The following is a 72,089-nucleotide window of genomic DNA, read 5'->3' as shown; positions in this document are numbered from 1 at the left end:
GTTGGACTAATTTGTATTCGGGTTGAAAATGTTCAGGTATAACACACTCTCTAATAAAGGGAATTTCGTACCCAATAAGACTTGTATTTGAAACCTTTTATGAAGAATGTAAAAGTACTTATGATTATACCACAAGGTAAGTTGGTGAGAATTTCCTATTAATTCACTCAATGAATACTATTTCAGTATAAAATTCTCGCATTAGATTATGTGAAAATTTATGTATTCATTTTATGCCCGATCAATGAAACAAATACATTATATGTTTTATAAACAAGAAATGCTCTTTTTAGAGTAATTAATTTGGGATAGTATTATTTTAAGTACTCCCTCCGTTCCATTTTACTTGTCTTTTATACGAAAGATATATTTTTATTTTTACTTATTCATTTTAATAAATTAAGAGAAATTTACTATATTTACTTATCCATAATGCGTTCACTATTCATTATTACAATTCATTTATTATTAATCATCAACATTTATATTATATCTACAATATTACTTCCTATACAACTTACTTTTAGGAGTCGTTTGGTACGCGAAATAAGATGGGATATTTCGAGATTAAATTTATATCTTATTTAGTTGAAGGCATAAATTTAAACCTTCAACCAAATAAAATACGTATAAAATTTATCCCAAACTTTATCTTAGAAATCTCATCTTATGTCATCAAACTTGACATTATTTTATCTCATTTTTCAAATATGATAAATTAATTCAGAAATTATTATCTTTGAATTATATTTCAGAAATAATTTAATCCGCATATCAAACGACGTGAATAGGGAAAGGGAGAACCAAGAAGGTGGGGAGGGGGGGCTGAGGGCGGCCAAGTTGACACACTAACATGTCTTTTCTTTGCTTTACAAACTACTCGCTTTCTTTACAGAGTTCCACTGATCAATAAATGGATGTGTGGGGTCTCGAATTAACTTAACTTACCGCATGGGGATGTGCAACACTAGAACGACCTGTTTCTACCTGCTAATTATTGGCTTAGGTTAACTCCGGATATTTTTAGGGACAGCCTGCACACCCGTTTCTCAAGATTTTTATGATACTAATAATTGGGTTAGTGTTAGAAGTATGTACATTTGATACTTTTTCCTTTTTCTAATATGGAAAAGGTTCAAATTTAGCTTAAAACTCTGTAAAATAGTTTAAAGTTATCTTCCATTAATAACTGGAGTCAAATATATCTACGTAGTTATAACAATGGTTAATATGCTGGTATTCACTAATATTATAATGAGCCACAAAACCAATTGACTCATTGTTAGGTTACGGAATAGTGAAGGTGTAAAATTGCTCAAAATTGATTTGTGTGGAATAAATATGTTGCAGCCTCACCTGGGGACGCAGCTATCTAGGAGGATGTAGGGCAAGGTGCTTAATTGAATTCCTTTTGTTAGAAAAATTATTTCGCACACATAGGATATAAATAGCTTATACAAAATACGTAGCATGTAAATCCCATTCACGTAACGAAATATTCCATTTACAAATCCTAGATGTGACATGCATTATCTTGAATCCTCTTATTTTAATTTTTAGTTTCGTCAATGGATTCTCACCAATAAATTTGTATAGTAATAACTACTAAGAAAATAAGTACTCTGTCCCATTTTATATAAAAGTGTTTGATTGGATACGAAATTTAAGAAATAAATGGAAAAAAATTAAAACTTGTAATCTAAAACAAACCATAAAACATTTTGTAGCTATAAATCATTTCATTAAAGGTATAAAGGTAATTTAAAGTTGAATTGTTATTAAATATAAAAATGTGTTATTCTTTTTGAGACTGATTATAAAGGAAAGAGTGTCATATAAATTGAAACGGGAGAAGTATGCATTTTTTTTTTGTGTAGCGAATTCATACCCAGGACTTTACTAAGTAGTAGTAGTATATTTGTGACAAAGCTATTTAAGACAAAATTGTTATGTCTGCGTGATTTATTATTTCCTATGTTTGTTTTTTGGTAGGGTTAGATGTTTGTGATGCGTATGGCGTGCGTGAGAACAGCAGATGAAGACGTACTGGACGTAAGTGAGGTTTTGCCTATGCCAACACTAGATCTACCAATGAGTACTTTGTGAGCCTCTCTACTTACGAGGTCTTACATTAATTTGCCAAAATTTAATGGTTCAAACAAGTAAAGGAAATGTTTCATGATATTGGACGTCAACAGTTTCCAATAATTGATTACCTAAACTTTTTATCTGGCGCTACTCTAGTAAATACGAGTTGTAATTCTAACTTCTGACTTCTAAGTAAGCCTGGCAACCGGTTCCAACCGGAACCGGATCGGTAACCGATTAGGGAACTGGACCGGTAACCGGTTAGGGAACCGGCCGGTTCCGGTTAAAAAACCGGAACCGGTTAACCGGTTCCGGTTTACCGGTTTGAAACTCCAAACCAGAATCGGTCCGGTTTTAAGTGGTTAAAACCTTTTTTGTTTTTTTGTTTTTTGTATTATATATATATATATATATATATATATATACTATATATACTTATATATAGGTATAACTTAATATATATACTTATATACTATATATACTTAATATATATACTATATATATTTATATACTATATATACTATATATACTTATATACTATATATACTTATATATATGTATAACTTAATATATATACTATATACACTTATATACTATATATACTATATATACTTACTATATATATATATATATATACTATATATATATATATATACTATATATACTATATAAGTATATACTATAAGTATATACTTATATACTATATATACAATATATACTTATATACTATATACTATATATACTATATATATTTATATACTATATATACTATATATACTTATATACTATATATACTTATATATATGTACTATATACTATATATACTTACTTATATACTATATATACTATATATACTTACTTATATACTATATATACTTACTTATATACTATATATACTTACTTATATACTATATATACTATATATACTTACTTATATACTATATATACTTACTTATATACTATATATACTATATATACTTATATATACTTATATACTATATACTATATATACTTAATATATATACTATATATATTTATATACTATATATACTATATATACTATATGTATTTATATACTATATATATTTATATACTATATACTATATATACTTATATATATGTACTATATACTATATATACTTACTTATATACTATATATACTATATATACTTATATACTATATACTATATATACTTAATATATATACTATATATATTTATATACTATATATACTTACTATATATATTTATATATATATATATATTATAAGTATATTCTTAGTATATTTTAGGTATATTCCTAACTTAATAAAAGTAAAAATATGAACACAAGTAAATAGAAGAAATCTCAATGAGCCATATATTTTATTCATTCTTGGATAACATTTATTTGTAAGTTGTATTTTTTTTTAACTTGCAAATAATACATGAGTTGTACAAAAATAGTAGAATAATAAAATCACCAATTTTGAACCATTTCGTTAATTTCCCCCACATCATATTCGGTCATGGAAATATCTTCAAAGTCTTCCATTTGGTCAGGTCCACTAGCTATCAAATCTTCAATTTCTTTCTCTTCGCCTTCCTCCGCTTGTAAGTTTTGGTTGTGTCGCTCCGATCTAATCCAATCGCGAATGCACACTAGTACTTGCAAGCTAAAACCGGATAATGAATGTCTATGGTCTCCAATTTGCTGTCTTCCTTGGCTAAATGCGCTCTCCGAAGCCACGGTTGATACTTGAGCCGTAAGGATATCTCGAGCCACTCTTGAAAGTACCGGATAGCTTGCCTTGTACTTCTTCCACCATGCTAAGACGTCCAAATCATCTTGTTGGTTGATATCCACATTTGGCTGCATCAAATAAAAGTTATATTCATCAAAGTTTGCAGTAGAAGAAGAAGTTGGCTGTGAATGTAAAACTTTTAAACCCGACAAGCCCTTTTTGCTACTTTGAGAAGTAGTAAGGCGTGGAGCAACGGGTGTAGCACGTTCTTCCAAACTAGAATAATGAGTAAAAACTCTTCTAAACTCATCATCAATAGCGAGATCGGCTTCAGCTAAAGATGGTTGAACTCCCTCTTCAATTTCTAAAAATGTATAAATTTGACTAACCAAATTTTTAGTAAAAGACAGTTTTAAACAAGGATTTAAAAGGGAACCCAATATAAATAAAGTTGGGATGGGAAAAAAATACTTCTTAAATTTGATTATGAATTCAAAAATAGCCACTTGATAATCGGGTTTATATTTATACTCTTGTAAAACTCTAGCTATTTCCGCTAAGTAGGCTAAAATTCCGATTACCGTGGGATAGAATTGTCTAGAAAAAGAAAGAGTTGCATTATAAAAAATTTCTAAGAGGTCAACACATTCTTTAACATCTTCCCAATGCGCATAATTTAACCAATCATCACTATCAGTATTATATTTGTTGTGAACTTGTTGTATGGGAATCCTATACTCATATGCTTGTTGTAGCATAATGTAAGTGTAGTTCCACCTAGTCTCAATTTCTACTTGAATTTTCTTAGGTCTAAGGTTATTTTCCACACAAGCATTCTTAAAATCTATAATTCTTCCCCTATTAGCATTACAAAAAAGAAACGCAACCGCATCTCTAACTAGAAAGGCCCAGGGCAAAATCAGCAGAAGCTTGCTATGGGCTGTATGGACTGCATTAATTTACCATATTTGGGAAGCCAGAAATGAAGCCCTATGGCAGCAGCGTGTACCAAGACCTCAGAGAGTAATTGTGACCATACAAATGGAAACAAAAGTGAGAATTTTTGATATATTGAATAGGAAGACAAGACGTAAAGATAGAGAGTGGATAGAAGAGCTTTATAAGTAGCCAATGTACATAAAGGGAAGGGGGATATTTACAGAGGTGGTCGAAGATTAGGGATAACATTAGGTTTGATTACATTTACATGTTGCTGTAAGGTGCTTTGAACTGAGAAAATAAAATGTGTTCGTTTGACCAAAAAAAAAAAAGAAACGCAACCGCATCTCTAACTTTTTGAACAGAATCATCAAAATGTGCAAGACCATCTTTAACAATTAAATTTAAAATGTGACAATTACATCTTACATGAAAAATATTTCTTAGCGGAGGGTTTAGTTCTCTTTTTATAAGACCTATCGCCTTTGTATTATTAGAAGCATTATCTAAAGCAATACAAAGTGTTTTTCTATAAATGTTAAAAAATCTCATAATAGTAGACATTGAATCGGCTAAAAATTTTCCATCGTGACGACCTTTTCCTTCGTCATATAAAAAAGCTATAATTCTTTTTTGCATAACCCAGTTGTCATCAACCCAATGACATGTAATAGCAAAAAAATCTAAATGGTTAATACTAAGACCCAAATCAGCGGTAAGACAAACATTACAATTTAAAGAATTAAATACATGGCGCAAATAAAATCTATATTTTTTAAACAAATCTATAACATCGGCTCTACAAGTACTTCTAGGAATACCCTCAAATAACGGATTATAACAACGTTGAATGTAAGTAACAAACCCCAAACCCGAGGGAAAGGAAAATGGTAAACAATCATAAGCTACCATTTTAGCTATTTCTACGCGTTCTTTTTTCTTGTCATACTTAAAATTTCTACCGGTTCATGGGTCTATCGTCATTTGAATCCCCCCCACATTTGAACCTGTTTGCTCTCCCCAAATATCCATATGTTTGGTTCTCATATGAGCATTTAGTGTACCCGTTCCACCATCCTTACCAGTTCCTTGCTTAAAACTAAATACTTGTCTACATATGTTACATGTAGCTGATTGGTTTTCCCTATTCTTAGTCATAAATTTCCAAACTTTAGCTGTTGGCTTACGAGTTCTAGGCGGTTTGTCTTGTGTATGTGATTGTGCAGGACATGTATCTCCTATGGGATTTTCGGGGGGTTGTGTTTCATCATCATCATCTAAGTCTTCATCAAAAATGTCGGTAAACTGTTGTTGCATTGCCTCATGACCTAAAAGTGGATTATTTCCACCAACATCAATACCTAAATTAGGTATTTCTTCCACAAAGGTTTCCTCATTAAGCGCACCCCTAACAATACGACTACTACTACCGACACCACGTCTTAATCTCTTAGACATTATTAAATAGAATTAATTTAAATCACAATCAAATAAATCACAAGAAAATAAATTACAACAAATTAAATTGCTAGAATTAAATTGCGTAAATTAAATTGCGAAAAATAAATTTCTAGAATTAAATTGCGAAAAATAAAGATAGAGTCGGAACGAAGGTACCAAATTGCCGGATTAATTTCCAACAAAGTGAAGGCGGCTAGAATTGCAAATCCACCAAAGCTACTTCGGATTGTTGCAAAATCACCAACTCCATCAACAATATTATAATTGCAAAATTAATAATTGAAAGTTGAAACTATAATAAGACTTTGTGGCTAATTATTGCAAAGTAACTATAATTGAGAGATTGAGATTTGAGAGAAAGATGAAGAAGAGTGAATTGGTGTGAATTAAAATGAAAATGAAGAAGGGTTTATATAGGGGTGGGGATGGGTTAAAGTGTTAAAAAAAAAATTGGGGGCCAAAAATTAACAAAATGACCGTTTGGCAACGGCCATTTTTGCAAATGGACCGTTGCCAACGGTCCATTAACGGACACTGTGCGGCCCAACGGCTTTTTTTTTTTTTTTTTAATTTTCACCGGTTAAACCGGTTCCGGTTTTCAAAATATCGGAACCGGACCGGTAATAAACAACACGGTTAACCGGAACCGGTTCTACCGGTTCCGGTTCTGGTTTAACCGGTCCGGTTACCGGTTTTAACCGGTTAACGGGTTTACTTCTAAGTAGTATGACTACGACAAGGTAGCAAAACAGAAAATACTTTTCACTCATATATATCTTAAATCATAATTGTGGTAAATTTTATAGTCCCATAGAATCCATTTACTTAACTTCGTCTTAATTTAGATTTCAAAAATTATTTTGAAGTTTTGGAATAAAAGATATTGGAAAAATGTATGTATGGTTATATTTCGAAAAACTTTCTAGATTCTTGGAAAAAATCTATAATCAGATTAGTTTTGGTTTTCGGAACCGAAGTCTTTTTTGAAGAATTCACCAAAAAAGTAGTCTTAATCCAAATAGATATGTACCACAGAAATATTTTAGTGAGTTGATAACTCCCGCTTATTGTTCCTGGAATATCGATGGTATGATGACATATACTGTCATGCATGCAAAAGCCAAAGCCTATTTGCATATTGAAATAACACTGCTAATAATAAAAAGAAGTTAGATGATATTTAAACGGAATATAACGGAAAAACACATATTTGTGATAATATTTATAATGGATACTTATTGTTATGAGTTTGTGATGACTTTTTTACTAATCTGTATCAGAAAAATAATCTAAAACAGAATCTGAAAAGAGAGAAAAATAAATTCAAGCCCACAGAATTCACAGTGTGTCATTAAGGAAACTATTCCTCTCAATGTACTCGAAGTTGTGGAATATATCCTCTCAAGATAGAACGAATTAACTCACCGGCGTAGCAGTACCTCAAACCCTGATGAACGGCAAACACAACAGACGGCAGAAATCACACACATAAATTATTTGATTTGGTGCAGAAAAGAAGGAAGAAGAAGATCATAATTTTCATAAGTTAAATCTGATGGAAATGACTAAGAATTTATAGCCAACAAATTACAAAGTAAAGGAATGAAGAGGTGTGAAACCTTTTCCATGAAAATGTGCATATTGTTACCAATATGTATTCGAAAAATAATCTAAAAGAAAATCTAGAAAGAGAGAAACATAAATTCGAGCCCACTGAATTCACAATGTATCTGTGACTTATGCCCCCATTTGCACGAACTCTTAAACAACTGAACAATGAAGATCTTTGTTAAAATGCTACAATTGCACCCTTAATCACAATTAATTGATTCTCAATTTTCAAACCCTTGAATGCATAACCGAAGAGCCCACGTGACTCTCATTTTCTGTACTTTCCTCTTATGTAAAGGGTAGTACTCCCTCCAAATGTATAGTAAATGCACGAATGACTTACAGGAGTACTCCATGGCAATTACCCACTTTAATGGTTAGAGATTGATCGTGAAAAACATGATACCCAAACACAACAAAAGATACACGGCTGACACCCTTTTCTCAAACGACACAATCAATTAGTGATTAAACCAGTGCCATCAACGTAGTTTTTTTTCTTGGTGTCATAAAATTAATTCGACATTGTGACTCGCCACACTTACGTCATATAAAATAATTAATACACCAATGAAGAAACTTGTTTCATGGCCGAACATTTTTGTTTGATGCCGTCAACCGAAATTAAATTTCAATTCTTATCTACCTGTTTTTTAACCAGAGAATAAAATGGCGAAGTTTTTATATCATCAAACCAAATATACTCTGACACAAACAGATGTTAGAAAATGGTGAAGTTTTTATCTTCTTCAAACTGAATAAACAACCAGCAAAGATTTTGTATCTTCAAACCAACGAACATTACTAAATTGGTAAAGTTTTTATAATCTTTAAACCGAATAGTAACTTGGAGTAGAAAATCACGCAGATTTTAATCTCCAAACAGCAGAGTAAAAAACCACAAAGGTTTTAGTTTCCAAAAAGAGTACTTTTTATTTCTGAAAAGAGTACTCTTTTAACTCAGGAAAAGAGTATTTTTATTTCTATAAAAGTTACTTTCTTCTTTGACAAGAGAGTAAGATTCAAGTAGATTAACATAATACAAAAAATATAAAAATGATAGTTTCCTTTAGATTGTTACCAATCTGTATTCGAAAATAATCTAAAACAGAATCTGGAAAGAAAGAAAAATAAATTCGGGCCCAATGAATTCACACTGTATCCTTAAGGAAACTATTCCCCTCAATGTACCCAAGGTTATAGAATATATCCTCCCAAGATAGAATAAATTAATTAACTCACCAGCGTAGCGATACCTCAAACCCTGATGAACGGCAGACGCAACAGACAACAGAAATCACACACAGAAATTATTTGATTTGAAGTGCAGAAAAGAAGGAAGAAGAAGATTAGAATTTTCATAAGTTAAAATCTGATGAAAATGACTAAGAATTTATAGCCAACAAAGTAAAGGAATGAAGAGGTGTGAAGTCTTTTCATGAAAAGGTGCAAAGGATCATTTCCCATTTACACCTATTCGTAAAATCCTAACAGAGTTTATGATAGAATTCATCAACTTTATAACGAATTCGTGATATTTTACAACGATTTTATTCATCCGTCACAGATTTTCTTGTGACAATCGAATTTGTGATTGATTCTTCCGTCACAAATATTGTTCTTTCTTGTTATGAATATTATTGTTTATTTAAGTGGATTGAGATTCAAAATAATAGGACAGATCTCTGTGGCCATCTAAACGAAAAAAAGGGAAATCAATATCAGCAACATAAATTATGAACTTTAAAGTATAGAATAGTTCTCTTTGGTGAAATTGGATTGGTAAAACTTACTTTTTGTCATGTTTCACTAAAGTGCTATATGATGAACCATATATAGTTGTCATTGGTGGGCATATCTTTCACTAAGTGGTTTAGACATAGGAGTTCTTTAAGAGAAAGGTAAAGCACCTTATAATAAGCAAGTAAAATAGGTACAATTTTGTCTTTGGAAGCGTCATTGAATTTTAACTTGCGGGTATCATAAACAGTAAATTCAATGTAGCACAAAAAAGAGAATTACCCTTGCACTCGAGTAAGCCAGCCTTTATTGCACAGGACCGGCAGAAAAAAAAAAATGACGAACTTTGTTGGATGAAGATGTTTGGTATACTATAGGTTTAACACTTATCGTTGGGAAAAAGGTTTTACATTTTATGATGTTCCTCATTAATGGTGCGTCAATACTGATATGTTTCTCTTCAATTTAAAGAAAAATCCTTTCAAGCAGAGAGGCGGATCTAGTAGTTGAAGTTTAAACGGTTTTCAGCTATTTCAAATTAAAAACAAAACTAGATACATGCCCAAAGGGGATTGAACCCTTATCAAGGAGGTAGCAAAGCTTTTAACAGGTTCCATTTTTGTCGCTAGACCAAGAACCTGCTTTGTTACTGTGTTCCCAACGACATTGTCTTAGATATTTAATGAATTTTTCAATATAAATACATGACATACGCCAAAGTTTCCGAAAACCTATACTCCTAACCCTATATCCCCCCCTGCTTTTAAGTCTCCATCCTTCAAAATTTCCACTTTTGTAGCTAATCCAACTTAAGTGGGAGTATTATTTGGAACACTTCTTTGTTTTATGTAAAGAATTTCGACAACACCTTGCTCTCTTTAAATATCCAACCATCGGAGTATTTAATTTATAGTATATATTCCGCTTGAATTCAATTTTCGTGTGCAAGTAAAGCTAAAGTTGGTGGGTCCGAAATTACAGTAAAATCATAAAAGCAAAGTGCATGCATATAATTGCGTTTGCGTGTTAACAGCTTAAGTAAAGCACTATAAAATTCCCGTGACTATATTTCATAGTGACAGTTCAAGCTGGCTCGCTCACTCCACGACAATTGATACCACCTTTTTTTTTTTTTTATACACCCCACATTTAGGAGGATTTATAATGTTTTCACACTTCCCCTCCAGTGTGACTCGAACCCAGGACCTACCGGTCATGGGTGGAGGTGCTTAACCACTGAGTCATCCCTCACTTGTCTGATACCACCTTTTAGTTCAGTCTCTTGAAAGTTTTTTTTTTTTATATATATAAATATTGTTCCTTTTTTTTTTTTTTTAGAAGTTTCTTGCAAGTGTTTAAAACCTTTGTTCGGATGCAATATTGAACTTGTGACTATTGGTGTCAGCTAATCTAATCTGTCACACTCGGGTACAATTTACAAATGTCCTATAACTACCTAACTAGCTAGTGAAGATCAACTCCACGACAATCTAATTTGCAAGGGAAATTTCCTCCAAATTTGCACGTGATCGAGTTTAGAGGAAAAGATAAGCACAGATAAGAAAGCGAACAAATATACCTTCACTTTGGCTTGTGATGAGACATTGTTGAAGAGAAATTGGACATGAACACACTTCTATCTAATCGTACAAAAAGTCTTTTCATGTTCATAAGGTAATCTTTTTTCTTTTCTTTTTTTGAGACTTGCTTTTTCTTATTTTCTTTCTGTTGCGGTTGAAGTGGGACATGAAAGATTTATAAATCTAATAACAGGGAGTTCGCAAAACATATTCTTCACGGATTAATTTCATGAATGATCAGTTTAACTTTAACTTTATTGTACTAGTCGCTAATCTATATTTTGTGATGAAAAAATCACGTAAGGTTATCTAAGTACCATGCAAGCCATTAAACTGTTTTGTAATTAAAAGGTCTTTCAATTTTTTTCAAGTATCATAGAGAGTCATTAGGGGAAACGGATAACAACATTTTCTACGATTAGCTCTTTAGTTAGAACAAATAGTTTACCAACTTTCATTACAAAAATAATTTAGTGACTTTAATGTAACAAAATAAAAAATTATTAATTATTTGTAACATTGCATTCGTATGTTATTTAGAACTTCTTTTATTTTTTCTAAAACTATAGGAGAGCTGGTTTTACCGACAACCCGAACCGTTCAATCCCTCTAAACGGATCCCTTAATCCGCCCCACATAAGAAGCCTAGGCTGACTCTGTTATTCTTACTCAATTAAGCACACTCGATGGATGAGGGATTGTGTCACGATTCAAATTTGGATAAATGGACCATGATCGACACTTAGCTAGACATTGCTCTATCAAAATGCATCCGTTTCTTATTACTGAATAAATTTGGCTACTTCTCATGCATATAATGTAAAGAGATATAAATATCTATTATAGTCAAGGGCGAATCTATGTGTAAAAAAAAAGTCATGTGAACTCATGATCACCCGATTAAATTCGACATATTATGTGTATAATTCTTAAAATATATCTAGTATTATCTTTTGTAACCCATGCTATAAAAGGCTTAGTGTTGTACTTGGTTGAAAGTTAAGTTATTTACCCTCTTAAGTGCATCTCGTTTCTTATTACTAAATAAATTTGGCGACCCCTTAATGCATTTTTTCTCTTCTTTTTATTAGTGCACTCTTCTTCTAAAAATTTTAGATTTGCGTCTGATTACAATAGTCCTCCAGTTAATTCTAAATAAATTAAGCTAGGTGTCTAATAGCTTGGAGAAGCAAAATTAAAAAAATATGTAACTAAAGGGAAACAGGGTTCAATACATAAAAGCAAGTGAGAGCGTCACTTCATTATTAAGTAGATGGGAAATTAGGAGATACAGTGTAATAATTACACATTGAAGCATTTACCCATAACAAAAAAAAATTACACATTGAAGCCAGAAGAGGGAGAAATGGAGAATGATGTGATGGAGAGCACTAGGGTGGAGGGAAGTTCAAATGGCAACACGTACGTGGCCTCTCCTTTATTTTCATATCTTAGCTGTCTTTGGAATCTGGAGCCTTAGACCTATCAAGTCGGCTGTTGTATCCATTTCAATTTATGTACCAGTAAATGCCCCATTCGATCTAAAATAACTATTCCTTTGGTCTCAATTTATACGGCATACTTTTATTTTAATCAATTTAAAAAAATGACACATTTTCAATTGGATAATAATTTATTTTTAAACTTTACATTTTATGCGAAATAATTTATAACCATAAAAATATTTTTAATTTATTTTAGATTAAAAAATTCAAAAGTCTTTTTTTATTTCTTAAATTTCGTGCCCAGTCAAACTACACCACATAAATAACATACAAATTCAATGTTACAAATAATTAATAATTTTTTATTTTGTTGCACTAAAATCACTAAATTATTTTTCAAATGAAAGTTGGTAAACTATTTGTTCTAACTAAAGAGCCAATCGTAGAAAATGTTGTTATGTGTTTCTCTTAATGACTTCCGATGATACTTGAAAAAAAAATTGAATGACCTTTTAATTATAAAAATAGTTTAATCATGGTACTTAGATAACCTTAAGGGTGTGTTCGGTACGGAGGAAAATGTTTTCCTAGAAAATAAGTGAATTTCCACTTATTTTCTCATGTTCGTTTGGATAGTAGAAAATAAGTAAATTTCTTACTTATTTTCTCATATTCGTTTGGTTGATAGAAAACGTTTTTCAGAAAATACTCATTCAAGCCTCACAAACTCCAACCCAACCTCATACCCCCCAACCCCACCCACACCCTACTCCCACGCACCTACCCCCTAACCCCCCTCCAAAAAAAAATTCTTTTGATTTTTATTTTTTTATTTTTTACACCCCCACCCTAACCCTCACCAACTCCAACTCCAACCCCATACCCCCCACCCCACCCACACCCCACTCCCACTCACCCACCCCTAAGCCCCAACCCCCCCTTCATTTTTAATTTTTTGCACCCCCACCCCCAACCACTCCCTTAACCCATACACCACCCCCTCCCCCCGCACCCTACCCCCCACCCACCCCCTCCAACAACATTTTTTTTGAAGTTTTTAATTTTTTTCTAAATTTTCTACACGACCACATCCCCCATCACCCCCCTCCCCCCTTGCGTGGAACCCATACCACACCAACACCCCCCTCCCCAACCCCATTTTTTTTTTTTTGAAGTTTTTTATTGTCTTTTGCGGGTTTCTACACCCCTAGACACCCCCTACCCCAAAAAAAAAAATCTTTTCACCACACACCGCCACGTCCCCCCACCCAAAATACCCCCATCACCCCTTCCAAAAGTTATAATTTTTAACCACGCAAACATTCAATTTTTATAATTGTCAACTTTTTCTCAATTTTTTTTGGAGGGGGGGGGGGGGGGGGGGGGGTACAAATGTCAAAACATTTTTTTTCAAAAAAAATATTTTTTGTGGTTGGGGGGAGGGGGGTAGGGTGCGGGGTGGGGTGGGGGTTGGGGGTGCAAAAATCCAAAAAAAATGTCAAAACCTTTTTTCCAAAAATATTAATTTTTTTTGTGGGGGGGGGGGGGGGGGGGGGTGACGGCGTAGGGGTGCGGGAGGGGTAAGGTGCGGGGTGGGGTGCAAAAAAGAGTCAACTTCTTTTTTTCAAATTTTTTTTTTACCGAGGGGGAGGGGGTAGGGTGGGGTACAAAAAAAAGTCAACTTTTTTTTTTCAAAAAAAAAAATTTTTTGCGGGCGGGAGGGGGGTGTGGGTGGGGTGCGTGGGGGTTGGGAGTAGTTGGGGTTTGGGTTGGGTGGTGGTAGGGTAGTTGGTGGAATGAACTTGTGAACTTGTTTTCCCTACTTTTATTAGGGAAGTCATTTTCCTCAATTTTGAGGAAAATGTTTTCCAAAATTTTTTACCAAACGAACGTGAGAAAATTGAAAAACATTTTCTGGAAAAATGTTTTTCTCCATACCGAACACACCCTAAGTGATTTTTTCATCACCAAAAGATAGATTAACGACTAGTACAATAAAGTTAAAGTTAAATTGATCATCCATGAAATTAATCCGTGAAGAATTGTTTACCCGTAAAAAAGTTCAGTTGAATTTATAGACGTGTTCAGGGACATGTAGATAAAATTATTAATTATTTGTAACATTGCATTTGTATTTTAATTACAAATAATTACAAAAATTGATCCTAAATAATTGATGTTTCACAAAATCAAGAACGTATTTAATCTTTCTTGTCAAATTTGTGCATTTCTCATCCAGATAATGATTATATCCATCTAAAAAGAAAGAAATTATAATTAAAGATATTTTATTCAAAATTCCTCTTAATTCAGGAGTAACTGAATTTCTTAATCCGTGTGTCCAAGTTAAAATATCAATTATTTTGGATTGGAGGGAATATAATTTAACTCCGATCCACATAAATTTAAAAAAAAAATTAAATTTATACTATTAAATATGTCATAATATTGTGTCACTATAAAACTTTTAAAATTTATAATCTTGGATATTCTAATATTGTAACATAATGTAATTATAAGCACTTCTCATTAAGGATAAAATTAATACTTTAAGGTTAACTATTCTCAGATATTAATAAGTTATTTTTTATATTAGACTGATAAGAAAATATTACCATACGTGGAGTAATTAATGTAATGTGAACCTCAAAAAATATGACGGCATAAAATTATTTACATTAACGATGTTTAAAACTTAAACTCAACTTAGTCCCCATAATTTCTTCTACATATTTTTCAATTTATATGACACTCTTTTCGTTTTAATCCGCCCCAAAAAGAATGACATATTTTTATATTTATTAATAATTTAACTTTAAAATACTCATTTTATCTTTAATGAAATAATTTACAACCACAAATTTGTGAGTCATTTTAGACCACAAGTTTCAAAAGTCTTCTTTTCTTTTTAAACTCCGTGCCAAGTCAAATACCTTGATATAAATTGGGATGGAGGGAGTACGTACTACATACGTAAGTCGTAACTCTACTATATATATGACTCTCTCTATTTATCTATGAGAAATTATATTCACAGAGCTAGAGTACTACGGGAACTGTATTTGCATGCAGAGTCGGATTCAGAATTTAAATTTTAGGGTTCAACCTTTTAAGATTCTTAGTTAAATTCATTGTATTTTAAAAGTTGTGGGTTCATATCTATTATTTATTACATTTTTAATAAATTTTTATACATAAATTGATGCTCTGTGTCGAAAGTTAAGTTTCAATTGAACCCCACCTCTAAGGCTACATACGCCCCGGTTTACATTTATGATCATTTAGGGCCCGTTTGGCCATAAGAATTATTCTTTTTTTTTCACTTTTTTCCCGAATCAGCGTTTGGCCATGAAAATTCCAAATATAATTTAAAGTGATATTTCAAAATTTAGAAAACAAGAAAAACTTGTTTTTCAAGTTTTTCACTTTTTTCATAACCAAAACAATTATATTTCAACAAAAAATATAATTTCAAAAACTATGATTAAACACAATTCCAACTCCAAAATTTCAAAAAAAAAAAAAGTGGGAAAAAGAATGGTTTCTATCGCCAAACGCCTACTTAGTGTTAGTGTAAATGTGGTTGAGTCAAAAGCAAATGCTGAGTACTGCTGAGTCAACCTCAGGGATCAGAAAAGAAAAAGAAAGATCTTTTGCTTGTTGTAGAAGCGGAAAATGGACGGAGAGGATGATTTTATGACTGAAAAAACTTGGCCTTTACTGTAAATAACCCCCGTGTTTGCCGAATGCTTGATGATGCAGTGGAGCTTCACTTTTCAGTGTCAGTGTTCCACTTTCATCAGTCACCCTTCACCAAAAGTAGCATTTATACACACGCTTCTTTCAGTACTAGACGGCCTATGCTTGTGCTGCGCACGGGCTCAACACTTTAGATTATAGAATTTTTTTGCACGGATTACCCTTCTTTTGGGGTGGTCTTTAAATTTTGCCCCTCATATTTATGTTCTTTAAGTTTTGCCCTTCGCTTGGATACCTGAGGTTCTGGGTTCGAACCCCCGCTCAGGCATAAAATAAAAAAATAATTTCGCAAGGCAGGGCTGGGGGAGTGTATGCCGGATCCGGCATACCCTTAAGGAAAAACTAAAGTTATGCCGGAGGGGACAGACTTTGCTTTGAGACATATATTTTTTTTTTTGACTTTTCAAGGCAAACTTTTAATTATGCCTTAAGGAAAAATTCCGCCTTATGAGGCATACTTTTAGTTATGCCTAAACTAAAAGTGTGCCCCATAAAATATAACTAAAAGTATGCCCCATAAGGCGGAACTTTTCATTAAGGCAACGCTAAAAGTTTGCCTTAAGGAAAAATTCTGCCTTATGAGGCATACTTTTGGTATTGCCTTAATTAAAAGTCTGTCCCATAAGGCATAGTTCCTTATGGAAAAGTTTTACCCCATAAGGCATAACTAAAACTATGCCTTGAGGAAAAGTTATGCCGGAGGGGGCAAACTTTGCTTTGAGACATATATTTTATTTTTTTTACTTTTCAAGGCAAACTTTTAATTATGCCTTAAGGAAAAGTTCCGCCTTATGGGGCATATTTTTAGTTATGCCTTAACTAAAAGTGTGTCCAATAAAATATAACTAAAAGTATGCCCCATAAGGCGAAACTTTTCATTAAGGCAACACTAAAAGTTTGCCTTAAGGAAAAATTCTGCCTTATGAGGCATACTTTTGGTTATGCCTTAATTAAAAGTCTGCCCCATAAGGCAAAGTTCCTTATGGAAAAGTTTTGCCCCATAAGGCATAACTAAAACTATGCCTTGAGGAAAAGTTATGCCCCCTCCGGCATAACTTTAGTTTTTCCTTAAGGACTTTATGCCGGATCCGGCATACACTTCCTCCTGCCCTGCCTTGCGAAATTATTTTTTTATTTTATGCCTGAGCGGGGATTCGAACCCAGAACCTCAGGTATTCAAGCTAAGGGCAAAATTTAAAGACCGCAAATATGAGGGGCAAAATTTAAAGACCACACCAAAAGAATGGCAATTCTGCGAATTGCCAGATTATAGTGCATCTATGTATATGTAATTATCTTTGAATAGTGATTATATATATATATATATATATATATATATATATATATATATATATATATATATATATATATATATATATATATATATATATAACATTGTAGTTTGTGCTCCGTATCTAAAATTTTATTATATTAATGTTTGCTACGAATACAAAATCGGCAAATTTATTAATATCTTTTGAAAGAAAAAACAATAGCAATATTTAAGTATTAGTTGCTACTTTCAATTTTAATTCGATTAATTTAAAGGTGTAAAATACTTATTATTTTTTATCAAATTTTGATTTGGATAATTCTAATTCTAATTATTAAATTAATTTTACGTGTTTAAAACGAAACAAAGTAGAAATTGATTTTCTATTTAAACGAAGAAATACTATTTTTTAATTTTTGGTTAATATTCTCGGTTTAGCTCATTTTACTTGTCATGTTGTCTTTTGTATGATTTTTTAAGAAAACGTCGATTAGAATTATAATTTGACTTATTTACCTTATTCATTATTTTATCTTCATTTGATATATTTATTTTTTACGACATTAATGTCTTTTCACATTTATTAGAGTAAGAACAAAAATAAAAAAATAATTAAATTCTATCTTATTTTAAAATGTAAATATTTTAAGTATATTTATTTTAGTAAAAATAACAAATAAATGACATGGCGGAATAGCAGATACAACAGTTTAATATCTAGATTAGATCTCAGGCTAATATAAAAAAAGAAAGAAAATTGTATGATTTGACTACTTAATCTTTTGAAAAAAAAAAAATTCATTTGCTCCCACTAATGGATTGATATGCACGTGGCAATGAATCCATCATTATTGACTTAATGAGATACTTTGCAATTACATGAATATTGTTTGATTTTTTAATATGGAGTGCACTTTTTTTTTTTACATTATTAATTTGCACTATTTTTATGCATATATATATATACTATGTTCAAAACACGATTAATATAACATTAATTTGTACTATTTTTATGCATATAATATATATATACATATACTATGTTCAAAACACGTTTAATATAACATTGTAGTTTGTGCTCCGTATCTAAAACTTTATTATATTAGTGTTTGCTACGAATACAAAGTCAGCACTTTTTTTTAACATTATATTTTTTTTAATATGGGGTTCAGTTTTTTTTTTTATATTACTTGCTTTTGATAATATGGGGTCCACTTTTTTTTCCCATGAGTTTGGAGATGGTGAGTTCCACTTTCTTTTTTCTTCCTTTTTTTTATTACTCGGTGTTATTTAGTATGGGGCCCACCCTTCTTTTTAAGGGATCACGGACGACGAAGCATGGGTCTAAACCCATGCTTTATATAGTTTCTTCTTTTTTTTATTTTTATTTTTTATATTGGTTGGTGTTGTTTAGTATGGAGCCCACCCTTTTGGACATTATTAGTTTGCACTATTTTTATGCATATAATATATATATATATATATATATATATATATATATATATATATATATATATATATACTATGTTCAAAACACGATTAATATAAACTTTATTATATTAGTGTTTGCTACGAATAAAAAGTCTGCACTTTTTTTTTTTTTTGACATTGTTTGTTTTTTAATATGGGATTCACTTTTTTTTTTTTTTTGAATATTGCTTGATTTTGTCAATATGGGATACGATGTTCAAAACACGATTAATATAACATTGTAGTTTGTGCTCCGTATTTAAAACTTTATTATATTAGTGTTTGCTACGAATACAAAATCTGCACTTTTTTTTTTACATTGTTTGTTTTTTTTAATATGAGATTCGCTTTTTTTTATATTGCTTGATTTTGTTTCACTTTTTTTTTAATTTATATTGCTTGATTTTGTCAATATGGGATACTATGTTCAAAACACGATTAATATAACATTATAGTTTGCGCTCCGTATTTAAAACTTTATTATATTAGTGTTTGCTACGAATACAAAGTCTGCACTTTTTTTTTGACATTGTTTGTTTTTTTTTTAATATGAGATTCGCTTTTTTTTTATATTGTTTGATTTTGTTAATATGGGGTTCACTTTTTTTTTCCCCCTCAGTTTGGAGATGGTGGGTTCCACTTTTTGCACTTCTTTTTTTTTAATATTGGTTGGGTTTTTTTTTTATTTTTTAATATTGGTTGGTGTTTAATATGGAGCCATGAAAAACTTCTATTTTTTAATTTTTAGTAAATATTTTTTCTTTAACTCATTTTACTTGTCATGTTGTTTTTTACACGGTTTTTTAAGGAAACGTCAATTAGAATTATAATTTCACTAATTTACCTTATTAATTATTTGATCTCCATTTAATATTATTTTTTCTTTTATGACATTAATCTCTTTTCACATTTATTAGAGTAAGGAAAAAATAAAAAAGTAATTAAATTCTATCTTATTTTAATATATAAGTATTTTAAGTATGTTGTTGTACAATAATTTCATTTGCTCCCACTAATGGGTTGATACGCATGAGGCAGTGAGTCCATCATTATTGATTTAATTGTTTGATTTTCTAAGAATTTTTTTTAACATTTTATGTTTTTTTAATATGGGATTCACTTTTTTTTTTTAAATATTGCTTGATTTTGTTAATATGGGATCCACTTTTTTCCGTGAGTTTTGATGTGGTGGGTTCCACTTTTTTTTTTTTTTTTAATACTGGTTGGGGTTTAATATGGGGTCCAATTTTTATTTTTTTTGTAATATTAATTGTTGTTTAATATATATGAGGCCCATAATATTTTTTTATTTTTGTTGTTTTTTAATATATATGGGGCCCACAATATTTTTTTTATTTTATTTTGGTTTTTGTTGAATATATATGGGGCCTACAATTTTGGTTTTTATTTTTTTTATTTTAGTTGTTTAATATATATGGGGCCCACAATTTTTTTATGGGGCCCACAACGGACGACGAAAAAGGAGCCCAACCGGCTCTTCTATATAGTTAGAATATGTACGTAATCCAACATGCATATATAGGAGTTCGGAACCTAAATGGCCACCAAATGAATCAAAATATCCCAACAGAAAAAGAGTTATCATAGTGCCTTTAATGCAGAAATTTACAGCGTTAATGACGTTTTAATGATTGAAAAGTGCTCGAAGTAATTTTTGTTTGAAAACTTGTTATGATTAGCTTTAGATTTTTTAATTTTTAGAATTTAAATTTAAGCGTGTTATTTTTAAATTAATGCATAACTTTATTTCGAATATGTTACGATTATTTTTTATGATTAATTTAGGATGTCATACGAGTTAGTTATAAATGATAATAAATACTAAGATAATATTTATAAATATAAATAAATACACAAAAAAAAAATTACTTGAACTATAGAACTTAATTGCATATACACTATTATGAATGGGTCCCACATGTGGTATGCTTGAGACTATCCTGAGGCCTAAGGTTAATACCATCCCCACCGCTCTCGCCATCGTCCCCATCCCCCTTTCCCCTCTTAATAACAGGGTACTCTAAGCCATGATCATTCGCTCTACTCTTCCCCTTTGTGCCCTTGAGTATAACGTGCTTCTTCTTTTGATCTCATGCTGCTGGTACGCTCAGAAAGTCCTGTTTGATGGGCTGATACACATCGGGAGACGGGACCTTAACATAATCATCATCATCGGGAGACGGGACCCCAGGCGCCGAAGGATAAACCTGAAAAATATATAAAATTTAGTATCAACTTTTATTTATATTGAATACATTGACGTTTGTTAAAAAACCAAACCTGTGTATTGACGGGTGACTGAGTAGGCTTCCGGGAGGGCTCCCGAGATGGGTCTGGTACAGAATATGAAGTAATCTCATGGACGGGATGCTGAGAGGATGAAGCTAGAGCGGTGTGTTGTTCGAGGTCCAAATAAATGTTTTAAAAAAATAAGTAATATTCAACTTATATTGAATAAAATTAAGTTTTACTAAAAATCTTACTTGTGCCTCGGCAGGCTCATGAGAAGAAACATATAGCTCGACAGGCTCATGAGAAGAAACACATGGCTCGACAGGCTCATGAGAAAACGCCTGAGTGGGTGGCTCTGATGGACCTACTGTCGACGAATCCTAAAATATGAAAAATTAAAAAATAATAAGTACCACATATATTTAAAAAAAGTACTTTAATGTATTAAATACTAATCGAGATAAGAAACTCCGAGAAATCAAGAAACCTAGGACCGTCTAAATTTCTCACTGGCCACTCCTCACGTAATGATGCATTAAGACCAGCCCAATCAATGTAATCACGTATCCCGAGGTATTTATTCTGGTTCTTCTGAGATGAAGACTCGGGTATATCCGCAAACGCAGGTGTTGACGGTTGGGATGAAGTCGACGGGCGAGCTGAGCTGCAGCCGCCTCCTCACGTAGCCTGATACTGACCCTCTGGAACAGGATCATGCATACTCCTAGCCTCTCTTGCCTGCCAGATACCGTCCTCGACTATTTATACAACCTGCCCCGCAAGCCCCGCGTTCTCGGCCTTAGATATATGGTCTAACCCTAATATATGCAGTCGTTGTACGGCCACCAGCTGCATTTGTTTTCAACAGTAATAATTAGTTAATATTTTAAAGTAATAATTAAAACTATTAAATCAATCCAAGTGCGATAAACTTACCAACGCCTCATCTGCCCTGGGAGTGCGGCGTATCCTATATCATTCGGGGGATGTAAAGCGGGGTTGCGAATCAAGCGGCGTGTGATCTGGTGGCACCATTCCATGTAAATATATGAGAGTCGCATGACCGACCTCTGCCAGACTACCCAACCTCTGCTCCCAACGATCGAGCTGGATGCCCATGAAAGTCAGATATGCATCATCGATGAGCGATCGATCGTCCCGCTCATAGTGGCGGTGCTCAAACTGAACGTTGGTGCGGGGGGGGGGGGGGGGGGTAGATATGAGACAAGGACCTTTTAATCCCGATTTTAATAAGTGCACGATTTGTTGTAAATTTCAATTAGTGTAGAAATATTAGTGGAGATTAGGGATTAATTAACCATGATTAGATTATTAAGTGGAATTAATAATTAATTAAACTAATTAATGTGCCAATTGGACCCCACTACAACATGGCCAAATCTGATTGGTCCGTGCCATAGCGGGGCACGTGTAGAATTGGTGGGCTGCATATAAATAGCATAAGATGACTCTTAATTCCTATTTTTCATTCACTATGTTGAATTAGAGAGAGAAGCACTTCATTCACAAAGTTGAATTAGAAAGAGAAGCACACAGCCATGGCAGCTCACAACCATGGCAGTTCATGATCAAACCCAAGCTTTTATTAGCAAAATAAATAAATTCCTAAGGTATTCTAAACATTCAAAGGTGGGCAGAAACGTGAATTTAATCCTTGGGGCAGCAAGAACACTTGCAATTTTAATTCATAATTTCCAGCAACGTGAAGAGGCCAAGCTTGCTGAGGTAAGGTTTAATTCTCTCCTACATGTTTTAGAGATGGTTTGGTCCTTGTATAATTTGGTGGATGTAGAATTAGATGCAAGGAATTGTGTATGTTGATGCTAGTGTTCTGTTTGGGCCGTGTTGGGGCTGTTCTAATGTAATAATGGTGGATTAATTTTGATTAGTGTTGTCGTTATGGTTGTCATTGATGATATGATGAAAGTGAAGGAATTTGATATTTAAGGTTATAATTGTATTGTATTTGAGAATGATCTGGTTATGTTGAAAGGAATGGAAATATAGTTATAAGTAGTTATATGTGTTGTTGTTCTTGTTGAATTGGAAGACTAAGTGTAGTTAAGATTATGCATTGTGCTGTTGTAATTGTTGGACTATTATAAGGTCATTTCGATGAAGTGTTGTGGCTATAGGTTATTAGGAATAACTTGAATATGTCGTAATCGTTATGTTGACTATTATCGAATGTTGTAATGTGTGGGCTGATTTGGAATGTTGTGCGGGCTGTCTCGGGATATTCTTGAATCTTGTTTTTGCTAGTCAAGATATAGTAACTTGGACGTGTGGTTGTTGATGTTGACTTGGTCGTTTTTTTTTAGTTGGCTAGAATGAGAGGGAAATGAACAATATAGGAGAAATGCCGCCCAATTTTCTAGAAATAAGCTACTAACGTTGAAGTACGTTTTACACCTTTCCGTAAGCTTAACCATAGTTCTTAACGTCTTAATATAGGTTGAGATACTTCTGGCAGCGTATACGTATGGTATCACGGATAAGCGTTGAAGGTATGTAAAGCTATCCCTTCTTTCTTTTGGCATGATCTATGTGAGACAAACAGACGACGAATGTATATCTCCAAAGAAGCTCCTATTCTTAGAGACACTAGGATGGCTAATGTTCTTGATTCCTAGAACTTACTTCATTATGTCTTGATACGTGTCTATGCTTCCTGAAGTTCAATTTGATATATTTCATAGTGCCATTCGAAAGATACTTGACATGACCATTGTCTTTGATTTTTAAATGATAGTTCATTTTGATTTTTCTATTGAGTCTCAGATATAACTTAGTTTGCATATGGTTGCTCACTACTCTGCTCGTGCATGCTGTTAATGTATCTTTCACCGAGTCCCGGGCCGGGTATGTTTTCGTGCACAGTTTTACTGCATTGTTCACCGAGTCCCTCACTAGAGGGCCGGGTACGGTGTATATATATATATATATATATATATATATATATATATATATATACATATGATTATGTGATTATGGCGCCGAGTATGGTATATGATGACTTTATTCCCGAGTCCCATAATGGGCTGGATATGGTATATGGTATAGACATGCATGATTCTTATCTCGTAAGGCACAGGTGCATTGGTATCTTTGATTATCATACTTGCCTTCTGTAATCTTCTATTTAGTTATGATTCTCTTTATTGTATTTCATGCTTTATATACTCAGTACATATCTCGTATTGACCCCCTTTCTTCGGGGGGCTGCGTTTCATGCCCGCAGGTACAGATACTCGATTTGGTGATCGTCCAGCTTAGGACTTCTGCTCAGCTGTTTGGAGAGCTCCATTGTTCCGGAGCCTAGATATTTTGGTACAGATCTTCTGATATAGACTTATGTATATGTCCAGGGGTACGGCGGGGCCCTGTCCCGTCATATTTCACTTTTATACTCTTAGAGGTCTGTAGACATATGTGGGTTGTATATAGGTTATGCTCAGCTGTGTCTATATGTTTTGCTTTGGATATCCTCGTATATAGTGGCAGCCTTGTCGGCTTGCATATCGTGCTATGTGTTGATTAGCTGTGACTCCTCAGGAGACAGGTCTATTATGATATATGGCGTTTTGAGTCTATAGCTTGTCCTTGCAAATTTCCATATTGCCTTAGTTCCCACTTGACTATATTGGACAGGTTCGTATCTGAGTGTCCAGCTCGGGCACTAGTCATGGCCGATGGGGTTGGGTCGTGACAATTATGTCGATGCCAAACTGTCATAAGACGCGGTCGGGCATGTGGTCCTCAATGATGTCCAGGCGTATCAATGGACACCGCGACATCCACACGGCCTGACCAACCCTGCAACAGGCCGACAATCGATCCAAAAACCTAGCGTACGGGGCCCATAAAAATAGCTGTATAAGATATAGCTACAAATTAGTGATCAGCAAGTAGAAAATAAAATAATTAAAGTAATAATATAAAATTAAATAATTTTACCGCATCGTCCGTCATGTGATCAAGCTAGTCCCAGAATGAAAGAATAATGTGGTGAATATCCATATCCCGGTCAATCCCTGCCGTCCACCTCCCTGCATAGGGCATCTCATCCAGGAGGTCATGCCCAGGTACCAGCTGAAAAGGCAACATCCTATCCCACACCCATAACTGGAAGCGATATTAAAAAATGTGAATTTTTAGTCGTCGTTTCAAGAGGTATATTTAGATTAGAATAAAGTAACACACTTAAATATATTACCTGGAGTAGAGCAAAAAATACACACACGTCACTGCTACGGCGAATGGACGCTCGGCATAAACATCGGTAGAGGTACGCCAAAACAGCACCGCCATAGTTGTACTCTCCCAAGCGGTTCTGATCCTCTAAGAAAAGAAAATATCGTAAGATGACAAAGGCACCTGATGTACTTGGGAACATGATGCCCCCGAATATAATAAGCAAGTACAGACGAGCATGACGATCAACAATCACCTGATCAGTGTCGTCGTGAGCAGGAGGCAAGTCAAGCAAATTCTGGTAGAGGGCACTAATCCTCACTCAACTCTATCTCGAGAAAATACCAGGGTCCACAGGCACGAACTCGGTGAGCCTAGTTAACTCCGCCATCCATGTCCTACCAGGAGGAGGCTCAACTCGACGGTATAATGGTTCTCCATCTACCCGCAAACCAAGCATGACCTCAACATCCTGGAGCGTGATCGTGGCCTCACCAGTGCAGAGATAAAAGGTGTGTGTCTCCGGTTTCCACCGCTCAACTATGGCCGTCGCAAGAGCCCGATCATGCTTTACCCAACCAACAGAGACGCAATGATAGATACCGCATCGTAACAGTATCTCTAAGCCACGGGGAGGTGGGGGCGCTCGCGTAAAAGAGTCCACGCTATATCCAGCCTACAGGGACAAAGCAACGTCCCGATCTATATAACATCACCCCATAATAACTCGGACCTATGATAATCTTGCAGATCAAGTACTGATCTATCGTCCGGCCTTGGGTGAACGTTGGGATCCATGGAGGTGTCGTATCTGTACAGACTAAATTATTCATTATTCTTGAAATTAGAGGGATATTATGTTAACTAACTAATCCTTTATCGGAAAATTATATGAACTAACTATCATTTATGGGGAAATTATATCAATGACGTTCAATCCAAAACTAAGGATTTAGTTTATCGTTCATTATTCAGGATTTAGTTAGTTATTTGTTATTCAGGATTTAGTCTATCCTTCTTTATTCAAAATTTGTGGATTATGAGAATTATGTTGTATTATATTTTTTGAATAATAATATATAATTAAAAATTACTTAATTAATTAATTTCTTAACTAAAATTTTATATTAAATAGATAATTTATTTAACGGGAAGTTATGTTAAATAACCAATCTTAAACTAAAGATTTCGTGTATCGTTCGTTATTCAAAATTTGTAATTATGAGAATTATGTCGTATTATATTTTTGAATATTAATATCTAAATAAAAATTACTTAATTAATTAATTTCTTAAAAGTTACTTAACACTAGATAACTAATTAGCACATTAACAATTAACATGGGATAAACAATTTCACAAATAAATACAATTAACAATTAGATAATTAACAAATATTAGGAGACTACAATATTTTCCTAATTAAAAAATTAATAATCAATTAACAAAATAATAAATTAACAAGAAAAAAAATATAAAAAAAATGACAATGGGAGTTCGAAAACTGCCAGTGGAAACGAAGCTATGAGTCCAAAAAAAAATCATTTTTTGAAATTCGAGACTACGAAACGCTAATCATGCTTCGCATTATAATGTATTTAACAAAATAATTAGAAAGTTCATAGTAAAATACCTTGATCGAAGCTTGTTGTAGGGTTGTTTGAATCGAGTTGTACATCGTTTTTTCCGAAATTCAACCTTCAAATCTTGTTCCTTGACTTGAATATACCGAGAATCTTGACTTTCGGAATAAAATTTGAAGCGAAAAGACCATTTTTGGAATGTGGGTCTACATTGTTTTGCCTTTAATGGCGTTTTGTTCTTTAAAAAATAGGGGTGGGGGACCAGTGGTGGGGAAGAAAGTCGATGGTCGGTTATTTAACTTCTATAACGCAAGAATTTCATGCGTTGTTGGATAACACAGGAAATTGCGGCGTTATAGGAGTTAACTGTGCAGTTGCGGTTAAATCCAATAACGCAGTAATTTACTGCGTTAAAGGTACTTTCGTAACAACTTCTTTTCTTGGGGTATTTTGGTTCATTTGGTCTTTTTTTGGGGTCATTTAGGTTCCGGACTCCATATATAGCTCCAGCCTAGTTATCACTATTTTTGTTTTCTTTGTATACATAATATGTACTGTATCTATTCCCTCCATCTCAATTTATGTGATATACTTTGATTAGAAGTTTAATAAAGAAAGAAACACTTTTGAAACTTGTATTCTAATATAATTCATAAATATTTGCGTGACTGTAAGCTCCCGTTTGGCCATAGATTTTGGGAGTATATTTTGAAGATTTATTTTCAAATTTTTGTTTGGCCATAAAATTTTGACATATTTTGAAAACAAATCTTCAAATTCCAAATTCTGGCTCGAACCTGTTTTTGGGGAAAGATCTATGCTTTTGGCCTTTTCAAAACTTATAAGGATAAAAGGGGAAGTTTGAAGTTAAATTATTTATAAATATAGAAATATGTCATTCTTTTTTTATATACTAAAAAGAAAAGTGTATCACATAAACTGGGACAGAGAGAGTATTACTCATCCAATTTAATTTCTGTGAAATTATTTTGTTGATCTGTTTAAAAGAGAAAGTTCATACTTAAAATTCTTCTAAATTATATTTTTCAAATGTAATATTATATGAGATGTTATTTTTACCTTCCTAAGCTATATATATATTTTTTTTAATCTAAAGTTCCTTGTCGTGCCAAGTGGCATAGAGAGAAACTTCACTCAATTTATAGCGTATAACAGCTAGAACGTAGGCTTGAAAAAGTATCAATGCGGCATTTATATTCATTTTTAAAATTTAATTTTTTTTCTCGAAACTCAGATCTTTTGTTAACAATGGTAAACTAGTTGAAATTCATAATCTAATTAAAATAATACCAAAAATAATTTAATAAAAGAAATGATAAAACCAATTAGGTTGATCATCCTCTTCTACACCTATATACACTGCAATAATGGCAATAAGTTCTCTAATTGCGCTTTATACGATCCAAACCCAATCTAATTTAACGGCAATATTGTTGTACGTTACAGCGCGTCTGAGAAATTTGTTCGATAATGGAAACTCAAAAAACACTTCTCGAAAATAAAACTCTCTTCATTTCAATTTAAATGACAATATCTTATGATAGGGCATAGAGTTTAACATATTTATTTTGGACTTATGTCACGTATTATATTAGTAGCAGTGAAAGAAAATGACTAAAATAATGATTAAACATTATTTTTTACTTAGAGAAAACATCGTATTTAATTTGGAATATAATGTTCAATTTTATCTTCGGATATATTTTTGTTCATTCATACAGATGACGTTAGCAAATCGTCTCCTATTTTGCTTTTGTCATTAATGGACGGAGTGAGTGAACGCCACATGTCCAAATATTTTGAGAAAAATATTAAAGGTCCAAATTTATCCTTAACTTTTGATTATGAGTTAAAGTTACCTCAAATTCGAGCTTGTTAAGGGCCAAGAGCAAAAACGAGACTTTTTCCCTACGGGCAAGAGATATTGTTAGGCCAAAAGTCGAATGAATGACAAAATTACTTAATTTTGAATAAAACTTGAACCTTTTTTTTTTTGAAAAAAGAGTCCCTTTAATGAATTTGAATTTACGTGATTTGAGCTAATCTTCGGTACACCATTTGCACCCTCGTAGTAAACATTCAAGGTCCACATGTGTGAAAAAAAAAAAAAAAAAAAAAAAAAAAGATTACACATGCGAGAGAGTGATAGCAAAGATTTATATAGAAGTCTTGAACCACATATACAATAACGTAAACTTCTGGGCTGAATGATTAAGATTCTCTCAGCTTCAAGGTTATTTGAGCTCAAACTTGACTCCAGTATATTATCATTCACAAGCTCGAGCTCATTAGGCTGCAATTAGAAAATATGAGACATTCTGTCATATTAAGATACTAATCAGTTTTTCTTATACTAACACCTAAAAGATTGTCAGTAATAATTTAAAAATTAGTTGATAAAATACTTATAATTTGGAATTTTAATTTTATATTACTAGCTCTAGTTCAAATGGTAAATGACAAAATAGTGAAATGAAATCGAATGTCTGGTCGTTTGGAATTCTGGATAAGATGTCACAATGGCACAATCGTCCAAACTATTTTCTGAATCTGAAGTTTGGGAGCCCCGCACTTTTCTAACAAAAAAAAAAAAAAAAATTGGAACCAGACTAACCCATTAAAAAAAAAAAATCAAACTATGCTTCACGCACAGATTATGTGCGTGTGCGTGAAAGGGGTATTTTTTTTTTCTTTTTTTTTAAGCTATCAAAAATCACTTTTTTTTTTCATATTTTGGGCAAAGATTAGTTATGTTTCAAAACCCCAAAATATCAATATTTTATATAGAACTTAATATATTTTTTTGCGTACAATAACTTCGGCTCATTACATCAAGTATACCTAAACGTTTGGATCGTCGTTTTAGGGGTTGTAGAGTGCCCCGAAGTAAGTTTTGTTTGCTTGGAAACTTGTCATCTTTGGAAATCAAACTCAAAATTGAGCTTTTTTCAGTACTTTGACCGAAGATTAGTCACGTTTCAAAACACCGAAAATATAAATATTTTATATAGAACTTCATATTTTTTTAGCGTAAAATAATGTCGGCTCATTACATCAAGTATACATATATGATTGGATTGTTGTTTTAGGGGTTGTAAAGTGCCTCGAAGTAAGTTTGGAAACTTGTTATCTTTAAGTTTTTTTCATACTTTGACCGAAGATTAGTCACGTTTCAAAACACCGAAAATATAAATATTTTATATAGAACTTAATATTTTATTTTAGCGTAAAATAATATCGGCTCATTACATCAAGTATATATATGCCTCTTCACTCACGTAAATAAAAAATAAAGACCGGAGCATAGGTGGAAAACTAGTTGTAAATTGTTGAAACTTTAAATGGTCATAACTTTGCGCTCAAATGTCCGATTTACGCGATTTTTTTTTTATTCAGGGTATTTTTCGAGATCTACGTGGACAAACCGCGTTTGGCCGAGCCGATTTTCCAAAAAACGCCCGTTATCCCATTCAATTTGAATTTTCCCCCAAATTCGTGCAAAAATTTCATTCTTCTCTAGTAAAAATCTAATGATAAAAAATCGAGATGCTAATCCCGTGGTAATGATGTTTTGAATGTCAATTTCGAGGTTCGAAATTCAATTTATGAAAACGAGTTAGATAGCATTAGTGAACAATATAAAAAATAAAAAGTGTTTACTTTGTAACATTACCAATTTGGCTTGGTGGTTTAGCTTCTCTTTTTTACTCACTTCTTTTTTATGCCAACAACATGGGATCAAACCTTGGTGGGAGCATTGAATGAGATATATTATACCTTGGTTGAACCTCTCGTATTGGATGAATTATTTTTTAATATAATATTTTTATTTCAAAACACTTAAATCAAAATCCTATAAAATATGACACTTAGATCTAAAGATGACAAGTTTTCAAGCAAACAAAACTTACTTCGGGGCACTCTACAACCCCTAAAACGACGATCCAAATGTTTAGGTATACTTGATGTAATGAGCCGACGTTATTGTACACAAAAAAATATATTAAGTTCTATATAAAATATTGATATTTCGGGGTTTTTAAACATAACTAATCTTTGCTCAAAGTATTAAAAAAAACGTGATTTTTGATAGCTTAAAAAAAGGGGGAAAAAAATACTCCTTTCACGCTTAAAAAGTTACAGTTTGGTCCTTTCACGCACAGATTCTGTGCGTGAAGCCTAGTTTGATTTTTTTTTTTTAATGGGTTAATTTGGTTCCAAATTTTTTTTTTTTTTTGGATTAGAAAAGTGTGGGGCTCGAAGTTTGGCAATAAAGTTAGTGCTTAATTCCATGGTATTTCAGATTCTCCAACTTCGCAATTAAGAAATTATGGGAATCAGGAGATGTATAGTTTTTTTCTTTCCATTGTAATTTCCACCTCTCCCGGGAGACAAAACTAAGTGGCCATTTGGCCTTGAATTTTTTTACTTTTTTCCGGAGTTGAATTCCAAAAATCATGTTTGGCCATAAAATTTCGAAATTCAACTTCAAGTTGAATTTCAAAATGTTTCGGAATTTAAAAAACATCAAAAAGTTGTTTTCACTTTTTTCTCTCCAAATCACTCACAAAATTGAAAAAAACAACTCTAATTTATATTTATGGCCAAACACAACCCCAATTTTCAAATATCATTTTTCACTTTGAAAATAAAAACTACTTTTTTCAAATACTCACAATTTTCATGTCCCTTAAGAGATTTTAATAGTGCCCCCACAACAAGACTAGGCAATGGGTCAAAAATGTCAGCAGAAGGCAATGCCTGATGCTGATAGCCAGCAATTAACCAGCATGTGCTACTGGGTTTGAATTTCCTCTAGTGACCCTTTTGACCATTAATTTGCAGACAACACTCATGAAAACAAAAACATTTAATCAAGTTCATAGTCCAACATACTACCCCAGTCAAGACTGTGACACAACCTTAAAGATGAAAACATGTTGCGTCGTTCTCATCTTTTGTCCTACTTAAATGATAATTGTACCACTGGCAAATTCAGTTTTTAGATGCTATGGGTTTTGAGTTGAGAGAGTAGCTATTTTAAAATGTATACATAGTTAAATCTATACTCATTCTTTCCTTCTTAGGATATTGCCACTACTACAATATATATATATATATATTTTTTTTTGACAGATTCCGTTGAAAATGAGCTTCGTCGAAAACGTTTTCAACAGATTTTTAATATTTCCAACAGTATTTCGACAGAAATGTCTATGAGAAATTCACGTTTTTTCAGTAGTGTGCCTAACTCAAATTCATGATTAGATTCGTCCCTGTCGACAACTGATAATAGATTCTTAGCTCAATTTCTAAGCTCAAGTTGGAGTGTATTTTACTGCGTTTGGGCCTGTGGACCATATTTGCTTAACAGCCCATCATGTGAGGTTGTATTTGTCCTCCAACTGGGGTGGTCGAATAGGAAATGGACCAAGAATTTTACTAGAGTGGCAGCCCAAGAAGATGTGGGTTATTTAGGTCATAAAGTTCTAATGGTTGCCAAAATCAAGGGAGAAAAGTATAATTTGATGATAGATAATAGTTAGTACTATTACATTGTTAAGGGTCCGTTGATCATGAAAATTGTGAGTGTTTGAAAAAAGTTTTTTTTTTTTTTTTTGTCAAAGTGAAAAATGATATTTGAAAAGTGAAGTTGTGATTGGTCATGAGTACAAATTGGAGTTGTTTTCAAAATTTTGTGAGTGATTTTGAGTGAAAAATGTAAAATAAATTTTTGATGTTTTTTCAATTCCACATCCAGAATTTGACGAAATTTTATGATCAGACATGATTTTTGAAATTCAACTCCAAAAAAAAAGTAAAAGATATTCATGGCCAAACGGCCACCAATCAAAATCTATTGAGAATGTCCAAAATCTTCGATGGCTAAGAAAAATCTATACCAACTCTCCTAAAGTTCAAATTTTAGGAGATGACAATTTTTCATTTTCCTTAATTACATTTGAAAATATTGTCCCTCATATATTCTTTTTAACAAAAAAGTGGCGATGAGACTTGAATTTAGTATCTCTGATGTTCTGATACATATGGAATTGCATGATTATCTGATTTAAAATTTTAAGTTGTTAGAAAATACACTTATATGGAAAAATGATTTTGTTTTCACTTGGAAAAAATGATAGGTTAGTACCGATTAACTCGGATTTAATTAATATGTCTTAAGCATCTGTTTCTTTTAAAATGTACCAACTTGGGCTTAATTAGTTCTTTAATAGCAGTAAATGATTCCATTTTCCAACAGAAGGCATCATCATAGGATTTTCTTAAAGTGATCACAAAGCGATCTTTGAATCACTGCCTTTAATTAAATAAAATTCCCAACTATTTTTCACTTAGAGTCCACGCTAAATAAAGTCATTACAAATTGCCCTATTAACTTCATTTTTTTGCGCGGATTGCCCTTTTTTTGGGGTTGTCTTTAATTTTTGTCCCTCAAATTGGTGGTCTTTAATTTTTGTTTTTCGCCTAATACCCCGAGGTTCTAAGTTTGAACCCCAGTTCAATTAAAAAAAATAAAAATTGCAAGGCAGAATTTTGTCCAAAACTCTATCTGAAGCAGGCAAAATTCTACCTGCAGGCCTAACTTTGACCCGAATAGGCCTAAGTTTGCTACAAAATTTTGCCTTGCGATTTTTTTTTTTGATTGAGCCGGGATTCGTACCCCAAACCTCATGATATTAGGCGAAGGACAAAAATTAAAGATCACCAATTTGAGGGGCAAAAATTAAAGACCACCCCAAAATAAGGGCATTCCTGCGAATTGCCCTATTAACTTTATGAAAATCTATGCAACAATTTTTTTAAGACCCAACGGAAATGTGATTATTTTTATCATATTTGCTGTAAGCAAGGACTTTCCCTTAAATATCGACCTATTAACTTTTTTGCATTTAGATATGATACTCGTTAATCATATAGGAGAGAAACATTATTCATTATTGAAAGGGAAAATTACATAGGATACCTACTTAAGATTATTTATTACAAAATATATAAATAGTTTTTCTTATTTATAAAATATAACGATATATTACGAAACATGACGAATTTCATATATTTTTTTTTTTATTTTTTTTTGGCTTAAAGGCTTAAAAAACTACCTCAAATTTTTGTGTATGAAAGCTTTATAAAAAATGTATGAAATGTGTATGTGTGAACGAATAATTTTCATACACAAAATTATGAGCGAAAACTTTAAGTCTTGAATATTGTATGAAAGTTGTTACAATGTTGTTGTAGTTATATTAATTTTCCAGAAACCTAATATGACTTTATATATGAAAAATATGAATGAAATTCTAAGTCTTGAGCGAGATATACACATTTCATACCATTTTCATGCATAAAATTTTGAGTGTAATTTTAAGCCTTGATCGAGATATTTACATTTCATACGTAGCGATTATTTTAAGTCTTGAATGTTGTATCAAAGTTGTATGTGAAACTTACATAAATAGCTACCTTTTATTAGCTCCTAACAATATATAGCTACAAGTTTGGTGATTACAAACCGTAGCTACCTTTAATGTCCCAGCGGCTGTATTTCAAAATTTTGAAATACAGCGAAATACAAAAATCGTGAAAATAATGTGGAGTAAAAATAGGCTCTATAGTTGGAACATTTACTAGCAAAAAAAAGGCTCTATATTTGGAACATTCACTATATTTGATTATTCAAATACACAATTTCTTCTTCGAAATACAGAAATACAAGTGAATACAAAAAATACACTCTAAGTATACTAAAAATAGAGAATACAGTCAAATCTGGTCGGATCTCTGGTGAAAATACAAAAAATACATTCTATTTACACTAAAAAATGGAGAATACAGTCAGCAGAGGGTGGACAGGCGAGCCAAACATTCGTCGTAGAACAGAACAAATGGCCAGATCTGTTTCCCCAACATTGGGTCCAGTTCCTTTTAAGAAAAATGAAAAATAACAGTAAGGGAAATCTCCAAAATATGCTCAATTCCAGTTGAAATGGTGTCATATCATCAACTAAAAGGACCTGGATTTTCTTCGACCTTGTTACTCAAAATCTCCATAAAAGGAATCTGTTTTTCCATGTAATTCGATGATCCTCACCTTGTTTTGTTGCGATAAACACAACTTTATGACCATGTTTAACTTTATCTTCTTCGAAAGCAACAACATGAAGCATATGGAGTTCAAATCTAAAGAACTAGAACCTTAAGCTTCTCGAGTTTGGAGTTGGAGATGGAGATGGTAGTAGTGGTGGTGGTGGTGGTGGTGCTGATAGCGGCGGTGGTGGTGGAGAGGGAGGAGGGAGGGAGGGGTAAGTGAGGGGAAGGAGAGGAGAGGCCGGAGATAGAGAAAAAGAGGGAGAGAGGCGGCAGTGAGGGGAAGGAGAGGAGAGGTGAGATTTTTTTTTTTAGGGTTTGGAGAAGATGACAAATCTTAAATGTGTTAGTGAGGGAGAATATAGAGAGGTATATGTATTTTGAAAGTTACTGGACCAATTATGGAATGTAATTTTGGAAAAATAAAGCTATGAAAATTAAATAAAAATAAGGTAGTTATTATTCATAAATAAGTCTTAGATAGCTATGACAAGTAAATTTCCCCTTAAAACAATGTTGTTGTAGTTGTATTAATTTTACAGAAATCTAACATGAACTTTATACACGAAAATGTGAGCGAAATTTTAAGACTTGAGCCAGATACAAATTTCATATTGTTTTCATACACACAATTTTGTGCGGATTTTTTAAGCCTTGAACGAGATATACACATTTCATACATTTTTCATACACTAAATTTTAAACGAACTTTTTAAGCATTGAGCGAGATATACACATTTCATACATAAATTTTTTAGCGTGAAAATAGTTTTAAGATTTTTTTTTTTTTTTTAAAATAAAAAAATAGTAATTTTTTTAAAGCATGTTTTGTATAGGGTTTGTAATGTTATGTTTTGTAAATATAAAACTATCGTCACGTTTCGTAAATATTTCTCCTTAAGATGTATATATACGTATTTGTCCCTTGTTGAAATTACAATAATTATTAGACATTTTTATAAAGTTTTCATGACAAAGCTCGTTAACGCAATTTGAGCTCAATGGGTCCAATTGAACCTACTCTTTTTTAAGTATAGAGATTTGTCTAAGTAAAAGTTAATGCTAGTACTAAATACTGAACACATAATGTAAAAGTGAAATACGTTCATCGGTAAAAAATAAAGATTGAAACCATCTTTAAATCTTAATTCCTCCACGTCTGTTTTGACCCGACCAATTTAACACTCATTCGTATATTATTGTTTCATATGTTGCAAGTGCCCATTTACAAAACCAAATACACAGCGATCAAAATATCTCGATATTAATTTTTTGGATAAGAGAAAAAAGAGATGAAGATTGGTGTATAACAAAAGTAATTATTGGTTTGAGTCAAGTTGTGTACTATAAAGTGAAGTTGTAGTTTGAGAATACATTGCACGAAAAGATGCTCTTTCCAATTGAATTTTTATCTTAAAATTAAAGAAGTTAGCATCAAAAGATGCTTTCTACGAAAGATAGGACATATGCAAAGGTTTTAATTTGCATATGGGGCACGATAATAATGAAAAAGGCCAAAAAGTGTTTCATTATTATTCCATCCTAACCTCCAAATTGTATTGGCTAATGTTTATAATATGCATGTATACTATTTGGTTGGTTTTGGCTCTTAGCAAATGGAATTATCTTGAATGTACATTGTAAATATTTTAATAATTACATGTCATCTCATTCTTTGCGCCATTGTTTGGTTCTTTTTAATCTAATTGAAAATTGAAGGCATGTTTAGGCTAACCAATGATGTCTATTATCCTCAAGTACTACTGCGGCCTGTAGGCAAAGTAATAGGTAATTTCATAAGTGGTTTTTATGGTGTATTAATTCTTCAAGACCCACTGAAGAAGTATAGCTGTAACTAGCCGTTGTAGCAAGTGGATTACAACCTAATCAAATATAAGATTAAGTAGAATTAGTGTCGTTGTCCACTTACATTCCCATCACCTCTTTGTATAATTATAACTCCAACTACTATTTTCTATATAACTCATTATATTCACTAATCTTCTCCATATTGTTCATAGCATATTTTATTTCTAATAGCATATATTCAGTATATCTTGTTGCGTAGGAAAATTCCAATTTAAAGGATTAGAGATCACTATATTTTTAAGGCTCGAAATTAAAATTTCTACCCAAAAAAAAAATAGATGAGTATTTTCTATTCCACCACAATTTTAGATGAATTTCATGACATTTTATCGTGTTAACTAATCTATGCATATTATAATGGCATTATACGTCATGTTTTATATACACTTGAAAGAAACATAAAATGATTTTCATTATCTCTCTTAGTAACACTCTTATCACTTGTCTCAATGTTGTTTTCTTACTTTTATTTCATAACAAATAGAGCTAATTTCTGGTTTTGTCCAAATCCGGGGTTGGAATATTTTAATACAATCAAGCTTTTAATAGATGAATAACTTAGAAAAACAAGATACTAGTAGAAAACGTTATGAAAAAAAAAAAAAGATAAGGAAAAAATAACATAATCCTATAAAAGTATTTGTACTTTCATTATCTTTCCAGCTTTATTTGAAAAGGATAAAATAATACTCTGCAGTCTCATTCAGACTTTACAGAATCCAAAATATTTGAGGAAACCTATAACATTTATATCCAAAACTAAATAAAACTAAAGAAAAAAAGAAGAAGAAAATATCAAATCATAAAAATTAAATAGAAAAAAAAAAAAAGAGTTTTCAAACCACAATCTGGATCCACCGTGCCACACTGGGCACCCCTTGGTTTACTGCAAATACCATGTAATACCCTGGTGGCGCCACCTTCCCGTCAGGCGGAGCTGTACATCCGATCCTATATTTTCCGGCGACATCATTAGGAATGGCACTTGTTACACTCAACTTCACAAGCCTTTGTCCTTGTGAAAATGAATGTGTAGAAAATGGAGCACTTGCTAAATTCACCTCCACAATCCCAACCACTGGCAGCTCAACTGTCACCAACACCCCGAAATCATCACCGTACTTGATCTTTTCCGGTGATTCGATTATTACTGGTCTAAGATTTGCTCTGTCGGGTGATAAATACTCCGGAGAAAACGCTTCGATACGTAATTCGGTTGGAAATTCTGTTGCAAACTTGTAAAAAAAGTGTGGGTTACTTCCTGCGATCAAGATTCGACCGTCTGGTAATAAATTGGCTGTTGAATGATACATTCTTGGTACTGTACCTGTTGGGATCAAAATAATCAGGATGTCATGCAAAAGCTAATAATTGCAAACCTCTGATGATGATAAATCAGAATACGAAAGCTAATATAAAGGTTTTCCTAACATTACCAGGATTCAAAGTCATGAAACGAAGTCCTAATGGTTCATTTGGTCTGTATAAAACAGGGTTTAAACATGGATTTGATGCCATTTCAAAGCCTTGTGTTCCTGCTTGAGCTCCATTAATGATGAGAATTTCTCCGGTTGGAAACATTACCTGTTGAGATCGAAATAACAAGACGTCACGCGAAAGTTAATGTCTGCTGATTTTGGCGGCGATACAGCAGTGAAACTATTCTAAAATTAAAGAAGTATTATATTTAATATAGTTCAGTCAACTGACCTATATATTAGGAAAATAAATATAAAAAACATAAAATTTATTGTGAGAATAATCTTTCCTTAAATAAGATTCTTTAATGATTATATTGGAATGTTATTAAAAAAAAAAAAAAAAAAGATAGATATGGTAAAATCTTTTGAAGAAAAAGACAGCTATAATATAATCCAAATAAAATAGTACTAGTTAATTCAGGACAAATCATAAAATTACCATATCACCCATGATTCTCGCAAAAGGCATATCTTCCATTTCCCAAACTGGGTTCTCACCAGTTGCTTCAATTCTACCACAGCTCCCATGTGCAGGTGTATCTATACTCCTTTCTAAATACGCACCAAATTGAGCTCCACCACATATTACAATGATCGCTCTAGAATAATCCTCTGTAAGCGCAAGCATAGCTGATGATCCTGCTGATGGGTAATTTCTTGGACCACCATCAAGTGTTGGATAATCTTTCACTACTTTATTTGCTGTAAAATCATACATAACAGCTTTATTGTTGGCAAAAATGAATAGATGTCCATTGGGTAGTAAATGAACATAAGGGTAAAGATTATCATATTGTTTATCTGCAGCTTGAGTTAAGAAAGGGAATTCAAATGCTCCTTCTTTTCTTGGTGGAAAAAACTCAACACTATTAGCTGCGCGGCCACCGACAATTATGATTTCACCGTTTGGTAGTATTTGATTAGTGGAATACCATCTACCTGTTGGAAAATTATATATCAAGAACATAAAATATACGAAGAAGAACACAAAGATAAAGATTTAATAATATGAATAACCAACATAGAATTGAAGGCCGAAGTTGCAATTAAATAGAACAGGTGTGGTAAAGGATACAATCCATCATTAGTAGACACCTTTTCATTTGAAATACTAATTAGTGTTAATTTTAGTAAAGCAAAATTCGAACACTACCTTGTGAAAGTTGAATTTCTTGAAGTTCTTCCCAATCACAGATGGAGCTAGAAGATTCACAAGGAGTGAATTTTCGAAATTTACGGAACCCGTCAAGGTCGCCGCCGGTTTGAAGAAGTGTACCTGTGAGGATCAAAATAATAAGGCATCATGCGAAAGCTAACGATCGAATCGATAAATTAGACAGCAAAGTGAAGTACAAATTGGCCTAAAAACTAATACTATAAAAGAAAGTGTAAAACTAGAAAATAAAATTAAAAATTCAGGGCAAACCCTATCAGTACCATCAGGGAGAAACTGGCCAGAGGAACACCACGTGTCAGTGAGGATCATGAGGGGACGAATTGTGTTTGTTTGCAAATCAAGAAGAACAGAGTGGGCATAACAGTCTTTTTTCAAAATGGGGTCATTAGGGTCCACACGGCAATGGTGGGGAGGTAGTTTTTTCCTGGAAGGACCGATGTCGGTGCGGTCAAGGAGGACTACGGTGTTGAAGTGTGTGACAGCTGTGTGCATGGAGGAAATTCCGGCGTCGGGGACGAGGAGTTCCCACGTGCCAGGGAGGTCGGCACGTGTGGGAATGAGGAAGAAGAAAAGGAATAGAAGGTTCGATGTCGTCATAGGTTTAGTGAGTTGAGGAAATGGGAGCTTATAGAAGAGTGTTTGGTGTTGAAGTCTAAAATATAGACTAGTGCATGAGAAAAGGACAAGGAGAAAAGGAGGAGGTGGATTAGTTTCAGAAGTAAAAAATAGGTAATGGACAAAATGATAGCATATGCTGTTGAAGAGAGAAGACTGATGAGTGACTCTGTGATCTATAAAGTCACTAAAGACAGAGCATATGTCAAAATTACACACTCCCCCTTAACTTTCAAACTATGTAATAACAATTGCTATTCCCCCTTTCCCAAGTTATTTGAAGTGTCACGAGTATGAGGATCAAAACACATTATTTTAATTATAAATTTTTCCAATATTTTAGAATAATATTTACATATTTAAAAACTACACGAAAGTATAAGTCAATATAGCTAATGATATAAAATATTTTTAAGGAGTTATAGTCAAGGAAAAAACAGTTTGATTCCCTAAATAATTACACTTTTACATAAATTGGGATGGATGGAGTAGATTAAATTATTTAAAAGACATGTGTAAAAATTGTGGTAAATAAAACTCACTTTAACTCTCGAAATCAAAAAAATGCCAACATAAATTTGGATAGAGGGAGATACTATATTTTGGTGCTTCCTTGTCTTCTCTGTAACCCCTTTTTTGTGACTATTGCATCTGATAAAAGGAGGCCAAGTTACCCATCCCATCATTATCTCCGGGGGCGGATCTACCTTGTGCCGAGGGGTGTCACGTAACACTGCTTCGTCGGAAAATTTTACTAAATATGTATATAATACTAAATGGCAGAAGCAAACACAGTATATATTTCGTAACGTGACATACCATGGTACAAATGACCTTGTAGCTCAGTTGGTTGGGCGCTTCAATTCCCTGGATAGGTTGCGGGTTTGAATCTGCGCAACATCATTTCATTTTATAAGAGTTTTGCTCCTCTTCTACAAAATGATAGATGTTCCGATTCAAACCCATAACCTCTTGGTCATAAGGCCTTAACAAAATGGAACAAGTTGCTCCAAAGTCATATTTACATATTATTGTGACATAAACTATTTATTAGTAAGAAAGATCCCGCTGCTTCCCTAGTTAGTTGTTGCGCGGTTCTTTTTTTTTTTTCCACCTTCTTTCTCGCCAATGAAAATTGATTAAGAACAATTTACGAAATCAAATGATAATGAGTTGTTTAGTGATTATTTGTTGCCATATATAAAAAATATTATTTAGTATTATTTCTAATGAGGTTAATTAAATACATTTCAAAGAAAGAAAAATCATTGAGAAAAGTTATAGTATTTTTTTTTTAGAAAGTTTTAGTAATGTATGTGAATTGTGTTTTATTTATATTTTATTCTTTATGTAATAAGATGTTATATTGTTTTATTTATTGTTTCTCATTTTAAAATGTGATATCGCTGACGAAAAATCCTGTGTACGCCACTGATTATCCCTACACGTCCAGGCCGACCAGCCTGCCAATTAGATCGTGGATAATATAATGAAAGCAAAAAAGAAAAGTAAATCATTTTTCGGTGTTTTGCTTTAATGTCCAATATGTTCGAAAATTTTTACCATGAGTGAGGCATAGATTTGACATGGTGTGTGAGAGAGTATTTAATTCAAATAATAATAAGGGACCCACCACTTTATCTCGTCAGTCATCAATCCTCTCCATTTCTTCCTCTGTTGTTTTCTCTCTCCTCTTTCCTCTTTTTTCTCATTTTTTGTTTTTCGTTAATTTTAAAACCAATTTTATTATATGCAGATCAAAATTCTTTTAAGATATTCTTCAACTTCATTGTTTAGTTTTTCAACTTTTTTCTTTTCGTGGATATTCAATTCAAAATTCCTATACTCTGCACTTGAGAAATTCAAAATTCTAAGTGTCATCAAAGTAGAGCTCGAATCTAGAGATGCGCAAAATCGGTTTAACCGATAAACTGAACTGGCAAAGTTTTAAACGCAACTGGTTTGACCTTCCACATCTTTCACAGTTAATAAAAACTTAGAGATTGAAAACTAATTGGTAGCCCCATAAAAAATATATTGCACAATAAACAAAAAATTTAATGTGAACGTTCGGTTAGACGTAGGGGTGGGCATGGTACGGTATTTGAAACTTCGGTTCGGTAACTTCGGTATTCGGTTTTTAAAAATACGATACCATTACTATACCAAATTAATTCGGTACGGTTCGGTATTTTTAAGTTCGATTTCGGTATTTCACGGTACGGTAATTCGGTAACCATAGTTTATTTGACTTCGACTTACGTATATACTGTTACGGGCTGCCTTCGTTGTGCCTTGGCGCCCATAACCCCTGCGCGCCCAGGAGGGCCAAGCGAGTGTCAGTCGTGCAGGAGACGGGCGCAGATGAGTGTCAGCCGCGCGCAGGCAGTGTCGGCCGTGCGCGCAGGCAGGGTCGGCCGCGCAGGCAGTGTCAGCCGTGCGCGCAGGCAGGGTCGGCCGCGCAGGCAGTGTCAGCCGTGCGCGGGCGACGTGCATGGAAAAGGGGCTCCGACGGGCGAGAGTCAATAAGCATCTAGAGATGCTCTATGGCATATTATAAGAGTGTCAAGGAAGTTTAGCAAGGATCTGGGATGAGCCCATGGGCCGTCGGCGGACGAGGCCACGCGCGAGCCTGAGTGTCAGTCCCGTGCGTTTCCGAGCTATGGATGGAATCTTGGGATTTCGGGTGAGAGGACCCTTCCTAGGATGTTATGGAATGTGCTTACCAAGTTTGGCGTCATTTGAAGATCGTTCACCTAAGGGCTTGACTTAGCCAAGGAGCAGTGTCAGTGATTAAGCTCCCGAAGGCTATATCTCGTTCCACGAGTATGGGGATGAGACGAAACTTCATGGAGGAGTGAAGGAAGTCAAGAGAAAGAGTTAGGAACAGACGGCGCCTCATTTGGAGTTCGGAAGAGTGAGAAAGGCCCATTGTGATTCTCTGGCAAAATGATGTCCAGTGCTAGAACTTGGGTTTTTCTTTTTAAAGCATATATAAGGGGGGCAGAGGTGTCTACAGCTCAGCCAGCCTCCCCCGTGCGTGCTGTCGGCCAGTCGCACTAAGTGAGCAACCTTGAGGGAGGACCTCAAGGGCCTGCCTAGGCATCTCATAGGAGTGTCCTAGGTATCCATACGAGTTAGGGGACTCTATGGACGGCGTCGTGCTTGCGGGCCGCGTTGGGCGCACAACATGTGCCGGAGGCTTGACGTAGGAACTGATTATGCCCCGCGGGCTATCTTTATGCATGTTAAAGACCTCCGTGCCGATTGAGTACTCGAGGCACCACTCAAGAGCCTCGTGTATTGACTTGTGAGCTTGGTTTGGGTTCAGCCTTGCAAGCAAGGGTCCGTTGGCCTAGACGTGCAGTCGTGGGGTGACGCTGCACCACGAGGGATGGATGTAAGTTGTGAGGGATATGTTTGCCAATGCCATGGGACAACCATAGGCATATGAAAGAGGACCGCACCTGACAAAGGCCAAGGATTGGAAGTTGCCCTACTCGGGCACGACACAAGGCAAGTGTCAAGCTTGAGGATAGGACTGTGCGCGCAGGAGCGACGCTCAGTGCCAGGCGAGGGACATGCATGTCCGTAGCCAACCCAAGGGGTACGCATAGACGAGACCCAGCATATGAAATGCGCCACAAGGGTATGATAGCAAGACAAGGCTGAAGCCTTGACATCAAACGGGCGGCACAAGGAACGCTAAGCCTCTGAGGCAAAGCTTCATCATAGGCATGGGGTCGTGCCAAGAAAACCTGGGATAAGGAAAGGCTGGCTTGTAGTCAGGTGGGACTACGGGCGCCGCACGGGCTATTTGTGTGCCGCTGCCGCTTAGGAGGAGTCGGCCCGTGACAATACTCATGTAATAAAGGATTATGACTTCGAGATTTCTCAATTATATTAAACTAACACCATACACAAATAGACGTATTTAAAAGAAAGTACAAGCAATTTTCTTCGTTAATCAATTGCACAACGGACATTTGAATCACGATAGAGTAGTCAAAGTTTTAAAGTCTAAATAACATTAGCCAAAATTAAGCATAATCTTCGGTCCTAAACAATTTTACACCAAAAATTTCATTCAGCAGTAGAGAGAATAGGCCATTTCCACCATTTCAAGTCTTAATGTATTGGAAAAATAGCTGAGACAAATTAAAGGTTGCTTCTAGGCCTCATCATATGTGAAAGACTAAAAGCATGAAAATATTGGATAAAAAGTTAGCTTTGATGGTACAATTTTCTATTAGATACAAATTGGCATTAAATGAAATGTGATGTAATTTTTTATACGAAAACTAGTCTATATATTTAGCAGTAGTAAATATAATATATATGGATTGTATATATGTAGTATAAACTTCGGTATGGTATACTGTATTTCGGTATCCATTTTATAAATACCAAATACCATACCGAATACCAAAGAAAATTTAAATTCATACCAAATACCATAATACTAAAATCGCGGTATTAAAAACTTCGGTATCGGTATGGTATTCGGTATATACCATACCGTGCCCACCCCTAGTTAGACGTTAATTACTTAGAAATTAGACAATTGCATTTGCTATTATATTGAAAATCAGTATAGCTGTTTGATAAAATTGTAGTCCCATAAAAAAAATTTATAATATCTTTTAAAATTCATTAACCCAATAACTCGATATCGGTAAAAAAAATAACATTTTGAATAATTTTATAAGACAAAATTTTTTGTTCATTGTGCAGCATATTTTTTATGGGACTACCAATTCGTTTTTTGATTTTTAAGTTTTTATTAACTGTGAAAGATGTGGAAGGTCAAACCAGTTGTGTTTAAAACTTTGTTGGTTCAATTTATCGATTAAATCAATTTTTGCACACCTCTAAATTCGGGATATACTTTGATGACACATAAAATTTTGAATTTCTCGAGTGCAGAATATAGAAATTTTGAATTGAATATATAACAAAAGAAAAAGTTGAAAAAATAAATAATAAAATCATAGAATATCTTAAAATAATTCGATCTGCGTATAATAGTATTAATTTTAAAATTAACGAAAAAAAAAAAAAAAAAAAAAAAGGAAAGAGGAGAGAGAAAACAAAAGAGGAAGAAATAGAGAAGATTGATGACTGATGAGATAAAGTAAAGGGTCCCATATTATTATTTGAATTAAATATTCTCTCACATACCATGGCATACCCGTGTTAAAATTTCTCAATATGTTCACATAGAGGGGGAGAAATAGATGGTAGAAGTGTCGGCAATTTTACTTTATGCAATTGTCAGAACTATAGAAGAGACCATGGAATATAGCATGTGGTTATGTTGTACTATGTTTGGCCAAAAAAAAAAAAAGGATATGAGGTAAAAGGAATGGACTCCATTCGATGGAGTAAAGATGAGAAAGAATCTTACTGCTTTTAACAGTATGGGCTGCCATGTGAAAAAAATTGATTCATTTCCCTTTTAACCATTTCTAACTTCGGCCTTCATGACTTTGATTGCTCAATTTCTACTTTCTTTGAACTTTAAAAGATCTCTACGGTTGATATTTGACATATCTATTGTTAATATCACATGTACTATTTGTAGCCAATGCTTATCGATCATCCCATCTTGGCAATTAGTTAAAGCTATCGCTAGAGGCGGAACTGGAATTTTTAGCTTATGGGGTCTGGATCACATTTTTTGTTACTTATTGAATTCTGAATAGATTAATTGTACATATTAAACGAATTTTGACATAAGTTTGAGCCTGAGTTATTAGGTTCTGTCGAACGCATAACTCGAATGCTGGCTTGGCCCCTGGCTATGGCTGCCCTACTTTGCACATTTCCTGAAAGTAGGACCACAGATTGAGTTTATACAGAGATAATATATTGATCCAATTAGCAGTTTATTAGATTGGATTTCCAGAAAATGTGTTTTTCATCTTTAAATAGAATATAATAAATGATTCTTGAAAAGCTAGAATGGAATTCTAGCTTGTTGATTGTATTCGAACTCTACCAGGGATATGTAAAACTTTAGCAGTTGTTGTTCTATATTTGGTTAATAGTAATACTCTAACAACAATCATACCTAAGTCTCAAATTAAACTAGTTGAGTCGGCTATATGGATCCTTTATATCAATTTTGCTTTATGTGGCAGTTTCATTTTGATACTCGATAATTTGTCTTCGAATAGTAAACTACTTCATTCATACTACAGGTTCCACTACCAACTTTTGCACCTCCATTAAACGAGCTTAATTTTACCCTTGAATATGATGCCTTGATCTGTCGTACCTAGAGATTAAATATTTCTTCTGTATATGAAAGAGAAATTTCCATGGGACACGCATTAAAGAGAAAAATAAACAAGAAAAAGAAGTTCCAGATTCGGTACCAATAATAAACAAAAGGAGTGACTCACAATAATTACAACTTGCAAACACAACGCAAAATGATAAAACAAGTGTTTGTTTGCACCAACAAGACACCATAAGTGAACACACACACCACAGCTAAGCAAAACCAAAAACAAGTCATAGTAAACTATGTCCCTCATTATTAGTTTAGCATGCGACAGGCCACCAAAAAAAAAAAAAGAAGGAAAAATCAGGCAATAAGCACAAGCAATATAGACATAAATAGAAATGGAAATGAAACAAATTAGGCTTATTACAATAAGGAATTGTCAAATGAATAACTGCCGAAAGTTGCTGAAAACCAGTAACACTTTGATTCTACATTAATTGTATCTTATGGTGCACTCAGCACAAAGCACCAGTGGTCTAGTGGTAGAATAGTACCCTGCCACGGTACAGACCCGGGTTCGATTCCCGGCTGGTGCATTACCTTTTTCTATTCTCACATCTATCTTTTTGTATCCTTAATTTTTTTCTAGTCTAAAATCTAAGCTATCATTGAACTATCACATTACATCCGTAAATTAATGAAATGGGAGACCCTCAACTCTCAAGCACATAGCCAAGCCTAAACGTAGAGGTGAAAATGTCACTGTTAGTATTTGAAACTAGATAATTAGTTTATACACCTCATTTTTTGAACTTGCGAGGGGGTTGTGGGAGAGGAAAAAAAAGGAAGAAAAGAACTTTTGAAGGGATGTCATTTGTTAGTACTTAGTATTAGTTACACAAATGTTCGCTAGAGCATTTATTAAGTACACGTAAATTGTTATCAGCAGAGGCGGATTCAAGATTTGAAAGTTCCGATTGCCATATCGCTTTGAACAATAGGTATGTAGCATTTTGTGTAAACGATATTAATATTTATGGAGGGTACAAGTAACATATACTACAATCATCTATCCTTTAAACAAGAAAAAATCTTGGCTCGTTGGTTTAGGTGACTCGGAAGTTGGAAGAGGTCCATTGTTCAAACCTACTTAGCTACAAAATTTTAATAACAACTTCCTTTTTACCAGAAGGAAGGTGGTAGTTGGGGTTCGAAACAATGAACACCAAAGACAAAGTTAAGCTACTAATCTCGCCAGAAGCACATATTATCAAGTTGGTGATTATCCTAACTGAGTACATAGGTTTTATATGCAGCAAGCTAAAATAGTTTTAAAAGTGTAACAAACAGTTTCGAATCCGCAACCCGAGGTAGCAAAATCTGACGTTTCACCACTAGCACTATGCATTCACTTGTTACTCCAGGTGACAAGATTGGTATTTATACAATTTCTTTTTTACATATATACAGTTTTCAGGGACTCCCTCCGTCTCAAAATACTTGTCATTTTATTTAACCAAGATAACATTAAGTATAGTTTTTTCCTGTTATGCAAAGAAAAAAAAACACAAAGCAATAATCTATAGGTAATTTGACACCAGTCTCATTTTACACTAACATGCATACCTTTCTTAAAAATAAATGTAGAGTTTTAATTTCTAATTACTATCATGTAATTTATAATAGAGTTTTGCATTGTTCGATCTCATTTAACTTATAATGCAAGCAACTTTTATTTAGAGAAGGGAAAAAACTCAAATATGCCATGGTATTATTCGAAATGACTCATTCATGCCACTCGTTAATAATTGGGTTCATCTATGTCATCGCGTGATACATTTGGTTCTTTCGGGCCACTAACCACTAACGGATCCCTACTACTACCAGATTTTGTCACATGACATTATCTAAACCTTTCATTACTTACCAGCCCCCACGTATCCACAAATATTACTATAGCTTTTAATTTTGATCATTTTAATAGATAACTTTCAATTAATTGATATTAACATTTTTTATCCTTCTGCTTCTTAATTTTCACAAAGTTAATGACCTTTTAAATGTTAGATCATCCTATTTTTCTTGCAATCCTGCATTAACTATGTTTCTTTTTGAGCCGAGAGTCTATTAAAAACAGCCTTTCTACCCTACAAAGGTTGAGGTAAGGTCTGCGTACATCCTATCCTCCAATACTCACTTGTGGGATCACACTGAGTTGTTATTGTTGTTGCTGTTAATTGTTAAATCATTTATTTAATTATCATGTATTTCATTTTTCAAATGTAAAATGGACAAGAACACACATTTTCATTACTCCAAGGTTAAATAAGCTTAGTGAACCATTATAAAGGACTAAAACTGAAATTTACTAATAATTAAAAGTATATAAAAAATGCCACCAAATAAAACCAAATTCGTTCCCTTAAAACCCTAGCCTTTTCCTATTAAGCTTCCATAAACCCTAATTTCACCTCCTTCCCAACTCTCTGCCTCCATGGTACTCTCTCTCTTTCTCTTTCTCTTTCTCTCTAATGGTATGTATATATGTGTGTGTGTGTGTGTATTTGTTGTTGACCTTGATTTTTCTTGGTTATTATGTTTTGTATCACAAAAAGATAACTTTTTTATTTTATTTTATGTTCTTGAAAATGTTTAATTGTAGACTACAGAAACAGTGAACCCAAAGGCATACCCACTTGCTGATTCACAACTTACTACAACAATAATGGATTTGGTTCAACAAGCTGCTAATTATAAGCAACTTAAGAAGGGTGCTAATGAAGGTAATATTATTTGGAAAAATTCAACTTTTTATGTTTCTTGTGCATAGGTTGGCCATGGATGGTTTCAGACGAGGTAGGGGTAGACCGAAGAAGTATTGGGGAGAGTTAATTAGACACGACGTGGCGCAATTACAGCTTACCGAGGACATGACCTTAGATAGGAGGATTTAGAGGACCCAAATTAGGATAGAAGGCTAGTAGATAGTCTCGTTATCCGTTCTTATTAGTAGTCGCATTATTGCAATATAATTTCTTGTGTTCCGATTCCTGCTATTATCTGTTATTATCTGTTATTTCCTGTGTTTTGGTTATCTTGTGTCATCTGCTCTGATTTATGCTATTATCTGTTATTTCCTGTGCTCTGATTATCATGTGTTATCTGTGTTGCTTGCAGTATTTCATTTCCATATCGCTTTAAATCTCTTATCCGAATCTCTTAACCTTATCTGATTTCTTTTTATGCTTTTATTGAACCGGGTGTCTTTCGAAAACAGCCGTCCTACCTTGGTGGGAGTCAGGTCTGCGTACACTCTACCCTCCCCAGACCCCACGATGTGGGATTTCACTGGGTTGTTGTTGTTGTTGTTGATGTATTTCTTGTGCATAAGTTTCTTAATGATATACTAAAGAACTGAGTGCTAATGAAGGTTTATTACTATTTGGAAAAGATTCAATTTTTATGTTTTTTTTAGTGTATATATTGCTTAATGATGTACTAGAGAACTGAGTGCTAATGAAGGTTTATTACTATTTGGGGAAGTTTCAATTTTTATGTGTTTTTTAAGTGTATTAGTTGTTTATTGATGTAATGGAGAAATGGGGTTTGTTTTGTTTCAGCTACAAAGACATTAAACAGAGGAATTGCGGAATTTGTTGTAATGGCGGCTGATACGGAGCCACTTGAAATCCTTCTTCACCTTCCACTCCTTGCTGAAGATAAGGTAGTATTTTTTTTTTTGGTTGGTTTTTTCAATCTTTTTTGGCTAGTTATATACTACTGGTTAAAATTGCTTTGATTGTTTGTGTGTCAAAAAGAGTTGCTTTGATTGTTTAGTTATTAAGAAAAAAAGAAGATGGGTTTGTTTGCTTAATATAGCTTGACTGAAGTGCAGTTATTGTTATTAAATCACATATTAACCGATTTATGGTTTCTCTGTGTGGGAATGCTATTTCACCTTATTTTGTGATATAGCATTTACTGGGGACATATTTTTTTCCCTTTGTTTTTTCAACCCCTTTTGGCTGGTTATACACTACCGAGTTTGGAAGGTTAAAATCATGTGTAGAATTGCTTTGATTGCTTGTTTGTCAAAAGTAATTGCTTTGCTTTGTTTATTTCTTTATTAAGAAAAGAAGAAGATTGGTTTGGTTGCTAAGTATAGCTTGATGGCTTGACTGAAGCCAAATTAGGAAAGAGGTCATTCATTTTGGCATGGACTAAAAAGGAAATAGGTTCACATAAATTGAAACAGAGGGAGTAGAGCATTTACTGGGGAGTTATAGGGTAATGTAGTGATGTTTTGAGGTTATCAATGCTGAAAAGTTTAAGTGCTTTTGGCACATGACAAAGAGTTATAGAATATGCTAGCTGGAGCCAGTGCCGCATCTTCTGCGGTATTGTTTATCAGATAGATATGTGCTTTCTGTTTAGCAATAAAAATGCTTCATACCGACCACCAGCTCAACTGTGCCCCTTAAAGAAACAAAAGTTTTTTGCTGGAGAAATTGGATTCCAGCTGCTGAAGAGTTTGTATTAGAAAAGAATTTTCAGGGTGTTTCTTGTGTTAATCTGTTTCCTGACATTTAATCTCCATATTTGGCCTGGAAAACAAACTACAACAAGACGACCAAGCATGCGTAAGAAAATCCATATATTTTTGATGGAGTTAACATTCTCTTTTTGTATTTATCTTGCTTTGTATACGTTGCAACTCCTTGGTGCTTTCTATGAAATTCATTACTTTATAAAAAAAATCCTTATATTTCTCTTCATTGCATATTTTCAGATCTTTGAGCTAGTTAACAAATTCAAATTTAATATCTTGTTGGTCCATTTGAAGAATTATTATGGGTAGCTTTTTAAAGATGCTTGAGCTTCCATTGTCATATAGTCAGGCTCACAAAATTTTCAAAAGGGAATAGTTCTAGGGCTTTAGATATGTGAACAAAGATGATTCTTCTGCTGGAAGAGGGAGAGAGTTACACACGTTTACTTTTCAAAAAACAAAAGGGAGTTGCATAAGTGTATGATTCTTCCTTTCGAAATGTTTGGAAGACATTGCTTTCATGGTCAGTCATTTCTGGGGAGATACCTCTGATATTTGTCTTATATGAGTGGTGGAATGCTGAAGTTGGTGGTATTGGATTCCCTTCACCTTTTTGAGTCATCATCTGGTCCAATATTCCCCTCTCAGAATAATTAAAAAGATGAAAGATTTGGAAAAAGCATACACAGCAGCTTCTAAACTTCCCAACATTGTTTGCATATGGTTTGATTTCTTACAAAATATTTTTTTTTTGGTAAATTAATTCTTACAAAATCTTTCTGTTGCCTTCCCTTCAATCATCCAATAACATGTTTGCAACATTTTCAAGAAACACATACAGATAGAGTAAAAGGAAACAATTTCCTCGAGTAACCCACCGTTGAAATTGATGCCTATCTATTGCTGAAGAATTTATATCTGTTCATTACCAGTACTCTTAAATATCATTGGGCTAGATTTGAGTTATTCCAATCTTCTGATTTTAATTTTATTCTTAGCTATTATACAAGATAAGATGTTTTTGGAGGTAGTTAGATTTACAGAAAACAATGAATAATTTATAACTGTTTGCTTGCATTTAATGACAGCTAACTCACATAAGGTTAGAAATGAACTACACATATTAAGCAAAATTAATTATTATCATTTGAGTAATTTACAGATCAGAGTTGTTATATCTGCCATATTTAGATCTAATGCACTCAAGATTAACTTGAAGGCTTTTAACATGCAATTAGGTTAACTTAAAGGACAAAAGCTTGGCCAAAAATACACTACTTTTGGAGTGACCAACATGCACCCATCGATATTTTTGAAGAGTCCATTCTCAATCTTATGGCTGGGAAAATGACCGCCTTTTTCTTATATATGCCCCCCCAATCGTCTTCCCTTTTTGTTGTCTATTATTCTTAGAACTCTTGTGTGTAGTCTTCAGGTGATTATCGTTAACACTGTTTGCATATTATATTAGCCTTCCTTTCTGTGCTCTGTTTTTGGAATATGCTTACTCTACCACTACACTGCAATTCCTCCTAGTTTTTGTGCTTATTTTCACTTTTGATAAGTTGAATTTACCTTGAGATGACAGTCCATGGTGTTCTATAGTTGAGGAAATACTGCTAATTGCTAACTTATCCTCGTTTCTCTCAATTTCAGAATGTTCCGTATGTTTTTGTTCCTTCAAAGCAAGCTCTTGGTCGAGCATGCGGTGTTACCAGACCAGTGATTGCTTGTTCTGTAACAAGCAACGAGGGAAGCCAGTTGAAATCACAAATACAGCAACTGAAGGTAATATTATCCTGAAGGATTTCTTTTTTATTATAGCTAAAATTTTACTCAGATCTTTCTTCCCTTTGTTTAGTACTGAAATGGATTTCTCTTTTTTGTGATGCAGGATGCTATTGAGAAGCTTCTAATTTAAAATTATGAGCCTTTTCAGCATGAGGGGCCTCATAGTTTCTAAAGTGGATTCAATGTTGAGGCTTTGACTGAAAGCTGTTATTCTTCTAGTTTTCTTTTTTTGCCTTTCTCATTTGTACTTTTGTCTGGTGACCATGGCTTGTATGAGTAAAGTTAAGACAACCCATTATGATTGAGAAATTAAAATCAAGTTCACAGTTTAGCCTATGTTTTCATGTATCGTGTATTATACTCTCTCCAGATAAAAAAGAGCGTTCACTTAGCTATTTGTACACCCCTTAAGAGAATATTGACTCCCAGACAACTTAGCTATTTGCACATCCCTTAAGAAAATACCGACTCCTAGACAACAGAGGTAATTTGACTAAATTACTTTTAATTAAATAGATATTGAGATTTGATCACATAACACTTAATAGGGGTAAATTTGAAAAAATAGGATTAATTTTTTCTTGATTCAATAAGTGAACTCAAAAAAAGGGTAAAGTGGATACTTTTTTGAACCGGAGGGAGTATTTATTTTATGGTGGTGGTTTAAGGAAAATCACGTTGAGACAACGCTAGCTTACAACATTTGGTCGAAGATTTGCTCATTCAAGACAGTTTTTCTGGATTCTTGTTTACGTGAAATAAACTTTATTAAAGTTAGAACTTAAACTTAAATTGTCTGCGTTAAATTATGTAAGTTTTTCATTATCATGGGGCAATGGATTTGGATTTAATTGATGTTGCTTTTGGTGACGGAAGTGCTAAAATAATGAATCAACGAATTGATAAACTACTTCTCAATCCTAAGTATGATTTCTCAAAATCCATTCTTTTTCATTTGAGTTTTACTTGTAACTAATTCTGTTTTCTTTCATGACAATTTAACGATGTTAAAACTAGAGTATCTTTAAGGGTGTGTTTGGTATGGAGGTATTTTCCTAGAAAATAAGTGAATTTCTTACTTACTTTCTCACGTTCGTTTGGTTAATAGAAATCGTTTTTCGGAAAATACTCATCCAAGCCTCACCAACTCCAACTCAACCCCACCCACACCCCACTCCCACTCACCTACCTACGCCCCGGCCTCCCCTCTAAAAAAAATTTCTTTTGATTTTTTTTTGTTTTTTGCACCCCCACCTCAACCCTCACCAACTCCAACCCAACCCCATACCCCCCACCCCCTCCATTTTTTTTTGTTTTTTGTTTTTTTCACCCAACCCCCAACCACTCCCGTAACCCATACACAACCCCCTCCCCCCGCACCTTACCCCTCACCCACCCACCCCCTCCCACAACATTTTTTTTGAAGTTTTTAATTTTTTTTTCTAAATTTTCTACATGACCACATCCCCCATCACCCCCCCTCCCCCCTTACGTGGAACCCATACCACACCAACATCCCCCCTCCCCAACCCCAACATTTTTTTTTGAAGTTTTTTATTGTCTTTTGCGGGATTCTACACCCCCAGACACCCCCTACCCTAAAAAAATCTTTTCACCACACCCCCCCCCCCCCCAAATACCCCATGACCCCTTCCAAAAGTTTTAATTTTAACCACGTAAACATTCAATTTTTATAATTATCAACTTTTTTTGGAGGGGGGCGCGTGGGGGGTGCAAAAAAAAAAATATCAAAACTTTTTTTTCAAAAATATTAATTTTTTTTTGCGCGGGGAGGGGGTGGGGGGGCATCGAGTGCGGGGTTTGGGTGGGGGGGGGGGGGTGAAAAAAACAAACAAAAAAACAGGTCAACTTTTTTTTTCAAAAATATTTTTTTTTGCGGGGGGAGGGGGGAGGGGGTAGGGGTGCGGGGGTGGGGGAGGGGTAAGGTGCGGGGTTTGGTGGGGTTCAAAAAAAATATTTTTTTTGCGGTGGGGGGTGGGGGTGGGTGTCACGACCCAACCCCGTAGGCCGTGACTAGTGCCCGATCTGGGCACCCGAACCCATCTATCAAATATTATCTCAAATTCTATCAACTCATTCTAGTATATGGCGGAAGCCGACAAGACTTTATTTCAAATTTAGGTAATTTCCAGAAAATTTCGGCAGAGTTTCCTTTGTTTTACGGACTATCCAATATACCCTGCACGCAGAAAATACCAACAAGAGCCACACAGGGCTAACCAAGCAATATATAAACATATGCGGACCGGCCGCCTCGGCGTATAGGATCGCCCAAACAACATATGCGGACCGGCCACCTCGGCGTATGGGATCGCCCAAACGACATGTACATACATCCATACAGAAAGATCCTAACCCACAAACATGTCCACAGACCTCTAAACAGACCGACATAATCATATGACGGGACAGGGCCCCGCCGTACCCATGAACGAATATATACAAATGCACTAATAAATATATATACCAAAAGTATAAGCTTCGGAAAGAGAGGAGCACTCCGAATAGGAGAAAGGGTGTCCTAAACAGGTGGATCACCAGGCTGTGCGTCTGTACCTGCGGGCATGAAACACAGCCCCCGGAGAAGGGGGTCAGTACGAAATATGTACTGAGTATGCAAAGCAGAAGGTACAGAAATAAATCTGAATAATAATCGAATCAGATACATAGAAAATAATACATATCAAAATGTTTATTTCCAAAGTATAAATTATGCATAGGGCACTGGAAAATGTGGTCGCCCGCCTGTCGATGGCGCCACAACACAGCATAACACCAGAAAGTTTCAAATCTCCGAATCCCCGTCACACATCACAACACAGCATAACGCCAAACACAGCATAACGCCAAACATAAGTGGAACTCGGCCCTCGAGCGAGGAGCACGGTGAACCATAAACACAGCATAACACCGGAATGTATCAAAAAGCGCACGACAACAGAACCGGCCCGGGAACCGGCGAACGATATCATAGTAGGCACGAGCGGAGTAGTGAGGAATCATATGCATAAAATCATTATTATAAATCCGAAGGATAAGTAAAATAGTCATATTCGAAATCGGAATAATAATTATCACTTTTTGATTCAAAGTTGTCGAATTTACATAAAGGGCGTCGCGGGACCCACAGACGAGTATAGACCCGAACTGAGCCCGCCTATGAAAAACATACCCATTATACATCAAGCAAACTCCTATAAAAATTATTGGAGCGATCCGAGCCTCTATGCGAAAAATATGACATTCAGAGATTACAAAATTCCTTAAAGTGAACATTTTCTATGCGAATTTCGGAAAGCGATTACTTCAAATACATCATGGTTCATATTTCATAAAAACATACATAAGAGTGCCAAAGAATATATATATGGATCATAACATGCTCGGATCTCGAATTTGGAATTCCCTTAAAGCTCTAATCTAGCCTATGTGAAACTAAGGCATGCCAAAAGAAGGAAGGTTGCTTTACATACCTCAAACGCTCTCCAATATGATCCAACTTAAGCTAAGTCCAAACTATGATTCGGGCAGCCCACGATCTAAAAATAAACCATAAAATGCCAAACATTAGCTAAAAGACTCTTTGGGCATTAAATTCCAATTTCGCCTTTAATTCTACAGAAATTTGGGCAGCATTTCCCCTGTAAATAGGCTACCCCGAGAATTTAACTCGGCCGTATCAATCATCAACAACAACAACAACCAACCTAACAACATTAATAATCAATCCGAAAGGTAATACAACCATAATAGCTCTCTTTTCCATCATTCATCAACTTTCATAAATTCAATTCGACGACTTACCTTCAAGCCAAAATCGGCGCTTATACGCTCACATACTAACCCGAACCCATACCAAAAACATTTCAAGACATTCTAAGCAATTTATACAATTTTTCCAACAATCCATAAATTTTCCCAAGCTACCCGAAACAGCCCCTAACCGAGACAGCCCCCCCCCCCCCCCCCCCTAACTTTTTCTTCATTTCCAAATCATGGTTCGTATCTACAATTTACATTCTAACAATGCTATTTTCATCAATACACAATTTACATTAAATGTACAACAACTTCCAAATCAGTCCGCAATATTTACAACATCAATTTGAGTCAATAAACTTTCATTTCCAACATAGAATTCATGGCGACGACGGCTAAACAATAAGCGATACTAATTCAATTCTTGGCACATAAGGTGACCCATTTTCGGCTAACACTACACATATACATATATGGATGATTCTCAATTGTTCTTCACCTTACCATGATCATAATCAACTAACTAGGCATTAATTCATAATTTCAATCACAACACAACAACACCCATTTACACGGCTCAAGCTCCACATACACAACTCACCTCCAACATTTCATATTTCATGATTTTCCTCCATTATAACATACTACAACATCGATATAACCTTCATAACGCAAAAACAAAATCAAATCTTACCTTTTCTTCTTCAACTTTACAATAGCCTAGGGTTTGCAATTGGATACAATGAATGGTTGGATGACCCAAACAACTCTTCCACGCTACTTAGGGACTTCAATATAGTGGGTTAACACCAAGAAATTAATTTTTGAAGGCAAAGAAATGGGGGTTGGTTTTCTTGCTCCTAGCCGTGAGCTCCCCCTTGGTTCTTCCACTTTTTTTTTTTTGCTAAGTATAGAATGGTGAGGAGATGACTTAAGGTCATCTTTTTAAGTCCCCATAATATCTCTTATTGTTTGTGGCCCACACAATGTGGTGGACCAATTAAAATTGAACACCATTTGTGTGGGCCAACCATGGAAATTGTGGATAATTTTTATCTTCCAATTTTTATCACTTTTGGTCCCAAATTTTTCTAATTGTTCCATACCAATAAATTCATGCACCACATATATCTCAAAATAAAATCGAAGGTCAAGAATCCCGACTTTGTATCCCGAAATAATTTTTTTGTCCTTAACTTATCATAATTAAATCCGGATTATTCCACTGTACAAAAATACGGGTTCTAACAGTGGGTGGGTAGGGTGCGGGGTGCAAAAAATAAAAAATAATGTCAAATTTTTTTTTCCAAAAAAAAATTATTTTTGGGTGCGAGAGGGAGGGGGGGTTGGGGGGGTGGGGTGGTGGCATGGGTGGATGGTTGGGGTTTGGTGGTTGGGATTGGGATTGGGTTAGGTGGTGCTAGGGTGGTTGGTGGAATGAACTTGTGAATTTATTTTTCCTACTTTTATTAGGGAAGTCATTTTTTCAATTTTGAGGAAAATATTTTTCCAAAATTTTTGACCAAACGAACATGAGAAAATTAAAAAACATTTTCTGAAAAATGTTTTTCCTCCATACCGAACACACCCTAAATCTCATACTTTAATACATTCAAAGACAACTAAAATTATGGATGATAGTTGGAATCTGAAAGGAGCTTGTGTTGGATATATCAAACATTTTTTGCTTGAAAGCAGTCATTTGAGCTTGTCCCCAAGGAAAAGGATATGGATCGGATCGAGTTCTCATGAGTTCTAGTAACTTGAAATTTGGTTGTTTCACTGAAAGAATTATGTCGTGTTTTGCCAGATTCAAACTCGAGGTTGAGCGTGCTTACACTTTTGAGCGCGAATTGCTTCGCTTTCTTATGCCTTCAGTCCCAGATCAGTTTTGTCGTTCCAGCATTCATTTGATTGTTGCACACATCTGTTTTGTGCCAGTCTATTTCGTGAAAGAATAGTGAGGTTGGAGAGGTGCTAATCTAAGGAGCCGTTTGGACATGATTTCGATGAAATCATGTTTGGATATGCAATTTAAATTTCTTAAGTTGCAGTTTTTTTTATAAACATAAAAATCCCACAAGTTGTGAAAACTTTCAAAATTTTTCCAATTCTTATACGATCTTACTAAATGAGTAGATCATAGTTCATAATAAGATTAATACGCTACAAGAAGGCCTTTCTAAAAAATACAATATCAATTGATCAAACTTTAGTTCAATAAAAAGGAAAATTTAACATGAATAGTAATGTAACTACTCTTTAATATAATCCTCTCACATGGTACGAACAATATATCTACCAACTTATGGTTGGTAAACATGATTGATAAATATATCTACCTACTTATGAGTTTTTTTTTACAAAATATAAACATATGTGTCAAATTTTACATTTATATTTTTTGAAATCATGATTTCGAATCCCAAGTCATGCCTTTTTGGTTGATTTGGGATTTCATCTCAATCTCATGAGATGAAATCAGAGATGAAATCCCATGTCCAAACGCCTACTAAGTCCCAAGTTTCCAGGATAAAAGGTTATGCCAGATTTACTAAATAGGATTTAAATTGCGTATACAATGAAGTCATCGACAAATCCGAAGTGTATATTATAAGAACAGAAAATTTTGTACTTTGCATTTAAAGAGGCGTCATGTGGCCTTTCTCAGTTGCTTCTTGAAAATGTCCACGCTTGGGGGATGTCCTATAGTCACCACTGTGCACGTGCAACTAACTAACGCATCCTCCTCGTAGTATTTTTGACTAGTTCACAATCATAAGCTGGCCATGCTCATGGCATTGCCAGCAAATATCTATGTTTAGAATGAATGCGATCAAGTGCTTCATTATGATACAAAAGACAGTACACTGACAGGAAACAATACTTTATATTACCAGATTATTGTAGTTCATTTCCAAGTTTCTTAGAATATCCATTGTACCGCATTTGAGAGGCAGTCTACTTTATAATGAATACAGAAAGGATTCACAGCTTTGCTTGGTTATATAAGAATGTTAAAAATATAACTTATGCCAGTGCTTTCTGAAACAAATGCAATTTGTAGATTCCTATGACACATAATTTCCAGTGATATTTGGCACAAATATCATGTTTTGTGTCATATTACATCCTAATCTTATGACTTTTACCGCTTAATTCATGATGCAATCGTCATATTTAAACTTATGTCGTTATATTTCATGTGTATAGGTACGATGACGACAAATGATGAAAACTGTGCTTAAAATGATTTGATTTCGTAGCATATGACGATTAGATGAGGTGACGAGTCGAAGGCCACAAAGGATGAACTAAAAGAAGATTAATTCGACTGCAGATCCCCGCCTTTCTTCCGCGATGCGGAAGCATCGCGGGAAGCCTCAGAATATCAGCCGATCTAGCCGCATCGCATGGAGAAAGCGGACACACCAGCTCAGTCATCACCATCTCGCGATCCCTCCGCATCGCGGAAGGAAAACGAGAACCTGCAGAACATCAGACGATCCTTCCGCGATGCGGAAGGAAAGCGAGGACCTGCGGATGTTTTCCCGATTAGACTAGGATTTGGATTCCTTATTTATTATTTTTACCCTAGCCTATATATAGACGTTCTGAGAGCTGAGAACGGTATTCGGGGATTATTCAAGGATTTGGAAGCCACCGTTCTCCTTTTTCTCTCTCTAGGTTATTTTATTTTTCATCTTTTTCAACCCTAGTTTATTCATGGCTTCTGTTGTCTATGATCGAATCATGAGTAGCTAAATCTCCTAGTTCTAGGGTTGTGGCGAAAGACTTGAAGGTTGATTTGATGACAATTATTATCTATTGATTTTCCATATTGTGGGTTGCTTATTTATTCTTGGTTTTAATTGTTTAATTATCTAGCCAATAGTTAGACACTATCTGTGGTGCGTGAATTGAACTTGAGAAAGGGAATTCACGTACGTAATAAGAATAAATAGAGTTTGTTCGACTTAATCGTTTCGCTAATGAGGATAGAGATATACCCTTTAGCCCTACTTAGTTGAAAACGGAGAAATAAACGTGTTCTTATTACCTCTGATGACCATAGAGATATAGGCGTTATAGTAACATCTACAAGCTTGTGAGTAGTTCGAGAGAATATCATAAAGCATAATTAACCCGTTAACTAGTAACCCAGGAAATAAAATAAGTGGAATTGTCTGAAGATCAACTGGATTGTCGAAAGCCATAACCCTAGATCTTTCTCTCATCTGATAATTCTTACAGTCCTTGTCGACGTAGTCCCAGTCCTAAAAACACCCATCACAAATTGTTTACTTTTCAGTTTTAGTTTAGCACAACAAACAATCTTGGTTTTCACTTTCTTGAATAGTTTCATTCGAATTTGAATTAGTTTAACAGTATAATCTAAGTCTCTGTGGGATCGATATCTGGACTTAACAGTCTATATTACTTGTACGATCACGTATACTTGCGTGTGCGTTTGGGAGCAACATCCAGCATCAAACAAGAGAATCATCTATTTTTCCACCAAACAAGAGAATCACCTAATCTACTGAGTTAAATGCTGTTTAACCTATCACTCTATCAAGAATGAACCATCCGCAGCTATTGGTTGCATAACCTCCTATTTGATATTCTAGTAGGACTAGATTCTTGTGAGGGAGAGCCTTGGCGCAAAGTAAGACTTGTCACCGCGCAACCGCTACTTAGGGAGATCACAGGTCCAAACCGTAGAAATTGTAGAAGTGCAAGGTAAGAGTGTAAGACTGCGTGTATAAATAATATAATAAACCCACTATGATCTGGCCCTTCCAAGACTGAATAGTAATTTTTGTAACTGTTGCCACAGCTGTAAGGCGGTGGGCTCGAGTTTCTGAACTGCCATAAATCTAGGAGATACATAGTGTGAACATCATGTTCCCTTCATTAAGTCACAGATAATGTAATGCAAATAATGTAATGCAAATATTCCACGCGTGCATCTTAGTTTATTTCCCCTAATCTGCAGACAATTTCATAACAAACAAACACTAAATTATTCATCAAACCATTTTTTGAATCAAGACAAAGGAACTTTCCACCAAACAGCATGGTTGTTAGATCTAGCACTCTATGGCTCTATATATAAGGTTGCAGATGCTCTGTCCTAAAACAATGCATTGCCTCAAGACTTAAAAGCATATTTAAGCTATCAAGAAAATTGATCACCATGGCTAAACTTTTTCTTCTTTGCTTGATCATGACAGATGCTCTTGTATATCTAGCCATGGCTGATACTTTAACAAATTTTGCAAATTCCCCTAGCCCATTACCTTCGTTTAGAAAACTTGGGAATCACCATAAATTGGTTAAGTCTTCTACTAGTTCTGCACCTTCACCAGGTCTGAGCCCACATCAAGAGGAAAAAAAGAAGGTTAATGAGGTTGGTTCCACAGATGAACACAATGGGATTGCTCAAGCACATGATATTAAGATTGAGAAGAAGCACCATCATTCAATTGACAATTCAGTTTGTGGGGGCGGAATTATTCTAGGAGGCCTAGCCACCGCATTCTTGGTGGCAATAGTCTGTTACATTAGAGCAACTAGAAGGAAACATGCTAAGCCTAGTGCACCAGCTGCATGATTTCATTGGATTTTAGTACATATCTACTGCTTTACAACCCCACTTTTGGTAGAAAATTGTAAAGATACCATTACTCAATTCTTATTTTGCATTTCTTTATGCATAAAATCAACAAAAATATAGAGATCTTGAACCTCTTCAGCCTCACTTTTCTTTGGTGGTTTCGCATGGAGTAATTTTTTGTACATTCTTCCATTCCTTGTCAGTTATCACAAGATTAGCCAAGGGCGGGAATTTTATTTAGGGGTACTAAATAAGGTTGCGAAGAGAAACATAATAGAAAGACTATGGTGGCCAAAAGATGCAGAATGACTCATTTTAGTAAATTAATTGAGAAAAGCAAAGATCTTGACAGAGTAAACACGGATTTCAGGAAGCTTATCAAGTGAGTTAGCCCTCAACCCGAGAAAAAGATATTCTTTAAATAGGGGCAATCCGAGAATTGAACTCGAGAAAAAGATGTTTAAATAGGGGCATTCCGAGAATTGAACTCGGGACCTCTCGTACCCTAAGCGAGAATCATAGCACTAGACCAAATGCCCTGTCTACAGGCAGGAATACTTACCACTATACAAATTTTACATTTTGCAAAAGTTTCTTAGCTAAATGGATAAACTGTGAGTGAGTTGAATATAATCCTACATGACTATTTAGTACTATTCCACTAGGGACATCAGACATGTAGTAGCTACTTTGTTTAATCCATTTTTCGGTAGGCAACATGTAATTGAGTTACTTTTTTCTGCGCACGAACATTTTCTCATGTAAAATTTTCTTAGGGAAAACCTGGAGCCTTAATGTTATCACCAGACCTTCTGGCAACAGATATGAATTAATATCTTAGGAATTTAATAGTCTTTGAGATTCTCCATCTAAATGAACAACAGCTCCTATCGATAGATTTTATTTTTGGAGTTCGCGTTGATGCCATCTTGGGTACTTTATTAATCACTTGTTTGCTTACTTTTTGGTTCATTTTTCCAGTCAAGCAATCAAAATGGTGACATTCATCAGTACTATATTAGCATACTAGGTAATTTGACCGCGCTTGGCGCGCTCATGGTAAGCTGCAAGTTTATTGTGATTACCAACCTCTATCCTGTAATGTCTTTCTTTAAGAACTTGTAAGGTGCACATAACTCTTTTTTCTTACATATTTCAACTATATAATAGTAAAATTAATGTGACACCATCAATAGATGAGGCTCCATTTAACTCCACAATTCTCTATATTATCAATTTCAAGACTAATTTCATTTAATTCAGAATATAAAAAATAATAGTTACCGAACAGTTCAACTTTTTTTCCCATGGTAATGAACTTCGCTAATCCCTACTCCCTCCCCTTCCCCCCCCCCCCCCCCCCCCCCCCCCAAAAAAAAAAAGAATATATCATTTCCTTTAGACATAAAAATAGAAATCATAACTAATTTCATCTAACTCTCAAAATAAAATATGATTATCATCTAATTCACGAGTTAGGAGAAAAATATTAATACATTGTGACAAAGATTAATAGAATGAAACTAAACCTCGATTTCTTTAACGGGAGAAGTTGTAAGCTCCAAATTTATTTCGGGCTTTCAAAATCTTTTTGTCACCTTTCTACTAACTTTGGATGAAGATATTATTAATTGTCATATGTAGTTCTTCTTTTTTATTTTTTGTTTGTGCAAGTGTTGGCATACTTTGCAAAATGCATATGTAGTTGTTCTTGTTCTATGCACAATGAAAGTTATAATATTGCTTTGGAGAAAAAAGTTAAAGAAAATACAATATGACTAGGCTAGCTGCTCATATGTGGAACCATAAAGCATAATCCTTCCGAGGTACATCACGGTATGTTCAAAATTCAAGTACTCAACCTATACACACTTAATGGTCAGTACTTTTGAGCCTTCAAACGAATTCACATATGATTCAAATCATGCACTTAAAGTGGAATTTCTAAACTATTTCAGTCCTAGTATCTTAATTATTTGAAGTTTGATGTGAAGCTTGACCAGACCGTTTTTGTATACATGTGTTAATCCCTCAAACATTCAACATGTAAAATCACAGGTTGACTCAAAAGTAATCACATTTTGAAACTATAGTACTTGCAATTATGTCACATACCTTGTTAGCCGAGTCAATCACTAACATGACATCTACTGTAGGTCTATTGTCTTTCCCTTCAATACATGTGCGTAAAATTTAAAGACTTTCAATTTCTCTATCCAAAACGTCATGGAGTACAGGAAGGTCAACAAAGTTCATTTAGATCCACCTGTTAGATTGAAGATTAGTCAAAGTTTTATACGTATTAAAAATTTGGTAAACAACATAATTTTAACTAATTTCAGTATAAAGTTATAGTTAATGGAAGAAGTACCCCGATCCTTCAAAAGCATCAACCCTTGTTTCAAAAGGCAACTGCATTTTTTAATTAGAAAAAATAGAAGTTTTTAATGCAGTCAATTTCTCCAAACCAGTTCAGCTAAATTCTAGGGATTATGCACAACATGAACTATTCAAAGGGGGAAACCATTCTTGTCAAAAACTGAAGTGAGATTATCATCGCTATTTGCTCAATGAACAATGATATCCAACCAAAATTCTTCTAAAACATTTCAAAAAGAAACAAAAATGAAAAAGAAAACAAACAATTACAGATTAGTCACATCTTCATTGTTCTTTCTCCCTCAAAGAAATTACTTCATAATTTAGTGACTTTTTCGATTCTAGTCTAACAAATTTTACAATATCAAGACTTCAAAATTAATCAAAATTCTGATTTCAGGCTATACTTTTGTAGAAAGAAAATCATCATAGACACACAAAGTGAAACTAAAGCACATGCATTAAAAAAATCCCCTCGAAATTAATTTTATATAATGCTAGCTATTATTTTGATGGTCGGCTATACAATGTAAAAATTCAAAAACTAAAATTAAAAGAACTCCCCTGCTCATCCTATTTTTCTCCACTTTGTAGAAATGCTACCATTTCCCTTACCGGGAATAGCAATGGTTGTGCAGTGCTCTTCGCCATACAAATGCAGAATTTCATGAAAATTGACCATTTTTCAATTACAAAGGCTAAAAAGTGACTATTATCAAATTTACCAGAATATTTGCTTCAAACCTCATTTTCTAATTCACAACGCACAAGTGGATAAAGCATGTTGTCAAGTTGCGAGGCCTCTGTTTCGAGGCAAGCATTCACTTTCTCACATTTGACAACATTACACAAACCTATTCCCATGATAAGGTAACGAAATCGAAAAAGTTCACAATATTTTAAGAGCCATAATGTGTTGGTCCAAAATCAGATTGTCATACAGTTCGTATTCCCGCAACAAATTTGAAATACTTCAAATCAACTGCAGCACCTTAAACCAAGAATCGTATTAAGATGTTGGTCATAAGCGTGGTCTTTACCACGGTGTTCTATGTCAGAACGGAGTTTGACGTAGATTCCCTCATGAAGGCAGAATCTGATGAAATCAATGGCTCTTTCACTATGTCGTTTTTTTCACTTCCCATGCACTATGTCTTCCAGGGGCGGAGCCAAGTGTAGTTGAGGGGTAACCCCTCGGTAGAAAATTACAGTGTATATTGAAGGTTAAAATTATTTTTTTATGTATATATGGTAGGTGTTGAACCCCCTTAGCTTCTTGTATATTTACTTCTTTATATTTTTGAACCCCCTTACTGAAAATCCTAACTCCGCCACTGATGTCTTCTAGCGTACATGGTAATTAAGAGAATGAATTAAAGAGGAATAATAGTGGGAGGAAAATTAAGAGAAGTAATTAAAGAACAAGTAACTGTTGAGAACCCGATACGAAAAGAAGCAATTGTTCGGGGATGGGAAAATAGATTGAAAATAAATGATGGAAAAGGAGGATATAAAGGCAAAAAAACATGGAAAAAGATAAATAACATTCCTGATCAATGAGGCATGTCACGTCACCAGGCCTATGTCCTGCTTTTATAATAGATATATAGATTTACGATTTACATCCAACTTCTTTAGCATCTTCTCGAGTTAAAAATAATTGTTACATTCATCCGTACTATATTAGCATAATCATAATTTACATCCAAGTTCTCTTGAATGTTTATTGGAGAGGCCTCCGTTTAACATCAAGGCACGGTATATGCGGCAAAATGCAAATATTCAAGCATTAGGTAAACTTATTTGCTGTGGGAATCACATGTTTTTGTTTAGTAAAATAGATCCGTAGCTTCACTTTCACACCGGAAATGAGAGAAAGACATAAAAAGATGGACCAGAAATCATTTTAAGCAAAAAAGACGCCGTTGCCGGGGATCGAACCCGGGTCACCCGCGTGACAGGCGGGAATACTTACCACTATACTACAACGACTTGTTGACATTGTGCGCTTATACAAGCTTAATCTCACAGCATCAACCAGCAAAAAATGTCAAAAAGTGCAAGTATAATTTAACATATACTAGTGTTTTAGCTTTGAATCTTTATCTAATGTCTTTTCTGAGAGATGAAGCATCTTGCATTGTTTCTACCGCAATCATGTCGAGGCAAATCTTAGCTAATAAAATCACTCATGGTGAATTTCATTACCTCACAACACGTCCCACTCAACCACCACATAAGCCTAATACAGTATTTAGTTGTGGTCAAGATCTAAAAGTTCATGTATAAGATACATGTCAAGCTTGCATTTATTCCGTTGGTGCAAACACCTAACCAGAGTAAATTTATTCGTAAAATAATGTTGAAGTTGAAGTGAAGTTAATCTAGGTCCCGGGTTTCCAGCATAAGATGAATCAAAGTTATGCCAAATTTAATAAAAGATCGCGGGTATTGCAGTGAAGTCATACATCAACAAAGCCAAAGTATATCACTAACATAAGAACTGAAAATTTTGTATTTTGCATTTAAAGAGGTATCTAGCAGCCTATTTTAATGCGTTTGTTAATTCCATTGCCTGAACTAGCTAGGTCTGAATCCACAGAAAGAAGGCCAAACCCATCGACAAACACCTGTGGTCGTCCACTTCTTTCACTTGAGCACCTAAAGTGGCCCTCGTTCCATTTAGACACTTCAGGTGGGCCATTCCTATTCCACTTAGACACTTTTTGCATCGTTATCGGAGCAAAACCAATACCAGTCGTCTCCTACGTGGATTAAGTGGCCAATTAAATTGTGCCAGCTCATTTAAATTGTGCCAACTCAATTAAATTGTGCCAACTCATTTTAATTGTAAATTCACTAATTTGTAAATTCGTGGAGTTTTGACCATTAAAAATTGGGGCTTTTGGGCTAGTTGGATGTGCAATGAGGTGGCGCCCCCTTTGGTGTTGGTTTTGCTCCGATAACGGTGCAAAAAGTGTCTAAGTAGAATAGGAATGACCCACCTGAAGTGTTTAAATGGAACAAGGGTCACTTTAGGTGCTCAAGTGAAAGAAGTAGACGACCACATGTGTCTGTCAATGGGTTTGGCCCAGAAAGAAGGAAAAAAGAAGGCTAATGGGCTTGCAAAGAAGAAAAAAAGAAGGCTAATGGGCTTGCTCAAGCTCAAGATATCATTTTTTTTGCGCGGATTGCCCTTCGTTTGGAGTGGTCTTTAAATTTTGCCCTTCATATTTGTGGTCTTTAAATTTTGTCATTTGCTTGGAAAGATGGGCGAATACATGAAGTTCTGAGTTCAAACCCCCGCTCAGGCATAAAATAAAAAAATAATTTCGCAAGGCAGGACTGGGGGAGTGTATGCCGGATCCAGCATACAATCTTTAAGAAAAAGTTAAAGTTATGCCGGATCTGGCATAACTAAAAGTATGCTCCTCAAGGCAAAGTCTGCCCCCTCTGGCAGACTTTTAGTTAAACATAACTAAAAGTCTGCCGGAGGGGGCATACAAAATTTAAACTTTACCTTATAAGGCAAACTTTTAGTTATGCCTTAAGGAAAACTTACGCCTTATGGGGCATACTTTTAGTTATGTTTTATGGGCACACTTTTAGTTAAGGCATTACTAAAGATTTACCTTGAAAAGTTAAAAAAAAAAAATACATATATATGCTTCAAGGCAAAGTTTGCCCATAAGGCATAAGTATGCCCCCATCGGCATAAGTTTGGTAATTCCTTAATAAGTTTATGCCGATGGGGGCATACTTTTAATGGGCAAACTTTTATGCCGGATCCGGCATAAACTTGTGAAGGAATTATCAAAGTTATGCCGGAACCGGCATACTTATGCCAAGTCTGCTCATAAGGCATAAGTATGCCGGGTCCGGCATAACTTTGCTAATTCCTTCACAAGTGTATGCCGATGGGGACATAGCGAAATTTAAACTCTGCCTTGCGATTTTTTTTTAAAATTTTGACTGTGTGGGGGTTCGAACCTGAAACCCATGGGATTTAGCGAAGGGCAAAATTTAAAGATTTCAAATATGAGGAGCAAAATTTAAAGACCACCCCAAAAGAAGGGCAATGCGAATTGCCCTCAAGATATTCAGATTGAGAAGAAACACCATCATTGATCAATTGGCAAATCAATCTGTGGAGGTGGAGTTATTCTTGGGGGCTTAGCCACCACATTCTTGGTGACAATAATCTGTTACATTAGAGCAACCACAAGGAAACATGCTAAGCCCAGTGCACCAGCTGCCTGATTTCAGTACTCATCCACTGTTCTACTGAATCAACTCAATTCTTATTGTACAAAATCAACAAAAAGAAATAATCTTGAACTTCTACAGCCTCACTTTTCTTTGGACGTCTCATAAGGAATCAAAACTTCTACATTCTTCCATTCCTTCTCAGAAGAAAATTTTATCAATGGATCTACATAATATAAGGTACGAAGAGAAATATAAAATAAAAACTCACATAGTGGCCAAAAGATCTGGCGCAAGAATGGCTCATTTTAGTAAATTCAAGTGAGTCAGCCCTCAACGACGGAAAAATATCTTGTTCAATAAAGGGGCATTCCGAGAACTGAACTCGGGACCTCTCGCACCCTAAGCGAGAATCATACCACTAGATCAAATGCCCTGGGTGTTGCATGCAGAAATACTTATACTATATTACAAGGACTTGTTTTACATTTTGCAATAGTTCCTTAGCCAAATGGAAGAACTGACTATGAGTTGAATATAATTCAGTCTATGACTCCCTTTTAGTGATGAACTGTTAAACACAATTATCTTTTTAGTGAACCAACCAATATGTCTCTAGTTAAGCTGTTTATTTTCAAAGCCATTGTTGGATCCTTTCATCTTGAGATTTAAGGATGAAAGCATACTCTGTCATCGACAAAAATAACTTCTCATTGATCAAAATGAGGACCACAACTGTCTTCTCAGTTCTCTGGTTCTTTTTTTCCTTTTTTTGTTTTGATAAGGGGAGTTTATTTTTGGTTCATTGACCAATCAAGGAAATATTATTATCTGTTTTCATTCAACATCTCTAGCATCTTCAGGAGTTATTCTGCACAAGGAAAGAGATTCATGGCCTCCATTATTTGGAGAAGAACTCCAACAAGGCCTGCATGACGATAGATTCAAAATTTAGACGTTTTGAGTTATGAGTTGAGAGAGCCAGTGGCGGATGTAGCATTCTATACGGGGTTCAATTGAACCCCTAACTGTCGATGCGAAGTATAAATTTATGTGTAAGAAATTATTAAAATTGCAATAAATAATAGGTATGAACCCATAACCTTTAAAACATAATAGATTCAAGTCAAATGTTAAAAGATTGGACCCATAAGTTTAAATTCTGAGAGCGAGTTCTAAAATGTATATTCAACTCTATCTATGCTCAATGTTGAATGGTCAAGGCACTTAATACTGCTCTTGATTAAATTTTCAACACTTAAACGTAAAAGAAAAAACAACGTCGTTGCCAGGGATCGAACCCGGGTCACAGAAGCTTTATGTTTATGTAAATAACTAAAACATGGAATACTAGTCACTATCTCTTGGGAAGATTTACTTAAACTCATAAATGGACCCTGCAGACCTCATGCCTAAACATTACTAGATAATGATATTTGTTTGGACTGGTGCATACTGAGAAAGGATGGGAGGATATATGCAGCTGAGCACAACTTATTAAATTTTGACACTTTGTTAATAAGGTACTCTAAATCAAGTGCACTAGGTTCAGCTTGTCAACATCTCCAATCACTATGGAATCAAACCTCAAGGCAATTTTTGTTTTGGAGGGTTCATTATAGAGATAGGAAAAACCTCAATGTATCCAACATTGCGTAGATGATCTAACTCTTCCATGATGAGAGCTGCATATTCATCTGCATGGTCTTGGATTTTTGAGAGCTTATTTGCTGAAGCGCAAAGACCGATGGTCTATAAAACATTTGAACAAACATGAGTTTTGATTTCTTCAGGTTTGTGTTTTACATGAATTTGTACAATAATCAGTTTCTTTAGGGCCTCAACTCTTTCACCTCTTCTTGAGCAATTCTACCATCTGCATCTTTCCACCCTAAATTTGATCATGCCAGCGTTAGGATTAGAATAATTGCAAGTTTTCCTATTGAGAACTGCTAATTGGAACTTGTCCTGTTTCATTCACAAATTGTCAAATATAATTTTTAAAATTCACAAGGTATACTCCTACTATCCAGTGTAATTTAGCTGAATTTGACTGACACTATGATAGCAAAAGCCTGACTAATCGATGATGTTCAAAGTAGCAACGATATTGATATGTGTCATGTACTAGACTGGTGTTACAGTTCATGGTATAAATCCTTATCATGCAGCTCTCTTTAAGAAGCCCCTTGATTTCTAATTCTCTCCACCTCTATCTCATGACATCATAATACAAATATAAATTACCCAGCCTTAAGTTAACGATGAGTACAATCAAACCAGCACGGGCCGTGCAAGATGATACAAATCTAGGTTGTATGTCATTCCATATTGAAGGAAAGCTAATGATTTGACTCTCCAAAAACAAAATAAACCATTTACACTATCCAAAAACAAAACAAACCATTTACACAATCCAGCCAAGGATATGTAGGGGCATGGTCGTAGAGTTCATCAAATCTCTCAATTTGAAGAAGGGAGGCAAATGCTTTTCCATCTTCCTTTTCCTCAGCTGTATAAAAAGCTTCCTCTCCGTGCACTTGAAATGCATTTAGGACTTAATAGGAAGCAATAAAAATGTTTTAAAGATAATTTCTTGAGCACAATTATGTTTTTAGCAAGTCCACCAATTTGTCTCCAATTAGCTGTTTATTCTCAAAACCATTATAATCTAGTCATCTTGAGATTTACGGATGAGACGATACACTATCATCGACAAGAACAGTTTCTCATTGACCAAAATGAGGACCACTGCTGCCTTCTCAGTTTTCTGATTGTTGAGTTTCTGTTTTACTTTTGCTTATTCTTTGATTCATTGTCCAATCAATCAAATGTAGTAAAGTATCTACTTTCATCCAACTTAGCATTTACAAAAACAACGGTGACATACTAGCATAATTACATTCATCATCACCAGTTCAATGGGATATAGGTCAATATTATCTCGATCGAGTGTATATTGCAAAGACCTTCAGTTAACATCAAGGCCTGCATGCTGCAAAATGCAGAAATTGAAGCATCAAATAAAACTATGCGGAGAATAAAACTTTGAATTGAAAAAAAATGATCTGAAAGAAGCAACTATCAGGAACAGCAGCCTCATCAACTTGTGCTGCTTCTACAC

General features: G+C 34.4%; 3 protein-coding genes and 3 non-coding genes across 7 annotated transcripts in view; 2 read left to right on the top strand and 4 right to left on the bottom strand.

Annotated features, from left to right (window-relative positions):
- LOC132606837 (BEL1-like homeodomain protein 9) overlaps nt 1-66 on the bottom strand; it is a 6,698-nt gene extending 6,632 nt beyond the window's left edge. The window contains exon 1 of the mRNA XM_060320485.1: nt 1-66. This exon is cut by the window's left edge and continues 1,014 nt beyond it. The gene's annotated coding sequence lies outside the window, so the exon portion shown is untranslated.
- Nucleotides 67-37,758: 37,692 nt separating this feature from the next.
- Nucleotides 37,759-40,623, bottom strand: LOC132606836 (aldehyde oxidase GLOX). Its single transcript, XM_060320484.1, has 5 exons — nt 40,054-40,623; nt 39,770-39,892; nt 39,056-39,555; nt 38,572-38,719; nt 37,759-38,462 (listed from the first exon to the last, which is right to left on the bottom strand). The coding sequence occupies exons 1-5, from the start codon at nt 40,388-40,390 to the stop codon at nt 37,972-37,974; spliced, it is 1,599 nt and encodes a 532-aa protein (XP_060176467.1). The 5' UTR covers nt 40,391-40,623; the 3' UTR covers nt 37,759-37,971.
- Nucleotides 40,624-47,165: 6,542 nt separating this feature from the next.
- TRNAG-GCC (transfer RNA glycine (anticodon GCC)) lies at nt 47,166-47,236 on the top strand. The gene has a single exon. It is a non-coding gene; the product is annotated as a tRNA-Gly (tRNA).
- Nucleotides 47,237-48,980: 1,744 nt separating this feature from the next.
- LOC132606835 (uncharacterized) lies at nt 48,981-53,316 on the top strand. 2 transcript variants are annotated; one of them, XM_060320482.1, is made up of 5 exons: nt 48,981-49,137; nt 49,303-49,423; nt 50,261-50,364; nt 52,846-52,977; nt 53,084-53,316. In XM_060320482.1, the coding sequence occupies exons 1-5, from the start codon at nt 49,135-49,137 to the stop codon at nt 53,108-53,110; spliced, it is 387 nt and encodes a 128-aa protein (XP_060176465.1). In that variant the 5' UTR covers nt 48,981-49,134; the 3' UTR covers nt 53,111-53,316. The 2 variants fall into 2 exon arrangements, with proteins under 2 accessions (XP_060176465.1, XP_060176466.1); XM_060320483.1 differs by having other exon boundaries at nt 49,064-49,174.
- A 13,363-nt stretch (nt 53,317-66,679) lies between these two features.
- TRNAD-GUC (transfer RNA aspartic acid (anticodon GUC)) lies at nt 66,680-66,751 on the bottom strand. Its single transcript has one exon. It is a non-coding gene; the product is annotated as a tRNA-Asp (tRNA).
- A 2,578-nt stretch (nt 66,752-69,329) lies between these two features.
- TRNAP-AGG (transfer RNA proline (anticodon AGG)) lies at nt 69,330-69,401 on the bottom strand. Its single transcript has one exon. It is a non-coding gene; the product is annotated as a tRNA-Pro (tRNA).
- Between the last annotated feature and the right edge of the window lie 2,688 nt (nt 69,402-72,089).

The sequence above is a fragment of the Lycium barbarum genome, chromosome 8 (assembly GCF_019175385.1).
Source record: "Lycium barbarum isolate Lr01 chromosome 8, ASM1917538v2, whole genome shotgun sequence".
NCBI classification, from domain to species: domain Eukaryota; kingdom Viridiplantae; phylum Streptophyta; class Magnoliopsida; order Solanales; family Solanaceae; genus Lycium; species Lycium barbarum.
This window is presented reverse-complemented; position numbering and strand designations above follow the sequence as displayed.

What these genes read in the sequence shown, in the direction of transcription:
- LOC132606836 (XM_060320484.1), bottom strand. Translation starts at nt 40,390, where the DNA reads ATGACGACATCGAACCTTCTATTCCTTTTCTTCTTCCTCATTCCCACA. An exon ending in CGAGAATCATGGGTGATATG is followed by an intron (nt 38,720 to 39,055) that starts GTAATTTTATGA and finishes CGATCTCAACAG; the next exon opens with GTAATGTTTCCAACCGGAGA. An exon ending in TTTCATGACTTTGAATCCTG is followed by an intron (nt 38,463 to 38,571) that starts GTAATGTTAGGA and finishes TGATCCCAACAG; the next exon opens with GTACAGTACCAAGAATGTAT.
- LOC132606835 (XM_060320482.1), top strand. An exon ending in TAAGAAGGGTGCTAATGAAG is followed by an intron (nt 49,424 to 50,260) that starts GTAATATTATTT and finishes GTTTTGTTTCAG; the next exon opens with CTACAAAGACATTAAACAGA. An exon ending in CACTCCTTGCTGAAGATAAG is followed by an intron (nt 50,365 to 52,845) that starts GTAGTATTTTTT and finishes TCTCAATTTCAG; the next exon opens with AATGTTCCGTATGTTTTTGT.